Raw genomic sequence first — 72,089 nt, forward strand, 5'->3', positions numbered from 1 at the left:
AGACTTTTGGAAAAGAAACGGAAATTTGGAACTCTGTTTTAAAATTGACATTCTTTTTATGCATGCACAGCTTTCAAATGCTTGTAGTAGTTCGAACTATACCTACGGACATATTAGAGATATAGCTAGAGTGTCAATTTCATTTTGTTACCTGTTTTTAGAATGTTTTGTTTTTTCTTGAACATTTTTAACATTTTAAACCTTGTTCTTAAGCATAAAAAGTAACTAATGTTTTTTACTATTTGCGTACCAGTATCTGCTCAGCCTAGTAGTAAGTTTATATTTTAACTATGTTGTCCATTCGGAAGAGAAGTGAGTGTTATATTCCATATAGTACCATAATATAGGGCCCGGTAATCACATTACACTTCACCTATATTCTCTCCCTACATTACACTTGTCACGGTTTACAGGGACTGCCCTTTTACCTAGATACTACACTGCATTCAGAACGCGGGTTTTCCCTAGTTTGAAATCTCATACATTATGCATGAGGATTCTTGGAAGCACAGCAGGACTACCATCTCCTGTCTAAAATCTATGTACAAAGTTCATGCCCAACGTCATCCTTAAGGCCGACACAGTAATACAGCAAGGTAGCATCCCTGGGGAGACCTATGGGTATATATACATCACATCTTGCTGAGATAAGAAAGAGCAGGCCGAGACTTCCCGCCTGACACACTGACCAAAGACGATGAGGTTCTTGCATGCAGACGTTCCAGCTCGCAGTGATCTAACATCCGTCGCGGGGTGTCCAACTCGAGACCAGTACGGGGTCCCACAGTCTCTCACTGCAGTTGATGGGGTTGACTAAATCCTAGAGGGATTCTTGGCTTAAGACCTACACACATGCTAGGTACACTTAGGTACATCTAGAAAGGGAGGCATCGTAGGAGTACGCATCTTTTATATTGTGTTTTATATATTCATATGTATTCATGATTGTGGTAAGATGGTAGAGCTCTACCATCCATTTATCTTTATTGTACTGCTAATCATTTATATCTTATACTGCCTAACAGTTATTGCAGCTCATCTATTTTACACCAGAATAACAACTGTTCAATAAATTCTTATTGAAAACGCCCATCCTGTTTATTCTGTGTATTTCTCTGAGACAGACTGAGTAAGCATAAGTGACTGAGCGACAGGTAGCATATTGTTTCCACGGTCCTGAGGGATCAGGGTTGTCATGTTCAATGGTTGCCAAGAACTCTTCTCTCCTTGGTAAGAGGAGATTTTAGTGGCACTGTGAGCTAGTTGGTACAAAAAAGGCCAAATACCCGGTGGGGGTGATCAGAGTATGTCTGACACCAATCCTACAGTGTATGTTGTCTAAACGCGCAGATCCTGTATATTTCTTATAGGAACTACATGACAATGAAAAGGTCTCCCCAGCAATCCTGACCTGGGATCTGGTGATCCCAACCTGCCTCAAGCTTCAACACAATGCCTGCAGCCTGCAGCTTCAACCTTAAGGGTCACCCCTGACCAGCTGGTAAGAAGATCTGATGCCAAAGAACACCCCTGTACCCAAAACCCCTGTCCTTGGGTGGCCCAGCTGACGAAGTCCAGGCATCTCCCCAAACATACATTTTTGGACTTAGTGCATACATTTGGTCTTGTAGTTCCTGTCATTGCCAGGGACTACAATGGCAATGTGTGCTTTTTGTGACAAAAATATTTTTACTTTTAGACACATTTTGGGGGGGGGGGTTGATAAGGGCACAGCAGTTGCATCAACAATAAATATTTGCAAATGCCTTGACAAACAAAACAGGCTTCACAAAGTGAACAGGCCAGTACGACCAGTGCCAGCCACATTGGCTTTGCTAATGCTTCTTGTTGATGTCTTCATTATAAAAGTATTTAAATAAAATAATACGAGACTAGTAGATATGCTACTTTACTTAAAAACTTTCTTGAAAGCAGATTTCTTATGGTACTTGTAAAGCACAAACCTCGACAAAAAAAATGCTGGCTTCTTGAGTTTAACAATAAACCTTAAATTCTGACTTAACACTGAACTCCCAGAATATGCAGCACATCTTGTGAGGGGATCTCCCATTTTAAGTTTCAACTTCTCTCTGTGCTTTTACACTATTCTCTACCGAAATTATCTTTCCCGGATGAATGATAATTTTGTCTCGTTACCTCAAATTCACTATTTTCCATCAAAAAACGTTTTCTCAATGCCTGTTCCCCAACCTTCAAAATACGTAACCACAAACAGCCACTGACCTTCCTGCAAATGAAAAATCCAGCGAAAGCATTAGGCCCCATGATCATGACTCTGCAAATTTTGACCAAGCGTTTCAAGAACAGAGAAGTAGGAAGTGCAAAGACACAGAGCTTATAATAGCTAGTTGTTCAGAGAAGCTAGAGGTGAGAAAGCAGCAAACTGAGAGCGAGAGCTAGAGCTGAGTCGGGCTCTAGCTCAGCACCAAGAGCCTAAGCAAGGGCCAAGCCAGTGAAAGATCTGGACCTGACACTTAACTCAAGTAACACATGTCACGTACAAACACCTTTTAAGATTTAGAAAAACATTTGTTTTTTAACAAATGTTTTTCAGTTTAGTAATTAAATTATAATACTGCATTGAGTGCCATTCATTGAAAGTAATAGCTACCAAACAGTCACTTAGAAACATTCACAAATCCCTTTGTGCGACAACGTTTTAATAATGACAGTAAAGAGCTTGGCAGCCAATTTCCAACCTCCAGTTAGGACACAAGCAGAAGGTTCAAAGAAACCCTCACTGGTGGGACCTCTACAGGGGTGGCTAATGTAGCCTCAGGTGTAAGTAGTCCCCAGGGGCAGGGCGTAGACCATGCCATGATCTCCCTTAGCTGTGAGATTAGCTCAGAGGGTGAGCTGGTGATCCCTGAGGGTGGAAGTCGTCACTGCCACTAGGTGAAAGTAAATGGGGTTCCTCTCACTGTTCTGAGGGACATCAGGACTAGCCAGACCATGATAGTGGTAAAGCTAGTTTCTCCAGAGCAGTACACTGGCCTGGTGTGTAGGGTAAAGGAATTTAGGCCAATGAGCAGGACTTTTCCCACCCTATGGCCCTAATGTCCCTAGAGGAAGCTGGGGTGGGGAGAAGACCCAGAGGAGTGTCATAGTTGGTCCCCTGATGCTCATAGACTGTATTCTGGAGAATGATTTATCCCCGGTATCAGGAGAACTGGGAAGTTGGGCCGCCCAGGGCATCTCAAACAGTTAAGTTTTCTGGGGGTACCCTTCCCAAGCAGAGGGTATGGGAGCTGAGATGGAGGTGCAGAAGGAGGGAGGGCTCTCCCCGTCCACTGTTCAGCCTCAGAGAATAAACCCTGGGCTGTGTGACCAGTCTCAGGTTACCACCCCCGAACTGGAGGAAGATAGAGTGGAAGTAGGGTGCCTAACACCCAGGGCTGTTGACCTCTACTCTGAGATACCTCAGAGGTCATAGGAACCTCAGGAGTCTCTAGTGAACTTCTTGCCAGCCCCAAGGCTGAAAGAGAGACCCACCCAATGTCCTTGCTTAGCTTAGAGCTTCCACCTTGCAATGGATGCTCCTGGGCCTGGTTCCTACCACTGACAGCTGTCAGTGGCCTCTGTTGGTTACTGTCCTTATGGGCAGAACTTTCCTTGGATTGGGGCAGAAGTCTGATCCAAGGGATGGAATGAAAAACCCAACTTTGTTGGCCATGGTGATACTGCCTGCCTACTGGAATGCATCTGTGAGGAAGTTATGGTTAGGTGCTACACAGATGGGGTCCACAGATAATGAGAAGGGTTCCCCATGGGTCAGTTCAGTGGCTCAAGAGAGTATAGACAGAGGGATGCAACTGAGTTCAGACAGGAATAAAACTGACAAGTGTCACTGCATAGCAGGGCCTTCGTCCATGCTCTGTCACCTAAGCAGGGAACCCCATAAAGGTATTGACTAATCTACCTGGGCTTTTGGCTTGAGAGGGGTCGTATTGGACTAGGTCCTTTCTGTAGGGTCATCCTCAAACGTTTTGTCTTCCTCTTCCTAGTTTTTACTGAATTTGTTTTTGCTGCCCTCAGAAATCTGTGCACTTTACTACTGCTAACAAGTGCTGAAGCGTTTGTGCTCTCTCCTCTAAGCATGGTAACATTCGTCTACCACAATTGGCACATTTAATTTACTTGTAAGTTCCTGGTAAAGTGACACTATGCTATGATCCTTCCCTGGCTTCTTCACTGAGATTTCCAGGTATGCAGTAGAACCATTCCTCTTGCTACCAAAGTATTTCATGTGAGGCAGAAGTACAACACAGGACATATCAAACTTCCTAGGATATATCAAACAGACTATATGTTTAGAAACTACAACTGAACAGATGTAGATATGCACTATACCTGAAGCGCTTAGGGACTAATCATGATTCCTGTCCAGAAGTCCCAGACTGTATACTTGTTTTGTGAATGCAGTGTCGCTAATTATACTGCCTTAGATAATCAAATTTTAGTGTCTAGAATACCCAGTGAGGTCATCTATTGGTGTCCTTTTTAGGTCGAGCCTGAGTCAGCGCGCATGGGCTGCTTAGCGAGACTGCTGTAGTGCTATAGTGGAGTATGGAAGAGAATGGCATCCGCTTGTTTGTGATGCCATAGGTCTCTCATTTAAATGTTAGACCTATTGCATTGAAAATACGCTGCAACCAAGCAGGTTCCAAGAAGCATGCTCGGCCGCGGTTCTCGCCACAGTGGTTTTGAAGGCTCCCGGGGAGGTTGGTCGGTCTGAGCTGCCTTCCACCCATCCAACCCAAGAGCCCGAAAGCAAGTACCTGCCTCAGCTGCTGGCCGAAAAGGAAAATGGCACAGATTATAAAGTGGGCGGAAAGTAGTTTGCTGTTGAGAACTGATGTTTGAATTAAGTCATGTGCAGCAGTTATGAATATCCCTGACTTGCGGGTTGGGCGACAATAGCAGGCATTTGTTCCAGGGTGAAATGCGAGTATTGCCAATGTAGATTTTTAAAGCATCAGGTATAAGGCAGATAAAATGATAGGCGAATCCGTAGTTGAATCGTGTCTGGGTCTGTCTTGCTGCGATATTCCAATTTTGCAACTGACTTTTCTCCTCTGAGCAAGAGCTTTACCCCGCCCAACATCAGCTGCACTGAAGAGCAGCTGAGCAGACAAGCAGCAAAACATCACAATTAGCTTATTATTTCCAAATAGCAAGGTAACATGCAAGCGTACAGCTCTTCTTTAGCGCATGTGTGGTTATGTGCTGTGCAAGTTGTGTTCTCCACAGATGAATAAGGGAATTTGTAATGTTGTGGTGACGTAAGTGAGCGCGTGAGTGTAGCCACACGGTGGGCTCATAATGAGTAGAATGAAAAAAATCCTACCTAACAAGAAGGAAAGTTTCAATTCAATTAAGGACTAGGAGACGAGGATTATCCATATCTTGTTTCACTTTAATTGCATAGCATTATTTAAAGAACATCACATAAAAAAACAGTAAAACATTACAGACTACACATCCCAAGAACCATAGGGGAGCAGTCTCCATGGTAACCATTGTCCAATCATATAACAGTCCATAGCATATAAACATGTGACGTCCCTTCCGCTTCCTCTTCTTCACTGGAGGATGTTAAGCTGGAATTGCTGACTTATTCAAACTTTTGGTCATTCCATACAATACAGAGAGAGTCCTGTAATCAAATTCTTCAGTATACTGGGATGTCAACACTATTCATAAAAATCCATTAAGAGTGTAAATTACGACTTTAAAGAATTTCAATGACATTAACATCTCAGGAAAGACATTAGCACGGAAGAATAGTACTTACTGATAACAAATCATCCTGGGTGGTTTGAGATCAAGAGCAGTCTCAGGGTGGGATAATCCTCGCCTCCTAGTTATTAATAGAATTGAAACTTTCCTTTTTGTTAACTAGGACATTTTTCCTTCTATGTCAGGACAGATACGAGGATTATGCATGTTCAAAGCTTACATATGACCAGAGATGCTGCCTCTGAAATGGGCTTGAAATAGAACCTCTTAAAGGTAGAATCAGAAGACCAGTCAGCTGCATTCATAATATCTTCCAGCCTACCACCTACCTGAATGGCTTTTGATGCCATAGCTCCTCTTGTGGAATGTGCACCAAATTTACTCACATCCAAACCTGCCTCTGACATGATCCATCGTACCCACCTGGGAATGGAAGGAGAATAAAACGCTTTTAAAGGTTTCTGCATGGCGAAAAGTAATTGCCTTTCCACAGGGGGGCAAAGCTCTGAGGTCATCTCCTCATATCCCTTAATGCACCTAACCACAGACAACTTAAGATGTTTGGGAAAGACGGATAAGAGACCTACCTGGTATTGGTCTTTGTCCTCCTTGATATGGTAAAGGTGACCCCTTCCGGGGTAAAAACTCTAGCTGAGATGTGCAATGCTCTCCCATCTGAAACCCACTTACATGAAATGAGACGTAGCAGTATGGCTAGATTAGCCAACAGTTCCTTGCGAGACAGATATTGGTTAACCTACTAGCCAAGAAGAAACCTCAGGCCTGTATTAACGCCCCACAGGCCCAAATATCTAGGCTCTGGAGACTTAGACAGCCAGATGCCTCGTATTAACTTACAAAAACAGAGATGTTCCCCTGCCGGTTTGCCAGCTTAAAATGTGCGTAACCTTTGCCCTTATGGGATCCATGTGTCTCTCCAGACACCAAAGGGTGCCATCGTCTCCAAGCCGAGCAATACCTTTTGACTATACCTGTTGCCCATACCTGCTGGATGTTTGCAGCGTCTGACGAAAGTTGTTCATCCTTCCAGCATACCCGAAAATCCTACATGCCATGAGTTGTAAATGACCCTGAAGGACCAATGGATGAAGGCCGCTCTGGGGGTCCTTGAGAATTGAAGGGAATGAGGGGAGCTGTATCGGACAATCCCACAACAGTTCCATCAACATTGGAAACCAACCAGGCTTTGGCTCTCCAGATTGGCATGATCAATACTAAGGAAACTGTCTGCCACCAAACTTGTAGCAAGATACAATGGCTCTGTCGGGGAGCAACAATTACTTTGTTTCTCAAGGGTAAATCATGAAGAATAACTTTATAACAGTATACTCAATGAGTCAAGTGGTAATATAGATAGAATAAATCAGCAAGCGCGGAAAGGTAAGCCTACGAACACCCCAATACAAATAAAAAACACAAAGGTACTTTGCAAAAAGGATTTCTGTTATTGAATTGTTCCATCAGATATCACAAATAGAAATATTGTAGGACTGTCCAAGTGAAAATAGGGTATAAACAGTGACAAGTGTTTTAAAGTGACATGAGTGCTCAGTGGAGGTGACAAGGTGTATATATACAATTGTGAAACTATGCACAAGTATATACAATTTCAGGAATGGTCAGAACAAAGATTAACAGAGTCTCTCTGGTAGTGGCAAGGTTGCTCTGCAGTAGAAACCAGAGGTATGTAATGGCTGAACCAGCGTTAAGCGTCGATGTTTCGACCCTGATATCTCATAAATAATATGTCATAACGGGTCTCCTTCAGGACAGGAGGACAGCCTGGAATAAAGGAGACATAGTGTGAAAGGGTGTTCCAATTGAGATCAGACACTATGTTGGGCAGGTAATGACAGTTACTCACCACAGACTTGGAAAGGCGTCCCGTGAAGAATGTGGTCTGCCTGATGAATCTAAAAAATTAGATCATTTTTCGATTATAAGGCTCATGGGATTGGCGAATTGGGTGAACAGTGCTCTGGCATTGAAAGTGTCAGGGCTTACCTGCATATGTCAGGGAAGACACAAGTAGGCTCAATCACACCAATGAAAAAAGGGATGCATCAATGATGCTTGGCGAAAGTCCTATGAGAGAGGGCCGATTTTGAGTTTGGCGCTGTACTGGGAGGATTAATCAATTAATAATCTAATTACTCTGAGGCGCGCGACGCGGCAAATCAAGATGGCCGCCCCCTGAGGAGCTCCGTGATGATGAGCAGCGCTAGTTAAAGAAGGGCTCGTTCTACGGCAGCGTTTTGTCGTCAAAACAGCGGATTCTGCAGTCGGAAGCACCCCTCCACATATGGGTATGCTTTCAGGACACAGCATGGCGTTTTTCAGCTTATTTTCGGCCAATTTGCTTCTCACTCGATAACGGCCGCCATTTTGTTTTTTTTTTGTCTTCCTCACGCAGCGTTTTTTTTTTCTCTCTTTGCTGCTGCTTTATCTCATGGCTTCCTTTTTGATGCTATTCCTGCTGGAATTATTGCCTCATTTTTTGCTGGAAAAGTTATCTCCCATTTGAAGCTTCACTTGTACCTTTGTCTGGATATCTACAGTCACCTCAGGTTCATATCTGCGTCAGGGTTTCAATCCCCTTGACTTGTTTATCTGGTGCTGTTGCATATTTTCATGATTCTATAGAGGCATTACTCTCTTTCTCCAGCTGGGCCATATATTTTGTTGAGTTTATGCATCCATTTTAACTCGCTTCTCTTGGCTCCTCACATCAACGGTTGCTGCCTCTTTCTTCAGCCTGCAATTGGCCCACATGCTGGTGGTCTTTTCTTCTTTCCTTTTTGTCATTACAATTGGGTCCTGCTGGTGTTCTGTGCCTTCGTATAACAATGGAACCCTCACATACTTCCAAGGCTCAAGGCGCTGCCTCTGCTACACGCAAAGACTCTGTAGCTAATGCTAAACGCCTTAAAAAAGACCCTCTATCACCATCAAAGTCTCCTCTCCCTGTTACGCTGGAGGATATTATGGAGGAATTACATCTGATACGTCCTTTCATGACTGATACCATTACAACTCTTCAGATACTTGATGATAAATGGTCTAGCTTGGATATGAGACTATCTGATATAGAGCAAAATGTCAGTGATGCTCAAGATGTTGTAGCCAGGGTTGCTAGCCTTACCAAGGAAGTTGACCAGCTTAAAAAAACCTCTGAGGATTTGGAAAATTGCAATAGGCGTAATAATTTACGTATTTATGGTATTCCGGAGGGTTCAGAGGGGTCTGACATTATCCAATTTTTGAAGACTCAGGTCCTCCCTATTACTGGCCTTCCTAAGCATGTGGATGTCAATATTCAAAGGACTCATCGTCTTGGACCAAATAACTCTTCCTCCACTTAAAAACCCAGAGGTATCATTGCTTATTTCCTTCTTTATTCAGACCTCATGACTATTCTTCACTCTGCTAAGCAACATAAGCAGATGCTTTGGTCTGGTCATAAAGTTTTCATTACTCAAGACGTCTCTAGACCAACTGCTGCGTGACGGAAGGAGTTTCTGGACTTGAGACCTGCTCTTCGATCGATGAATGCCTGCTATGGCCTTATCCATCCCTATTTTTTCAAAGTGACCTACAAAGAAAGAACTTTCAGCTTCGATGATCCGGTGGACCTTTGGAAGTTTATCCACACCCATAAAGAGGAATCCATGGAACTCAGCAAACCTTAACTTTTTTGTCTTCAAGTTCGCTGTTTTATATTGTTTGGTATTTTGTCCCTTGTTGTAATGCTGTTCCTGTTATTTTCTTCTTGTTTCACAGGTTCTCCTTCCGTAGTTCTTGTTGTTCATTCCATTTTCTGTGCTGCTCCGCTGTTTGTATTGTGCATTTCGTTTTGCTGCCATTCCCTCCCAACTGTTTGGTAAGTTCCCTTAATTGGTTACGTTTGGTCTTTCGACCTCTTTATTTTTCTCTTTTCTCTTTTAAATTGCTGTTTAAGTGACCTTATATCCGTTTTTCCCTCCTGCTCGTGCGGTTATCTGGTTCTTCGCTGCTCCCCCTCCCACTTCATTGTCCTTCATTTATTTGTCTTCAATGGCTAAAGTCAGTTGGCTTTTTGTCATCTTTTTTTTTCACTTTATCTCTTGGGAGTTTTTGGTCTCCCACTCCTCTCTTTTCTTCTCTATCTCACCTCTTCTTTTTTCCCTTTCTTCCTTCTCCTTCCTTTCCCTTGATCTTCTCTTTCTTCTCTTTCTATACCCTTTTGTTTTAGGCATTTCTTCTCCTTTCCTGTTACTTCACGTTCTTTTTCCTTTACAATTCGTTTTCGTGTATTTCTCACATTTTCCATCCACCTTTTTTTCTTTTCTTATTCAAGGTTGTTATGGGCTTCATTTTCTTATCAGCTAGGTTCTTCTTTCCAATCGTTTTATATTCTTTTTACTTTTCTCCTTTCCCTTATTACCTATTCTTGTTTAATCTTACTATTCTGTATTTTTTCTCTTCTATCTGTCTGCCTATTTTTTTGTGATTTCCAGAGACAAATGGTCTTTGTGGTATTTCTTTGAATGTGAAGGGACTCCGCAATCCTGTTAAGAAGCAGCGGGTCCTTTCTCATTTAGCAACATAAAAATGCCAAGTTGCTCTACTGCAAGAAACTCACCTCACACCTAAGGATTTGCCTTCATTGCACAAACAGTGGGTGGGAGAGATCTATTGATCCCCATCTGTGAACAATAAGAATGGGGTTATCATTCTGTTTCACAAATCATTATCTATCCAGTTAAAAAATTAGTTGTTTGATAGTGATGGTAGATGGTTATTTTTGGATGTAGTTGTTAGTAATATAAATGTATCTTTTTGTAATGTTTATGGCCTCACTGGTGTGGATTTAACTTTTTGGAATGACTTTTCTATGCTTCTTTCCTCTCACGCAACTGCTGATTTAATTGTTGGGGGTGATTGTAACCAACTCATGGATCCTTTTCTGGATCGTAAATCCCAAACTAGATATGTTCCTAATAAGATGCAAAAATCCTTTAACAAAGCTATATCTTCCAGAGGTCTAACTGATTCCTGGAGGATCGCCCATCCTGACACATTAGAATTCTCCCTTTTTTCCCCTGTACACGCTTCTCACTCTCGTATAGATTATATTTTTCTCACTCAACACACTTTCCAATTCATGACTAATTCTGAAATCGGCTCCAACCTCATCTCAGACCATGCCCCACTTATCCTTGACATTGACTACCCCTCACCTATTTCTAGTTCTCGACATTGGCGCTTTAATAATTCCCTTCTTCTAGATTCCCAATTCAATGAGCAGTTTACTCTTTTTATGGAGGAATTTTTTCAAATTAACCTTAACTCTACATCCCAATTCCATTTAATTTGGGATGCTTTCAAAGCTGCTGCTAGGGGTTTTATTATTGATTTTGTCTCCCGCAAGAAGAAAAAAGCTCGCTCTGAATCATCTCCTATTCTTAAACAAATAAAGGAGCTTAAAACCTTTTTTTTACTTCTAACTCTCCAGATGCACTTTCCTCCCTTATTAAAGCTAAACTTCAATTTAATAAACATTCTTGGGATGCTGCATGTAATAATCTTCTTAAATTCAATGCAAAAATGTATGGTGGGCGTAATAAAGCCGGTAAATCTCTTGCGATTTATCACAAAATTAAGAAACACAAATCTAAAATAACTGTTATTACTGATAGTCAGGGGAAGCGTCAACCCACTGACGATAAGATTATTGACTGTTTTGTTCAATATTATTCCTCCTTATATACTCCTGAATCTACACCATCCTCTGATAAAATTGAATAATGTTTTCAAACTATTCCAAAATCTCTGGATGCTCCTATAGATCTTTCTTCTCTTGATGCTCCCATCTATGAAAAAGAAATCCTTCATGCCATTACTCTTTTGCCTAAAGATAAGTCACCAGGCCCGATGGTTTTACTGTCCGCTTTTACTTACACTTCAAGTCTATTTTATTGCCGCACCTTTTTTTCTTTAATCACTAATTTTCTTTCTATGGGTGAATCTAAAGGCTCCTTTACACAGGCAATGTTATGTTTACTTCCTAAAAAGGACAAAGATCCATCTCTTTGTAAAAATTATCGGCCCATCTCATTAATCAATACTGATTGTAAAATATATGCGAAACTTCTAGCTATTCGTTTAACTGATGTTATCCCTAACCTTGTCAATATTTATCAATCCGGTTTTGTCAAAGGTAGATCCATTACAGATAATTCAAGGACTTTTCTTAATATCATTCATCTTGCGTCAAAGATTGATTTCCCACTTGCTGCTATTACCCTTGATGCCGAAAAGGCATTTGAAAGAGTTGCGTGGGATTATATGTTTGGCGCTCTCAGGTGGCATGGTTTTAGTCCTCATTTCATTAAACTTATTCAATTGTTATACTCATCTCCCTCCACCTCTATTTGGGTCAATGGTGTTCAATCTTCATACTTTTCCTTACATAGAGGCACTAGACAAGGTTGTCCCTTGTCTCCCCTTCTCTTTATTCTATCATTAGAACCTTTTCTTGAACTACTACGACGTTCTACATCTTATACTGGTTTCGTTTATAAGAACATTGATATTAAATTCACTGCCTATGCAGATGATGTATTACTTTATATCTCTAATCCTGATACTTCTTTACCCGCTCTTTTTTCTTTATTAAATACTTACTCCGAAGTTTCTGGTTACAAGTTAAATATAGATAAATCAGTAGTGCTACCCCTCAATACATTTTGTCTCCCTCATATGTTCCATGGTTCTGGTTTCGAATGGAACCCTCAGTATATTAAATGTTTGGGTATTCTTCATACTAACACTATCAAGGAGACTATCAAAATTAATCACAAAGATATTATCACAAAGCTTTCTTCTCTTATAGATCATTGGTCTCCAGTATTTTTATCCTGGTGGGGTAGTTTGGCAACCATTAAGATGATGCTCCACCCTATAGTCAATTTTTACCTCTCTATGCTTCCCATTTCTCTTCCCATGTATTTTTTTGCACTTATTAATCTCATTTTTACTAAGTTCCTGTGGAACAACCGCAAATCTGGAATCTCTTTCTCCTTCTACAACCTAAGAACCTTGGTGGAGTTAATTTTCCCAATATAGCTCGATTTCATTCTGCTTTCACTTTGAAACAAATATCGCCTTTCCTAGCAGATTTGTCTCCCCTTCCTGCTACAGCTTGGAGTACACTTGAATTGGCTCAACTTTTACCTTTCTCTTTTCTCACAGCTACCCGCTTATCTAAGTCTCCTAAACAATATCTTACCCCTATTTTTAAACATTCCAAAGCCCTTGCCCTGTCACTTTTTCGTTCTTCCTTTTCACAAGTGAAGTTTCACTCTCTCACTCCGATATGGTACAATCATTTCCTAAAGATCAATAATAAAGCACTTTTTTGGAAAGAATGGATTGATAAAGGCATTCTTCTTTAAGATCAACTTCTCACCGATGACTCTCTGATAGGCATCTCTGATATTCACACACTCTATAATTTGTCTAATACACACTCCTTTCAATACCCCCTCCTCAAATCTGCTCTATCCACCCTAATATCTATACATAGTTCCTTACCCGATGCTTACCCGTCTGACTTTCCCCCGACAGATTTCACTATTCCTCTCAAAGCTGCTGCTTTTTACAAGCTTCTTTCCCGCTCTGTTTCTGATCGCCCTAAATCTAAACTTGAGCTCATTTAGGAAAGGGATTTAAGGCAGGAATTCTCTTACCCAATTTGGGATTCTATCTGGTCCAAAATTCACACTGTATCCCGCTCAGCCAGCACTACTCAGACTTTATATTTTTTTTATAATAGACTTTTTTTACCCCTACTGAATTATTTACATTTAAAACTTCTGCACTGCTGGCCCTGTTCTTATGCTGATAGTGATTTCTTTCATATGTTTTTTCATTGTCCTTTGGTTAAATCTTTATGGTGTCAAATATGGTCCTAGCTAAATGATATTTTATGTTCAAACCACCCTTTTGATATTGTTCATATTTTCCTAGGTGGTTCTTCTCCTATTTGGAATGTTTCTCGCAATGTTCGTAATTTCATTGATCTGTTTATAGCCATTTCTTTGCAGGTTATCACATCCAATTGGAAGGACACTTCAAAAATCTCATACAGTGCTTGGTGGAATTTGTTGTGTCACCACCATAGACTTTATCGTGCTTTTGCTACCACGACTCCCCTTCTGATCAAAAAAGATTTAATGTGGTTACCTCTAACTGATTTCCTTTCTAGAAATGTACCTTAACCCCCTCCCATAGCTTCTGATCTGTTTGCCTGCCCCTCTTCCCTCTTTCTTCTTTTCTCCTCCCTTTTTTCTCTCTCTTTTTCCTTCTTCTTTTCTTTTCTTTCCCTTTCCCTCTTTTCAAAATACATTTAAAAAGCATTTTCCCTATGTATAATCTCATATCAATCCCTTTCGGGATTTCTTTTTGATTATTGCATTTTATTGAACAGCAACTTTTGTTTTGATCAGTTTTTCCATTGCTCCTTCATTGTAATAACGTTCTACATTGTTTATTCGGATCAATAAAGCTTTCTAAACTAAAAAAAATCTAATTACTGTTTAAATACCACATTGGTAATAGCGGATTTTGACCTGTGGTTTTTGTAAAATTTAGGATTATTCCAATAAGGTTTGTTGGCCAGTGTTCTGAAAAGAAGGGCTAAGATTTAGTATTGCCAAATTAATAACAATGACTGATTCAAGAAAAATCCTACATCGGTATAACCCACTTACCTGGGGCTTGAAGACCAAAACGGGGGATAATTCCAGCACCAAATGTTTTCAGAGTCAAATCAATCCAGGCAAAAAGTCCTGCAAAGATAGCGCACAGGGATTACTAAATGAAAGGAAGAACACAGTGCCCAGCAATCCGGCAGCGAAGCCTGGATCGCTTACCGTGGAAGGGAGCAGCCGCTCTGCAGTCTTGAGACTAGCTCTGTGGTTCCCAAACTGTGTGCCGCGGCGCCCTGGTGCGCCGTTATCAGTAGCCAGGGGCGCCGCGCACGATGTGGGAAAGATAGCTCTGGCCGCAATGTCAGAAGTGCAGAACGCCCGCCAGAACACCAGAGTAATAGTGTGTTGAAGCATTGGAGATTTTGGCCTCAAATCTGCTCTGTTTTTTTAAATATTTTTATTTCTGCAGCTTCTGTAGCTTGAAAGAGAAACTAGGGATAAAAGCCACGCAAAGCTCTGTGACTACGAGTTACGAGTAACTGAGTGTGTGTGTGAATCAAGGATTGAATCACACAGTGAAAGCAATTATGCACGAGCCAGCGACGAATGAACGCCCTGGAGAAAAAGTTAAAGTTGCTGAACTGAATAAGAGACTGATGTTTAAGCATTCCTTTGCGATCATTTCCATTTGCCTCCTCCATTTCCCGAGCACCATTTCTTGTGGAGCATGCAGATGGGGGGCTTGTATGTCCAGCTGCACTCAAAATAAAATATTATGCCACTTGTCTACACGCTTTGGGGCTTTTTACAAGCCCCTTGCGCCGCAAGTGCATCACTTTTAACATGTGTAAAGTGACGTATGGGCGGCGGAAGGGGCTTGTAAATAAGCCACTGTATTTGTTATTTTAAGAAATGACTTTTACAAGGATATGATATGTTGGTGGGCTTTCAAACTTCAGTCACGGGTTAGAATCCCCTGCCTTAGCCATCTCAGTTCCAAGACTGACAGCTATTGAATGGGAGGCAGTTAAACTTGTTACTGCAGTGCTTACATTGTATATATTGATTTAGGATTTTTTCTAGAATGGTGAATGTCATCTTGTGATGATTAATCAAACAGGGAGAAGAAAGAGCAAAGCAAACAATGAGAACAGTAACCAGTGCGTGGTCGCATGGATTTACGCAATCTGCCATGCTTCTTTGCAAGTGAACCTGGAGGAAAAACTTCAAACAAATGATGGTTTGAAAAGTTCTGGTTTAAGCAGTTGTCAGAATAGGAGGTAGCATGGTTCACCTCAAAGTTTGGCATCCAAGTCAAACTTCATCACTCTCAGAAAATGACTGCCATAATCTGCTGGCTGAAGGGTCTTTTGGGCATATGTACGAAGACTGACAATAACTATCGCTAACATTAGTTAGCAGCAATATTTTATCGCTGCGTACCCCACGTACAGGAGAGTGAAAGGGGGAGATTGACATGAGGGTAAAAAACAGAGGAAAGACACAAAATGATGTTTCTAGGGGGGAGCTTGAAATGAGGGGGAAACGACAGAAAAAGTGCAAAAAAGAGTGGAGGAAAGACACTGAGCACACAGGAGAGTGAAAGGGGAGATTGAGATGAGGGTAAAAAACGGAGCAAAGAGTCAACACAGGAGAGTGAAAGGGGGAGCTTGAAATGAGGGGGAAATGACAGAAAGTGGAGGAAAGACCCAGAAGGAGAGTGAAGGGGGAGATATAAGTGTGGAAAAAAACGAGTGAAACAGGAGAGAAAAAGCGGAGCAAGAGAATGGAGACAGTGGTCCACCGGACCACCAGGGATAAGGCGCAGGTGAAACCTGCAGGTGGCAGGAGCCGCCAACACCAACACTCAAGAGTGCAGGGGCTTGGGTGGGGAAAGGTTTCACTTAATGGGGGATCTGGGAGGGAGAGCAATTTCACTGACAATGAGTGAGTAATCATATCCCCACATCTGTAGATCCACCGATGCCCCTCAGCTATTGCATTTATTTTTTATAACTAGCAGCCAGACTCACCTTTCATGTGTGAAAGTTTGAAAATGATTAGACCAGTGGGCTCTGCCAATATTTATCAGTCTTTGGCATGGTCCAGCAGGTAAAATTAAAATCCAGAATAAAACATAAAAAAAGAAACTTGCTGCATTGAGGATAGACAAAACAAAAAGTATTGCTTTGACCACAAAATGCATGTATGAAGTACATATTATTAATCTGTGTGCTGTGGAGAATTAAAATGATTCCTCCTGCATTCCAGTGCACAAACTCCATATTAAAAGGTGAAATGCCAATGGCATGAGGTGGGAGAGTGGGCTCTGGGTGGGCCACCATGTCAAGTCAACCCAACAAATATGTGAACCACCACAATATTTGAGTACATCCTGTATCTCGCCCTCCCTAATGTGCATCTATAAAAAATATTTTTTGTGTTTACTTTCAAAATGAATAAAGTGCTGTAGATGTGCACCCCAGGTCTTGCCAATATGCTACTCATCACCTTTAATTTAAAGAAAAGGTGATTAATAATCTGTCCAGTGTTCCAAAATGTGCACTGTGATGCTCTTCGGGTACTACTTGATGTGCTTACAACACCTCTGAGAATGACTATTGGTCTGCTGGTAGTTTGTGAACAGCTAGCTAGCAGCTGCTATCCTTGTTATCCCTAATACCTTCATTGCATCCCAATTAATTTAAGGAAGCCAACAAGAAGTATTCCCGAGGTCTTGCTTACATCCCCCCCACCCGCCCCCCTGTAAAAAAAATGGTGGGGAGCCATGGTCAACTGCCAGTTAGGTCAAGGTCGCCATGGGTTAAAAAAGTTTGGGAACCACTGGACTAGGTGAGTGTCCCGCGAATAAGTAAAGAGGGTCGCGTCCGCGTGCAAGTGGGCACGCGATGCCGATTGCGAAATCACAAACTCTCATGCAGCAGCTAGATGCTGCGCATAGACGGGACAGGATCCACCAGTGTCACTGGAAAAATCTCACTGCGGTTGACATGAGTTCAATAATGTTGGCGCATGAGCAATCTAGTGTACAAAAGGCCGCTGGGGGGGAAATTGCAATAAGAATTAAAAGGATGTCAAAATCAAGATGTGAATAATTAGACTAATAATGGAAGTGGGTAAAATTACTAGCACTTTAGTGACGTAGACAATTGCGATCCATCAATCAAAGGGCCGTGATTGTACAGGCGGTACATAGAGGTATGACGTGGTAATGACAGGAGAGTCAATTGTCTGCTACTATACAAATTATGTATTCATTAAGAGGCTGAACATGAACCAAAAGTGAATGCTGATTTAGTTATACAGAAACATGTGAAACACGATGAAAACAGGAAAGACACATATCTGCTAAAACAAGGATTAAAAATTAACATGTGTCGACCTGAATAACCGTCATTATGCAGATTACTGTAATTCCAATAAGTCAGTTTCATACTTTACATACAATTAGTAGACAAGCACACCCTGGGGGTGGAGTGGGTCTTACAACAGTCGTGGATATGTAAAGTGATCGGTACAGCAGTTGTGGGTTGGTCAGTCACATGCATGGTGATTATGACCATAACACAGGATGTGAGGGGGTTGTTTATTGAGCGTAGATACATGTGATGCTATATATCTAAAGTAGCCCCATTTGTCTCGCTGTCTTTTCCTGTTCATTCAGACCCTTACTGATTGTGTCTAGACAATGGATCGATTTACATTCTTTCAGATTGAGGATGGATGCAATTGCACCACCTCGCGGGTGTGGTAGGACCCTCTCTAGAACGCACCACTTAAGCTATGGCTCCTGGAATTAAAGTGTTCCACCAGTGGTGCCCCTTGTACATTGCATTTAATCCTACTCATGTGTTGTAGTATTCTGGCCTTCACTTTTTGGGTGGTTTGACCTACGTAGAGCATGTCGCAGGGACATTTAATGGTATATACCACATTAGTACTGTTGCAATTAGTGTGCAGTGTTGGACTTGGGCCTTGTGGCAGGTTCACCCCTGAACTTTTTGCCTTAAATTATAGTGATTTCTGTCCTTTGCGCACTTTGACACTGTGGCGCAGTGTAAAGTGCGTGCTCTCCCTGAGTGCGTGTGTGAGATTGGCCTGCCCTCCCATAGGAATGTATGGGGAATGTCTGTGTCCCTGGTAGTTCCTGGTGCGTGAGGTGTGCATGGTCAAGTTTGGTATGTGTGAACTCGGGGGAGTGAATGCTGCGAGATGGTGTATGCCGCATGTATGTGTCTAGTAGGGAAGCGCCATTTCTAGACATGGCTGTACGTGTGCTGTGAGGGTGCTGGCGTGTGATTGGCTGGAGCTGGCTGGGATGCCAGGCTCCAGGAAGTCTGTGTGGGTCTGCCCCGGTGGTGAGTGGGAGATTAGCATGAGTGATGTGTGGGAGGAGTGTACCTGTGTCCTGGATGGGCTGGGTTTTCCCCACACAATGCTGGCTCCGCCCCCCTGTGGTGTGACTGATGACCCTAGCCCTGCCTGTGAATAGAATGGGTGGTTGGGCCATCAACAGTACTCCCAGACCAGCTGCGACTGGTTCTGCCCCCACCCTGCACCTAAAGACAAAGAGAAAGGTGTATAAAAGAGGGGCTGTGACCCCATGAAAATGTTCTTGTTTGCTGCTTGAATCTGCCAGGGGCGTGCTGCTGCTTGGGCTCAGGGATGGCTTGCCTCCCTGAGCCCTGCCCAGCCCCTGGCTTGCTGATGGACCCCTGAAGGACTTGCTGTTGCCCTAGCACCTGGGAGCGCTTGGGATTTCCCCTGTAGCGCTTGAGAGCGCTTTGTTGCCCCTCTAGCGCTGGGAGCGCTGAGATTGCCTGCCTAGCGCTTGGAAACGCTGGATTTTACCCCTAGCGCCTGGGAGCGCTTTTTGCTGCTGTTTAGCGCTTACGAGCGCTTATTTGTGCCTGCAGCGCTTGGGAGCGCTGTGGTCTGCAGAGGCCGGTGCCCACCCGGCATCCGATCGCCCCGTGTGGCGAGTTGACAGCGCGGGTGCCACCCCGCTTATTGCTGTGGTGTTGTGCCGATTTATTGATCTACGAGGGAGCCCACTCCTCGGATCATCTGGGAGCCCGCCTGCCTGCCTGAAACGGGCCGCCGCGCTGCCCGCGACGACCCGGAAGTGTTCCGGCCGGCCGGCCAATCAGAGCGCGGCCCCGGGAGAAGCAACCGGAAGTTCCGCCTCGCCGCCGGGAGAGGAGAGCCCAGCAGCGAGGAGAGCAGAGAAAAGGTGCCGGCAAGGCTCCGTCGCGGTGAGGAGAGCCCCGCCGCCCAGGAGAGCCCCGGGACCAGCGGGAGAGACCCGCCTCCGCTGGAGAGCCCAGCGCGAACCCGGTAGGTGCCTGCAGAAGAGGGGGGAGCGTCGGGACACATTGCCGGTGTCCGCCCCGCCCCCTCTCTGTAGCGCGACCTCGCGCCTTTGTGTTTTGAGCCTGAGGGCTCAGGGGGCACTTGTGAGCGACCCGAGTCCCCAAGAGGGGGACTCCAACCCGAGCCAGAGAGGCTCCACCGAGAGAAAGCACCTCCGCGTTTGTGGAGCCACGAGGTGCCCCGGGGGCACCAGTAGCGTTAGAGCCCAGCGAGGCTCTTGGCCAGCATTATTGCTTTGGGTCCCCAGAGCGAGGGACCCCCCAGCCCAGCGAGGCTGTACCTTTCTGTTGCTGGAGCCCTGAGAGGCTCAGCAGCCCCCCCTGGCTGGTGAGAGAGCCTAAGAGAGGCTCACCAGTGCCACAGTTGTGGTTCTTTGAGCCCAGAGAGGCTCCAACTTTGCGCTAACTTTCCCTGCTCCAGTTGCCCAGCACTTTGTGGGCAACTGCCACGTTTAGGCCCTGACATTGGGACACCGGGACAGTCACAGGTGGTGACTGGTGAGTTTGGGGAAATTGGTATTTGTTCTGCACCTCTGAATGTATTGATTATGCGTCATGTGCCTTTACACCTCTGAATGTTACGGCATCATGTGTTTTGCTTACACCTCTGAATGGGTAGATTATTCATCATGTGTTCTCTTTGTCCTTTTACACCTCTGAATGTTACGACATCATGTGTGTTGCTTTTGCACCCCTACAGGTAGTGTGACGTGTAGGTGGTTGTTTTCTCCCTAGTACAGGTGGTGCTAGTGAGGCCCTGTTACCAGTAATGACTGGTTGTATGCTATTACTGAAAGTATTGCTTTATTACTGAAGGTATTGCTTTATTTCTGAAAGTATTATTTCTGAAAGTGCTACTTCTGATTCCTGACAGTGGTCCAGGTGGCCCTGTCTTGTACATATCCCCTGTAAATTCTGCCCGTGCCTCTGGCACATTGTAAAGTGTGTGTTTTATCTAATGTGTTTTGGTGTAATACAAAGGCTTTTATTTTTATATAACCTTGTGTGGAGTTTCCTTTGTGGTGGGCCTTTGGTTGTTGTTGCTGGGGTGCGTGCGCAAATACTTAACTTACATCGCCTCCAAGTTTAGCCTTGCTGCTCGCGCCACGTTACCTAGAGGGTGAGTAGGGGTTATCTTGGCGTGTAACTCCCTTGCCCTGACTTGGGAGTGGTGGTCTCTGACTGACTTTGGCGAAAGCCCTGGCCAGCCAGGGATCCCATTTCCAACATTGGCGGCAAGCGGTGGGATAAGGATTTGTGTTTGCGTTGTACCTTAGTAGCAGCTGGCTGCACCACAAAACTCTGCATTTTAGATAAAAACATTTTGGGGATTATTGTATGGAGTTTGCTAAAAATGTCATTTCTGTGGAAATGTGTTTCTTGTGCACTTTGAGTTAGGTTTCCCTAGCTCGGGAGGGTAGATCATCCCCCTAAGTGCAGTGTGTTTTCTGGATTCACCAGAAGGGTGGGATCCAGTGGTGGCAGCATACGTGTGTCCAGTGCATGTGTCCCCCGTCCCTGCCCTGGAGTAATGGTACCTGTGTCAAGTGTGGTCAGGTTGAGAAGTCAGGGGTGGTAGAAACTGCCTTACCAGTCTGGGGAGGGGTGTGTGTGGATGACTGGTGTGTGGCACTGGACGTGTTTGTAAGTTCTCTGGATGGGGAGCTTGCTGAATGCTTGTTTTGTTCAGATATTTAAGTCCTGTGTGTTGAACTTTTCCCAAGAACGTCTGCAGATAGTGGAGCCTGCTTTTTGATTTCTGTGGTCTGTTGAGAGACAGAATTTTGGAGTTGGTAATGTTCTGGGAGGAGAGAGGCATAGGGGATGGAGTGATTCCAAAAGGAGTGTCTGAGGTGTCTTCCAGCCCAGCGTGGTGGAAGAGGTTCAGTGTAGCCCAGCTAGGTCTCGGTGTAGGGGCTCACGTCCTGTCTCAAGAGGAGAAGGAGTGGGTGGGACTGCATGTCTCCAGGTGCCCGAAACCCAGTGTCAGGGCCTGGAGTGTTTCTGAAGGGAACATCAGGTCGGGGGCCTAGGCTGTACCAATAGGTCATTTGAGGAGGATCTTCCAGAGTGTCTGGAGAACGTGGAACCTCTGTAACCAGGGTTCCAGTAGTTCTGGTGTCTGGCAGTACCGCTCCAGTTGGGAGGGTGCAGAAGTCCAGATGGAGGGGTGCGAGGGGGATAGGTTCCCCAGTGGAAGAACCAGTGGGTCAGGGGCCAACCAGAAGGGTTGTGTCGCCAGTGAGTGACCATGGTGATGCCACTTCTGTCCTGAGTGTCAGGCAGACTTGTACACGACACATTAGTTGTGTCACCCTCAAGGAAGTCCTGGTGCGCCAGGCATCTGACCAAAGGGTAGCATCCCTAGGTTGGGGAGCCAGGGTCAGGTGTTGCCTGTCCTGGACGGCAGGGCGACTGTAGCCAGTGTCCTGGCCGGTTTGTCTTCTAGGGGTACCCCTGTGAACACAGGTGGGGCTCATCTTAAGTGAAGAGACCCTGTGTTTCCCAGAAGGGGTGGTACAGGCCTAGCAGGGATCTTTAGGGTTCTTGGCTGAGTGTTGTGGTACTACCCTGAGAGCAGGTGGGGCCTACCTTAAGTGGAGGGACCCTGTTCTACAGTGGGAGGGTGCAGAACTCTGGAAGGGGGTCAGAGGAAGTCTGACCCCTGTGCATCCGGTGAATTTGAATCCCAGGTGGTAAACCAGTTAAGGGAGCTGTGACTCAGTCATGACCACCCTGGTGTCCTGTAGGCACCGCACTGAGCAACGTCCCCCTCGAGCAACGCCGCCTCTGCGCTCACCGACGTCGTCTCGACGCCGTCAACGAGCCATAGGATGCACCGCAACTGGGGGGCACCGCGGCGTGCAACGCCTCGCTACACCGTTCTGGTGGTGGTCTGACTGTGGTCACTGCTGCTGAGGAAGACAGGTCCTAAACTGGTGGGAGAGTTGTGTTCTGGAGGGTGCTTCAGAAATAGAGGTAGGGTGGGGCATTCTTGCCCGTGACCTCTGGTCAGCCTGAGGGTGCGGACCCTAGGTTGAAGGATCAGTGGCAGTTTGGAACTACACTGAGAGGGAGTGGAGAATGGCTAGTGTAGGCCAGGGGTTACTACCCCCCACTCTGTGGATGGGCAAGGACCAGTGGTATCTAGGTGGCCTAGGGCCTGGTCCTAGCCGTGGACAGCTAAGGAGTACCAGTGGGGTAGCCTAGTTGGGCCTGTGTTTTTTTTTAAGGATGTGCTTGTCTTATGGATCAACTTGGCGTAGAACCGGAGGGTGTCCCTGCAGTGCGGGCCCGCGTCCGTGTTCTATCGCCCCAAGCAGGGAAGTCCATCACGGTGGTGATTGGTCTCCCCTGCGTTTTGGCTGGAAGGGGGTTGTGTTGGACTTGGGCCTTGTGGCAGGTTCACCCCTGAACTTTTTGCCTTAAATTATAGTGATTTCTGTCCTTTGCGCACTTTGACACTGTGGCGCAGTGTAAAGTGCGTGCTCTCCCTGAGTGCGTGTGTGAGATTGGCCTGCCCTCCCATAGGAATGTATGGGGAATGTCTGTGTCCCTGGTAGTTCCTGGTGCGTGAGGTGTGCATGGTCAAGTTTGGTATGTGTGAACTCGGGGGAGTGAATGCTGCGAGATGGTGTATGCCGCATGTATGTGTCTAGTAGGGAAGCGCCATTTCTAGACATGGCTGTACGTGTGCTGTGAGGGTGCTGGCGTGTGATTGGCTGGAGCTGGCTGGGATGCCAGGCTCCAGGAAGTCTGTGTGGGTCTGCCCCGGTGGTGAGTGGGAGATTAGCATGAGTGATGTGTGGGAGGAGTGTACCTGTGTCCTGGATGGGCTGGGTTTTCCCCACACAATGCTGGCTCCGCCCCCCTGTGGTGTGACTGATGACCCTAGCCCTGCCTGTGAATAGAATGGGTGGTTGGGCCATCAACAGTACTCCCAGACCAGCTGCGACTGGTTCTGCCCCCACCCTGCACCTAAAGACAAAGAGAAAGGTGTATAAAAGAGGGGCTGTGACCCCATGAAAATGTTCTTGTTTGCTGCTTGAATCTGCCAGGGGCGTGCTGCTGCTTGGGCTCAGGGATGGCTTGCCTCCCTGAGCCCTGCCCAGCCCCTGGCTTGCTGATGGACCCCTGAAGGACTTGCTGTTGCCCTAGCACCTGGGAGCGCTTGGGATTTCCCCTGTAGCGCTTGAGAGCGCTTTGTTGCCCCTCTAGCGCTGGGAGCGCTGAGATTGCCTGCCTAGCGCTTGGAAACGCTGGATTTTACCCCTAGCGCCTGGGAGCGCTTTTTGCTGCTGTTTAGCGCTTACGAGCGCTTATTTGTGCCTGCAGCGCTTGGGAGCGCTGTGGTCTGCAGAGGCCGGTGCCCACCCGGCATCCGATCGCCCCGTGTGGCGAGTTGACAGTGCGGGTGCCACCCCGCTTATTGCTGTGGTGTTGTGCCGATTTATTGATCTACGAGGGAGCCCACTCCTCGGATCATCTGGGAGCCCGCCTGCCTGCCTGAAACGGGCCGCCGCGCTGCCCGCGACGACCCGGAAGTGTTCCGGCCGGCTGGCCAATCAGAGCGCGGCCCCGGGAGAAGCAACCGGAAGTTCCGCCTCGCCGCCGGGAGAGGAGAGCCCAGCAGCGAGGAGAGCAGAGAAAAGGTGCCGGCAAGGCTCCGTCGCGGTGAGGAGAGCCCCGCCGCCCAGGAGAGCCCCGGGACCAGCGGGAGAGACCCGCCTCCGCTGGAGAGCCCAGCGCGAACCCGGTAGGTGCCTGCAGAAGAGGGGGGAGCGTCGGGACACATTGCCGGTGTCCGCCCCGCCCCCTCTCTGTAGCGCGACCTCGCGCCTTTGTGTTTTGAGCCTGAGGGCTCAGGGGGCACTTGTGAGCGACCCGAGTCCCCAAGAGGGGGACTCCAACCCGAGCCAGAGAGGCTCCACCGAGAGAAAGCACCTCCGCGTTTGTGGAGCCACGAGGTGCCCCGGGGGCACCAGTAGCGTTAGAGCCCAGCGAGGCTCTTGGCCAGCATTATTGCTTTGGGTCCCCAGAGCGAGGGACCCCCCAGCCCAGCGAGGCTGTACCTTTCTGTTGCTGGAGCCCTGAGAGGCTCGGCAGCCCCCCTGGCTGGTGAGAGAGCCTAAGAGAGGCTCACCAGTGCCACAGTTGTGGTTCTTTGAGCCCAGAGAGGCTCCAACTTTGCGCTAACTTTCCCTGCTCCAGTTGCCCAGCACTTTGTGGGCAACTGCCACGTTTAGGCCCTGACATTGGGACACCGGGACAGTCACAGGTGGTGACTGGTGAGTTTGGGGAAATTGGTATTTGTTCTGCACCTCTGAATGTATTGATTATGCGTCATGTGCCTTTACACCTCTGAATGTTACGGCATCATGTGTTTTGCTTACACCTCTGAATGGGTAGATTATTCATCATGTGTTCTCTTTGTCCTTTTACACCTCTGAATGTTACGACATCATGTGTGTTGCTTTTGCACCCCTACAGGTAGTGTGACGTGTAGGTGGTTGTTTTCTCCCTAGTACAGGTGGTGCTAGTGAGGCCCTGTTACCAGTAATGACAGGTTGTATGCTATTACTGAAAGTATTGCTTTATTACTGAAGGTATTGCTTTATTTCTGAAAGTATTATTTCTGAAAGTGCTACTTCTGATTCCTGACAGTGGTCCAGGTGGCCCTGTCTTGTACATATCCCCTGTAAATTCTGCCCGTGCCTCTGGCACATTGTAAAGTGTGTGTTTTATCTAATGTGTTTTGGTTCAATACAAAGGCTATTATTTTTATATAACCTTGTGTGGAGTTTCCTTTGTGGTGGGCCTTTGGTTGTTGTTGCTGGGGTGCGTGCGCAAATACTTAGCCTACATCGCCTCCAAGTTTAGCCTTGCTGCTCGCGCCACGTTACCTAGAGGGTGAGTAGGGGTTATCTTGGTGTGTAACTCCCTTGCCCTGACTTGGGTGTGGTGGTCTCTGACTGACTTTGGCGAAAGCCCTGGCCAGCCAGGGAGCCCATTTCCAACATGCAGGGATAGGTTATATGATCTGCCGTCATGAGTGAAAGAGGATCCTACAACGGTCTGAGGGCAACCCTTGTAGTGGCCACATTTATGATGTCCCATCAGTAGTGGCAAACTAAGTTGGCTCCTAATGTCAGGTGGTTTAGGGGGTTCTAGATACACTTTAACACTGTGTCTTTCACATATCTGCCTCTCTTAAAGGCAAAAATGGGGTCTTGAGTGATACCAATTTCGGTTGACACCAGGCCCCAATATTTTTTGACAATCTTTTTAATGTCCTGGCTGCATGTGTTGAACGTAGTGACACATACGATGTTATCCTATATAGGTGCTTTTTGTTTCACCTGAAGGAGAAGGAAACAAGGGAAATACCAGGCCTGTTTTCTTGCCCTCTTAAGTAGTCCCAATGGATATCCTCTCTCTCGTAGATGGCTGGTTAGGGTTTCTGTCTCCTTGAAAAAATCAATTCTACATGTGCAGTTGCGTCTCAAGCGGAGAAATTGTCCGTAGGGGAGGTTATCCCTAAGGCTGCATGGGCAGTGTGAGTCATATTTGAGGAGTGTATTATGTTCCATTGGTTTTCTGTAAAGGTCAGTGTATAGTTCTCCCTGATCCGTTTTGAAGGTGAGGTCAAGGAACTGATGGAATCTTTGCTATGTGTCATGGTAAATTGTATGTCAGGGGATCTGTTGTTGAGCCAATCCTTGAAGGCAAGCAAGTCGGTTGCACTTCCTGTCCAAATCATTATGACGTTATCAATATAGCGCTTACACACTTCTATCTGGTCTGTGAATGGGTTGGTGTGGCCATACAGGTGTTCATTCTCATAGTGTTCCATGAAGATGTTCGCTAGGCTGGGAGCGAAACCTGTTCCCATAGCGACGCCCTTGCACTGGTAATAGTGTTGGTTTTTAAAAACAAATTAGTTCTTGGTCATGGCTATGCCTAACATGGCGATCAGGAAATCGGTTGGCACCCAATGTGGCCTGGGACGTTTGTCTAAAGTGATCCTCACTACTTCTAATGCCAACCCTTGCGGTATACTTGTGTAGAGGGAAGACACGTCCAGTGTCACTAGAAGTTGGGTATTGGCATCAAATGGTTGTCCTTCTAGGAGTTGGATAATGTACATTGCATAAAGCACATAGGACCTGGTCTGTACCGCCAACGGTTGTAAGAATTCATCAATATACTGGTTGAAGGGCTCTAAGATCAAATCGCAGCCAGAGACTATGGGTCTCCCTGGCGAATCATCCAGACGTTCATGCACATTTGGCAATGTATAGATTGTAGGTGTCCTGGGGTTCTTTTTATTGAGAAACTCATATTCCGGTTGACTCAGGAATCCTAGAGAAAGGCCCTGATTGGTCAGGTTTTCAATCAGTCATTTGACTTCGACAGTGGGGTTCCTTGGTATGGGTTGGTAGCTCTAAATTATACCCAGCTGTTGCTCAATTTCTGCCACGTAGTTGAGCGTGTCCTGAATAACTATGGTGCCCCCTTTGTCAGCAGACTTGATGACAATCGCCTCGTTGGTACCTAGAGAGTGTAGGACAAGGCGCTCTTCTTTGCTGAAGTTGTAGCTAACATATTTGCGGTTATTGAGTCTTTTTGGTTATGGCTTCTTTTAGTACTATCAATCAATCAATCAATACATTTATAGAGTGCGCTGCTCACCTGTGAGGGTCTCAAGGCGCTGAAGGGGTGGGGCTGTCGTTTACTGCTCGAATAGCCAGGTCTTGAGGTGCTTCCTGAAGGTGAGAAGGTCCTGGGTCAGTCGAAGGTGTGCGGGGACTGAGTTCCATGTCTTGGAGGCCAGGTAGGAGAACTATCTTCCTCTGGTTGTGGTTTTGCAGATCCGTGGGACAATGGCGAGGGCGAGGGTGGTGGAGCGGAGCTGGTGGGTGGGAGTGTAGAACGAGAGGCGGTTGTTGAGGTATTCGGGGCCCATGTCGTGGAGCGCTTTGTGTGCGTGGGTGAGGAGCCTGAACGTGATCCTCTTGCTGACGGTGAGCCAGTGCAGGTTTCTCAGGTGGGGAGTTATGTGGCTGTGGTAAGGGATGTTTAGGATGAGTCGTGCAGAGGCGTTCTGTATTCGCTGCAGTCGTTTCTGGAGTTTGGCTGTGGTTCCTGCGTACAGGGCGTTCCCGTAGTCCAGTCGGCTGGTGACGAGTGCCTGGGTGACGGTCTTTCTGGTTTCGGTGGGGATCCACCGGAAGATCTTTCAGAGCATGCACAGGGTGTTGGAACATGAAGAGGAGATGGCGTTGACCTGTTTGGTCATCGTGAGGGAGGAGTCCAGGATGAATCCCAGCTTGCGTGCGTGCTCTGTGGGTGTAGATGCGGTGCCCAGCGCTGTAGGCCACCAGGAGTTGTCCCAGGCAGATAGGGATTGACCGAGGATGAGGACCTCCGTTTTGTCTGAGTTCAGTTTCAGACGGCTGAGCTTCATCCATTCCGCGACGTCCTTCATTCCTTCCTGGAGGTTGGTTTTGGCGGTGGCTGGGTCTTTGGTGAGGGAGAGTATCAGCTGGGGGGTGTCATCGGCGTAGGAGATGATGTTGAGGTTGTGTTCGCATGCGATGGCGGCGAGGGGGCTCATGTAGATATTGAAGAGGGTTGGGCTGAGCAAGGATGCGGTATTAGGGTGCGGTAGCAGACGGTGTCGAAGGCAGCCGAGAGGTCTAGGAGGATGAGAGCGGTTGTTTCCTCGTTGTCCATCCGGGTTCTGATGTCGTCGATGGCTGCGATGAGGGTGGTCTCGGTGCTGTGGTTGGCTCGAAATCCGAATTGGGATGGGTCGAATGCGTTGTTTGCTTCGAGGAATGCAGTCAGTTGTTTGTTGACGGTCTTCTCGATGACTTTAGCCGGGAAGGGAAGGAGAGAGATGGGGCGGAAGTTCTTGAGGTCTTTTGGGTCGGCTGTGGGTTTCTTTAGAAGGGCGTTGATCTCTGCGTACTTCCAGCTTTCTGGGAAGGTGGCTGACGCGAAGGAGTTGTTAATGATGTTCCGGAGGTGGGGTGCGATGATGGCGTCTGCTTTGTTGAAGATGTGGTGAGGGCATGGGGCCAAGGGAGAGCCAGAGTGGATGGAATTCATGACGTGGGTGGTGTCTTCAGTGCTGACGGGGGTCCAGGCGCTGAGGGTGGTGGGAGTGATTGTTGGTTTGGTGGCTGGAGGCGGGGTCTGGGTGCTGAAGCTGTCATGTATGTCTGCGATCTTGCGGTAGAAGAATGTGGCGAGGGAGTTGCAGAGGTCTTGCGATGGTGCGATGTCGTTGTTGCTGGCCCTGGGGTTGGAGAGCTCCTTAACAATGTTGAAGAGTTCTTTGCTGTTGTTGGTGTTTTTGTCCAGCCGCTCTTTGAACGATGTCCTTTTGGTGGTGCGGATCAGCTGGTGGTGTTTGCGGGTGGCGTTTGTGAGGGTTGTCATATTTTCTGTCGTCCGTTCATCGTGCCAGGCTTTTTCGAGGGTTCGGCAGGATTTTTTTGAGTTTTTGAGGGCATTGGTGAACCATGTGGTTTTCCTGTTGCTGGTCTTGCCTGGGGGGTTCTTAAGAGGAGCGAGGTCGTTGGCGCAGTTGGTGATCCACTGTGCGAGGTTCTGGGCTGCGTTGTTGGTGTCTGGGGTGTCGGCTGGTGGGCTCTGGCTCAGCGATGTGGTCAGCTGGTCTGTGGTGACTTTGCTCCAGCATCTGCGGGGGATCTGTTGCGTGTGGTGTTGGGAAGTGGTCTTCTTGAAGGTGAAATGGATGCAGCTGTGGTCGGTCCAGTGTAGTCCAGTGGAGTGGCTGAAGAAAATGTGGTTGCTGGCAGAGAAGATGGGGTCGAGCGTGTGGCCGGCGTAGTGGGTGGGGGTGTTCACCAGTTGCTTGAGTCCGAGGTTGGCGAGGTTGTTGAGCAGGGTGGTGGTGTTGTTGTCGTTCTTGTTCTCCAAGTAGAAGTTCATGTCCCCTAGGAGGATGTATTCGGGTGAAGCTAGGCGTGTGGGCTGATGAAGTCGGCGATGGTTTTGCTGAATTGTGTGCGTGGGCCCGGGGGTCTGTAGATGAGGGTTCCTCTGAGTGTGGTTTTGGGGGTGGTGTGGATCTGGAAGTGTAGGTGTTTCGGCAGAGGAGAGTGTGTCTTCGGCGTTGGTCGTGATGTTGATGGTGTTCCTGTAGATGATGGCGATTCCTCCTCCGGTTCGGTTGGTGCGCTCCTTCTGGGTGATTTTGTAGCTGTCTGTTATGGCTATGGCGATGTCGGGGGCTGAGAAGGCGTTCATCCAGGTTTCCGTGAGGAAGGCGGCGTCTGGTGTTGTTGTGTCGAGGAGGTCCCAGAGTTCGATGGCGTGCTTGTGGACGGAGCGGGTGTTGAGGAGGATGCACTTGAGGTGGCTGTTGTTGGTGTAGGGTCAGGTGGGCGGGGTGCAGGTACGGAGGCAGGTGAATTTGCAGGCTAGGCAGATGAAGGGTCCGTGGGTGCGCTTAGGGGTGTCTCGGTGGCAGGCGAGTGCGTTGAGGGTGGCGGAGTCGTAGCTCAGTCGGGTTCTCTGGTTCCGGCGAGGGCCAGGGGTTCTAGCACTGGGCGCGGTCCAGGCACGGACGGGCGCAGACAGGCTTGCCTTTGGCGCACCTTCGGCGCGGCCGCTGCACGGCCTCCATAAGAGGGGCTGTGGGAGGGCAGAGCAGCTGGGAGGCGGGAGCGGGGTGGTGAATGGGACAGCGGGGGGCGGGGCCGCAGGGATGCAGCAGCGGGAAAATGGCACGGAGGGAGAGGGGGGAGAAATGGGACACAGAAGGCAAAACGGGGGAAGGGGGGGCACAGAGAGGAAACGGCGGAAATACAAGGGAATGAAACCAGGCAACAAGTGAGGGGGGCACACTCTAAAAGCGGAGGAAAGGGGCACGGAAAGCAAAATGAGGGAGGGGGCACAGAGGTTAAAAAGTGCGATGGAAATACAAAGGGAATGGAGACAGGCAACAAGTGAAGGGGGCACACTCCAAAAAGGGGAGAAGGGGCACAGATAGCAAAGCGAGGGAAGGGGCACAAGGGCACAAGGTCCAACAGCAGAGAAACGAAGGAAAAGGAACAGGTTACCAGTGAGAGACTAAGGAGGACTCACTCAACACGAGGCAGACAGCGGGAGCAAGGTGACAGCGGGGGCAGCGTCACAGCGTCGCAGGAGAACTGTGTGGCGGCTGGGGGGGCAACCTACCTGCGGGCAGGGTCAAAGGCTCATATGCCAGGATCGTCTGGCTCATCAAGTGCGTGGCCAGTGTGAATGTAGACGGTGGCCTGAAGGCAGTTGCCGCTAGAGTCGGGTGATGATCATGGTTTCAGATATGGTACTTCATCCTGAACTTCCTGAAGAAGAAACAAATGGGGGTGGGGTCGCACACTACTCACACACCGGCGGTGTCGCCCCTAAGGACTCTGGTCAATGTAGTAAAGTGTTCGCGATGCATCATCTTTCGATCTTCTGCTATCTTCGCTGTCTTCGCCATCCCTGTACACGTGTTTCGGGGTATTACCCCTCATCAGCAGGGATAGGCCGTGTACTGGGGTTGCCGATGGCTGCCAATATCTGCCAGGTATAGTACCACTCAGGCGCGTAGTGCGGGATCCCAGGCTCGTCAGCCTGCTGCTCAAGGGAGCTTTAAAGTTACAAATGGGGGTGGGGTCGCACACTACTCACACACCGGCGGTGTCGCCCCTAAGGACTCTGGTCAATGTTGTAAAGTGTTCGCGATGCATCATCTTTCGATCTTCTGCTATCTTAGCTGTCTTCGCCATCCCTGGACACGTGTTTCGGGGTATTACCCCTCATCAGCAGGGATAGGCCGTGTACTGGGGTTGCGATGGCTGCCAATATCTGCCAGGTATAGTACCACTCAGGCGCGTAGGTGCGGGATCCCAGGCTCGTCAGCCCGCTGCTCAAGGGAGCTTTAAAGTTACAAATGGGGGTGGGGTCGCACACTACTCACACACCAGCGGTGTCGCCCCTAAGGACTCTGGTCAATGTAGTAAAGTGTTCGCGATGCATCATCTTTCGATCTTCTGCTATCTTCGCCATACCTGGACACGTGTTTCGGGGTATTACCCCTCATCAGCAGGGATAGGCCGTGTACTGGGGTTGCCGATGGCTGCCAATATCTGCCAGGTATAGTACCACTCAGGCGCGTAGGTGCGGGATCCCAGGCTCGTCAGCCCGCTGCTCAAGGGAGCTTTAAAGTTACAAATGGGGGTGGGGTCGCACACTACTCACACACCGGCGGTGTCGCCCCTAAGGACTCTGGTCAATGTAGTAAAGTGTTCGCGATGCATCATCTTTCGATCTTCTGCTATCTTCGCTGTCTTCGCCATCCCTGGACACGTGTTTCGGGGTATTACCCCTCATCAGCAGGGATAGGCCGTGTACTGGGGTTGCCGATGGCTGCCAATATCTGCCAGGTATAGTACCACTCAGGCGCGTAGGTGCGGAATCCCAGGCTCATCAGCCCGCTGCTCAAGGGAGCTTTAAAGTTACAAATGGGGGTGGGGTCGCACACTACTCACACACCGGCGGTGTCGCCCCTAAGGACTCTGGTCAATGTAGTAAAGTGTTCGCAATGCATCCTCTTTCGATCTTCTGCTATCTTCGCTGTCTTCGCCATCCCTGGACACGTGTTTCGGGGTATTACCCCTCATCAGCAGGGATAGGCCGTGTACTGGGGTTGCCGATGGCTGCCAATATCTGCCAGGTATAGTACCACTCAGGCGCGTAGGTGCGGGATCCCAGGCTCGTCAGCCCGCTGCTCAAGGGAGCTTTCAAGTTACAAATGGGGGTGGGGTCGCACACTACTCACACACCGGCGGTGTCGCCCCTAAGGACTCTGGTCAATGTAGTAAAGTGTTTGCGATGCATCATCTTTCGATCTTCTGCTATCTTCGCTTCACTGTGTTCAGGTCTACTAATGTTAGGAACATGAGTTGTCAAGACCCTGGTGTTGCCCTCAATGCTATTACTACTTGAGGGGGATTCTCCAGTGGAGTCTGCAATCAATGTCAATGTTAAGTCCATCATTGTGCCCATTATGTCTGTGCACGCTCACTAGTGACCAGCGAGGGGTGCCTGGGTAGTTCTACTGGTGACATTGTCTCAATAGAGGGTAGCTGTGTCATTTCATTCATCATCTGTATGTTTGCCTGCATGTTTGTATCTCGCCGTGAAATTCTGGTTGGTAGAACCTGACCCTTGTGTTGCCTCTCAGGTTGTTCCTGCCTCTGTTCGAGCCTCTCTGTAGATCCCAGCTCTGTTCTACACCACCACCCCTGTTTGAAATGTGATTGCCTTCCCCTAAAAAAGGATGGCCCTGGTATCCCTGGCGGCTTGTGGATGGGCTGTCTGAATCTGTGTCTGACCCACTACCTATCGAGGAGTCTCATAATGTTGTGAAAAGTCTGGGGCCCTGTCTGCTCCCGTTGGTAAAGAATACCTGGCTGTCCTGCTGGTAGTAGTTGTCTGCTAGGTACGGGTAAACAACTTTCTTGTCGTAATTCCTCACGTCCTTGGTGAGTTTGTTGTTCAAGGTAAATGTGTTAAACTCAGCTAGGGTCTTTTCTGCACGCTCTAATGCCTCCTTTGCATTGGTTAGTATTCTGTCGTCGTAGTATTTCTTGTTTGAGTTCCGCTATCTCATGCGTCAATTTTTTAACGTACTCAATTGCTGTTTCCACCCCTAGCACCATCCAGTGCCTGGAGCAGTTGTTTTATATAAAGCTGAATCCCTCTCTAAATTTGGGAACGTCTATGAAGATGGCCTGCTCATTTCTAACTTGTAGACCTTTTGGTATTATGCTTCATTGGAGATACTTGGTTAGAATGTGGCAGTGTAATCAAGAGCGTATTCACTTTTTCTCGAGTCTCTCTAACTTGGCTAGCTTGCACCTAGTAGAAAATATGAAGCATCCTGTTCTTGGATCAATTTGTTGACATAATCTTCGCTATAAGACAGGGTTTCTTTTTCTGACATACTTGATCACATAAGCTTTATGAAAATTCATAATGAGAGTACTAGACACTCGCAGCCATGCACCTGCACCAGTTAAGGTATAACACAATGGGGTAACCCAGTGTCCCTCAGAGCCTGGGTGAGTATATAGCAAGATACAATGGCTCTGTCGGGGACCAATAATTAATTTGTTTTTCAAGGGTAAATCATGAAGAATCACTTTATAACAGTATACTCAGTGAGTCAAGTAGTACTATAGATAGAATAAACCAGTGCGCGCTAAAGGGTAAGTCTACGAACACTCCAGTACAAATGAATAAACGCAAAGGTACTTTGCAACAAGGAATTCTGTTATTGAATTGTTCCAGCAGATATCACAAATAGATATATTGCAGGGCTGTCCAAGTTAAAATAGGGTATAAACAGTGACAAGTGTTTTAAAGTGACATGAGTGCTCTGTGCTGGTGACAAGGTGTATATATACAATTGTGAAGCTAAGTACAAGTATATGCAATTTCAATAATGGTCAGAACAAAGATCGACAGAGTCTCTCTGGTAGTGGCAAGGTTGCTCTGCAGTAGAAACCAGAGGTATGTAATGGCTGAACCAGAGTTAAGCGTTGAATTTTTGACCCTGATATCGCATAAATAATATGTCGTAACGGATCTTCTTCAGGACAGGGGGACAACCTGGACTAAAGGAGACATAGTGTGAAGGGGTGTTCCAATCGAGTTGGGCTGGCGATGACAGTTACTCACCCCAGACTTGGAAAGGCGTCCCATGAAGAATGGGGGCTGCCTGATGAATCTAAAACATTTGATCAATGGGATCATGGGATTGGTAAGTTGGGTGAACAGCACACTGGCATTGAAAATGTCAGGGCTTACCTGCATATGTCAGGGAAGACGCAATAGGCTCAATCATACGAGTGAAAAAAGGGATGCATCCATGATGCTTGGCGAAAGCAGCCATGTCCACCACAGAAGCGCATAGAGGGAAACGGGGACCAGACATGTGCTACAACTGCCAGCACTCAGGGCACACCTCTGCTTTCTGCCATCAGAAGCCAAAGTGCGTAGGCTGTGGAGATGAACCGAGAAACCAAACCAGCAATATGTGCTAACTGCACAGGACCCCACTAAGCAAGCTATTGAGGCTGTCCCTACCTGCAGAAGGCAAAGAAGGATGGACGGCGCAAACCCCCCAACCACAAAAGACTTCCCTACACTCAACAGCAACAGACCAGGGACAAAGGAAGACTTACAAACCCGCATTGGCACACAGGATCCCAACTTGCAATCCAACCAACAGTCATAGCAACGCACACATGGATGGAAGGACATACTCAGAAGCAACAGGACCCACACAGGACAGCCCACCACCAACAACTGCCCCAGCACCATCCTGTGAAATAGGCACAGCCATCAACTGGCAGGAACTCATCACGAAGATTACGAAAACAGTTGCAGACCTGAACATCCATCCTGTGGTGACAATGGCGGTGAATCTCATTGCTGGACTTTTCCACGGTGAAGAAAACATTGCAATGGCAGCAAAATCTAAAGGAAACTCCCTCTTCTTGATGTGGAATGCTAACAGCATTCAGAAGAAAACCTGCACCTGATGGAAACCATGGATGTGAGTATAGCGCTTATCGCCGAGACCCATCTCCAAGGAAGCCAGAAGCTCAACTTAGCGAACTACAGGGTGTACCACACAGATCGCACCACCGGAGCCTAGGGCGGACGAACATCAGTGACTGTCAGCACAAAAGTAAAGCACCACGAGATCTCACTACCACCAGTGGGGAGTATTGAAGCAACTGGCATACAAAATCCAGACACCTGCAGGCCCTCTACTGCTGATTGCCACCTACTCACCCCCAGGCAAGCTAAGTCCAAAGGACTTGGATGCTTTACTGGACCCCAGCATCCCAACATTAATTGGAGGTGACCTCAATGCCAAGCACCAGTGCTGGAACTCTTGCATGGTAAACAGCAAAGGACATGCTCTACTTGCCTACTCAAAGAAGGAGGACTTTGTAGTGGCTTGCTCAACCCAACCAACACATTATTCAGGCTCTGCACTGCATAAACCGGACGTTCTGGACATTGTCGTCATGAAGAATCTCTCCTAGTCTATGGAGCTGGAAACCTTAATAGCGCTGACGTCCGACAACAACCCAGTGTTGATCACAGTTGGAGACGTGCTTGAAAACCAGCAACAGGGTACCAGGCACAACTTCAAGAAGGCGGACTGGAGCCTATACAAGAGAAACCTGGAGGAGACACTGGCCCCTGGCCCCCTACGCTGCATTGAAGACATTGACCAGGGGTCTACCACTTCACAGCTGCAGTCCACACTGCTATTGAGCGCAGCGTTCCCGAGCAGAAACTCCAACGCTGCTCTATCTACGACCTCCCGAAGGGCATCAAGCAGTCGATAGCTGACAAGAACAGAGCCCTGAGAGAGTGGCACCCCCAACCTGCTAAAGAAGTACAATGAGCTGACAAGACAGCTGAAGATGCAAATAAACCAGCACAGTGGTGAAAAATGGGAAGCAGCTACAGCTAACTTGAAGGACTCGGACAACTCTCACTGGAGAATGACCCGAGGCTTGACTGGGAAGAAGGAACCAAACCCACCGATACAAGGGAAGACTCAATTGGTATGCAGCAACAGGGACAAGGCTGAGGTCTTCGCTGACACACTGAAGTCATCCTTCAGGCCTAATCAGGCAAGCAAACTGGCAGCAGAAGTCGAGCAAGAGGTCGCTAAGCACTACCGGGTGCACCCACCAGAAACAGAAGCTGCAATCATTTAGGAATGCTCAACGGGCGAAGTACTGGCCCTGGTAAAGACACTGAAAAATGGCAAGGCACCAGGAAAGGACAGAATAGCCAACCAAGCCATCAAGATGCTCCCAGATGCCGCAGTGGATCATCTTGCTGAGATATTCTATGCGTGTATGCAGCACCAGTATTTCCCTAACGCCTGGAAAGAAGCAAGAGTCGTCGTCTTCCCCAAGGCTGGGAAACCACTATGACATCCTGCAAATTACCGCCCCATAAATCTGCTATCTGGCCTATCGAAGCTCTTCGAAAACGTTATCCTTGCCCATCTCGCTGACTTTGCGACAAGCGAAAACCGCCTCGCCAAAGAACAGTTTGGGTTCCGGAAAAAACAATCAACCAATCACCAACTCCTCAGAGTTGTGGACATCATTAGCCATGGATTAAACATCAACAAGTCTACTGGAGCAGTCTTTCTGGGTGTAGCCTAAGCATTCGACCGAGTATGGCATGTGGGACTGCTTTACAAATTTATCAAGCTCAAGTTTCCAAGCTACCTGGTTAAGCCGCTGTCTAGCTACTTGTCAAAACGGACCTTTCACGTGGCGGTACGAGAGGAATGCTCAACGTCACGCCCAATTCTTGCTGGAGTGCCTCAGGGAGCAATCCTAGGACCATTTCTCTTTAATATATTCACAAACGACATCCCCACGGACCTAAAGAAGACTGATCTTGCCCCTTACGCTGACAATGTTGCAGTCCTCTCCCAATCCTTCAGCGACAAAGAAGTGGCTAAGAACCTTGAGACATTGCTCAACAGACTCTCCGAATGGTATAGCGACTGGCAGATCACCCTGAACACAAGAAAAACCACAGCAACATTATTCACCAGAAAGCCGAACAGGAAACACCCACAGATCCTCCTCAATGGAGAAGAGATCAAATGGAAAAACAGAAGCTCATACCTGGGGGTGACTCTGGACTCTAAACTCAGCTGGAGAAACCACATAGAGAAGACCTGCCAGAAAGCAGCAGCAAAACTGGCTGCATTATACCCACTCTTGAAGACCAAATCGATGACCATGCAGAGCAAGGTGCGAGCATTCACCGCAATAATTTGACCAACAATGACGTACGCTTCACCAGGTTTGAGTGGCTGCCGCCTGCAGCATCGGAATGACCTACAGAGACTACAGAGCAAGGCCTTACGGATTACAGCAGGTGCTCCTATCTTCACAAGAACAGCAGACCTCCACAAAGACCGAGGCGTTGAGATGTTGGACGACCATCTCCGCAAACTCAACAGGACATTCTACAAAGGATTGGATCAAAAAGAAAATCAACTGATCAGCAAACTTGCAGACATTTCTACAAACCCATTTGACCGCTACCCGCGGCCCATTGAAGTGCTAGCCTTGTGAAACTGAAACAGCAACACAGCATCCAAAAACTCATCACTGCCAGAGGCAACCGCCCTGGCAGGCACCCAAAACTCATCACTGTCAGAAGGCAACCTCCGCGGCAGCCATCAAAAGCTCATCACCGTCAGAAGACATTTGACGGTAAACGTAGTTTACAACGCGGTGTAGCACGACCTTTACCACGCTGCCATTACAACGCAAGTCATTACTACGACTTGCACTGGGTGGCGCTCTTGGTTAAGGAATATTGTGATTTTCTACTCCAACACCTTCCCTACTGTTACGTGGGCTGGAGTTGGAATAGAAAATTATAATAATCCTCAATCCGCGCCCTCCAACGCAAGTCGTTGTAACGACTTGCGTTGTAAAATCCCCGATGTAAAGTACCGCGATCAAAATGATCGCGTTGTACTATCAAACATCCCAATTGACAGACGAAAACAAGACTCTGCGATAAAACTTGCTGACACTTCTGCAAACCCAATTGACCGCAACCCATGGCCTATCACAGAGCTGACCTTGTGATCAAACTTCAACTGTGAGAAAGCATCACACATCAATAAGACAACCTAAACAGCGACTGAAAAACTCAAGATGAATGTGGAGTAATGAGGCTACCGCCTCGGTATCCAACAACTCACCACTTTCAGAAGGCATCTGACAGACAAAAACAAGAAACAGACTGCCAGGTGTGGAGTATTGAGAGTCTGATTCATAGAGTAGGCAAGCTGCATCTGTGTCCAGGAGATTCTGGCCTTGAGAGAGATTGTGGGAAAGCAAGTAAGGAGATGTCTGCTTGTATACCGTGGTGCTGGCACTGTCTCAGGAAGACTGGTGAAGTAACCAGCCTCGATATCGCAGCACTTGCAGAGGCTGCTTCATAACTACTGAATGCCACTTACAGAAGTACATTGCATCTAAGGCAGGATCTGGTGAGACTTGGGCTGATTATTTTATTGTGGCAATCTCTTGTACTAACAGTGTATTAAAGCTTGGGCATTCCTTGAACTGTGGTATTTGAGCATGCGAATGGTTTGATGAACATAGGATTAAGCAAAGGGTTGTTGTGCATGTGTATTGAGCCCATTGGAGTTCTTATCGACAATACCAGTGAGAGATTCCAAGATATTCAGTTTAGATCTGGTTCGGCAAGCCTCCCTACAACATATATGACAATTACCCTGATTATGAGAACGCTCAACACACAAGGCAAACAGAGACTACTATGTAGCAGGAACAGGTTATCCTTAGCAAAGAGACCAACAAGAATATGTATAATCCAGAACATTCCACGATTCGAAGAACTACTAACTACCGATCAATGAAGCGGTCTTTTATTTCTCCATGGTAACAATCTTTTCCTAATTTGCATATTATATATAGTTAGCTGTGTGTGTACAGAAACAGTGACAATAAATCTTGCACGTTCTGTTCACATCTCCCTCCCCGCAGTACCCTCCCTAATTCCCTTCCATCAATAAGGCCACTCTGAATCTCTGTCTTAAATAAATACTGAGTCAGAGATGCCAGAAGGTGGGCCTCTTGAGGGTACTGCTCCAGAGGAACAGCAACCGTGACACACTACCTGTGCCCAGGACCTGTAAATTAAATGCTACTAGTGGGACTGCAGCATTAATTCTGCCACCCCCTTAAATAACACTTTTAAACATGTCTCAGGCTGCCATTGCAGTATGTGTGCAGTTCTTAACCTGCCATTTCAACCTAGCAGAGTAAACCTATTGGCAGGCCCACACTTTCTTTTTAATGAATATAAGTCACTGCAAGGGTAGGCCCTGGACAGTTCAGAGGGTACGGGTGCAATGTGTTCAAAAAGTAGGACTAGCACTTTTTAGTATTAAATGTCCAGGCATTGAAAAACTCTTACATTAATTTTTTACTACTGCAAATCCTACCTCTCCCATGGATTAACATTGGAAAGACCACAGGTGAGGGTGCACTCGCATGAGTACTGTACCCCTACAGTGTCTAAGTCCATTCTTAGACATTGCAAGTGCAATAAAGCTATAAAGAGTATATGATCTGGGGGTTGGTCACTATGAACTGCACAGCTCCATAATGGTTTTACGGAAACTCAGAAACTTGGGAAGTTTGGTATCAAACTTTTCAGCATATTACACTCACACTGATGCCAGTGTGGGCTTTAATGTAAAAAGCACTCAGAGGGCATCTTAGAGATGCCCCCTGACAAAATTACCAGCCCTGGTATGGTTCCTGAATGGCTACCGGCTATTTGCCACCACCAGACAGGTTTCTGGACCCTTGGGTAGAGGACCTCCACTCTCTTGGTCCAGAAACAAAGCCCATCCTGGGGAGAGATGTTATGCTTCCTCCTCCAGGATGGGCTAGGTCCACGAAGGGAAAATTTCAAAGGTCTGCCACCTTTGTTAGTTGACCTTGCCTTTTGCTGCCCCGAGCAACTGGCTCCTAACAGTTCTGACCCCCACTTTGGGCAGGAGTATCAGTGGAAAAATCAAGTGAGCAAGAGAGGTGTGCCCGCCGTTGCCAGCCCCACTCCTCAGGTGGGGGAGGCGAGATGAAGCACATATCTCAGTCCTCTCTATCTTAAAGATGAGGGGACACAGCCAATTAGAGAGCGGCTCATTGTCCCCTCCCACTGGATGGTGGCATAATAGTGGATACACTCCCTCCAAGTACAGGACCTATTGGTCGCGACCTGCACAGGCTCTGAAATCAGTCTCTTGGGCTCTGAAACCCCGCCGCTGGCACTGGAGATCAGCGCGAAGAGCCGCCAGTCCGTCTCTTTGCACTGCAGCGTCGTCAGCTCATGTGGGACTGCCTTTGTGAAGCTCCAGCCTGTCCATCCAGTCAGCTCTTCATGCCACACCGACAGCCTCCCACCACTCTCTCCTTGCTCCTCATTGCCCTCTCTAAAGTGTCCGGCACTCTTGGCGCCAACTTTGGGAAGGTAAACCTTCTGCGAGACGACCCTGGGACTGTACCTGGGACTGTCGGCCTGAACTACCCTGGGACTACCCTGGGACTGTCGACCTGAACTTTTGACTTTGTTCCGGTCCAACGCGTCCAGATAGCAGCAGTTGACGCTTTGTGCTTCTAAGCGCTGACTCATACTCTTTCAAAACTCATCTCCACTTCTACTAACTGTATTTTTGTTGTTTTGGTCTTGTTTTATAAATTACATTTTGCTCTATTGTTCTAACTTCCTGTGGGATCATTTTGCGTAGTGTTTGCACCGTTTTACTCTTTGAAATGTTGCAAAAATACTTTACACATTGGCTCTAAGTTAAGCCTGATTGCTCTGTGCCAAGCTACCATGGGATTTAGCACAGGCTATTTTGAGGTTTGCTTGTGCCTTACCCTGACAAGGATTGTGGTTGCTGCTTGACCAAGGCTCACACCCCAGGCAGCCAGTAACCCAATTTCTTACACCCCTTAATTGCTGTGTCTTTCCCCCCCAACCTCACAGTGCTAAGCCATTTTTCTGGCTATTAGGGTAGTTCGCGCTTAGGGCTCCAGACGTTTTTTCCACTTGAAGTATCCAGGCCAAATTTGCACCTTTTTTTCCAACATCATGGAAATTCTAAAGGTACCCAGGATTTGTGAATTCCCTTGGAAGGGACCGAGAAAAAGGCCAAAAAATAGCTACATTTTGATTTTCGGGCAGTAAATAGGAAACAAATTGCTGCGAAAAAAAGGCGTCTGTATTTTCCTCCTAAATTTGGAATCAACAAAAAGGGTTGCTGTGCTAAAGTCACTATATTCCCAGCTTTTAAGAACATGCAGACCTAAATTAAAAACCAAAAAACATTTTTTTAGCACAGGTTTGGCATTGGTAACTAATTTTTCATATTGTTTGTGCTTTCAACCTACTTTTAGTTTGTGATGGAAACTAGTGTGAAAACCAAGGGTGATTTAGGAAAGCTAAAGATGTCTGAAAAGTAGACACAACTCTGTTTCTGGAAGGGATCATATGGGTAGATCCCTCAAGGTTTTTCCAAATGGACTAACTGTTGAAAGAAATATTAGAGACAAGTAGGAAAAAACAGACGGTTTCATCCATAACTTTTTAACACAATGACTGATTTACAGAATCATTATACCATTACATATGCTAGACCCTTCTAGTTGTGGGTATGTATAGGCTTTGTAGGTTCTGCAACAACCGGAGGTGCCCAAAGCCAACAACAGAGCTGCACCCTACAACGGTTTTTCATTGTGAACTGAGTACAGACCAATGAATATGGTTGAAATATGTAGAGTGAAAAATAGGTATTCAGTTCTGAATTTCTGAATTGGGCACAATATATGAAGTTTAGGAGCAGAGTTTATTTGTACATCTCTGAATTTGTGTGTACTTACACTAGCATGCGATTTAAAGGGCATTTTTCAAGATGGCTTCTTTCTTACCCACTGCCCTACATTTGGAAGGCACTAATGCAGCGAATTCCAATTGTTATTAACAAATGTTCTACTATTCTATGTTCCCACATATCCTCTAATTAAAATGGTACCTCACTTGTGTGGGTAGGTCTAGTGCCTGCAACAGAAAACAGACCAAAATGCAACATGGGTACATCACATTGATCCATTGAAAAATCACCCCCTTTTTTTCAATGTCGGTAGCTCTGCCGGCACCTAAGAAATTCTAGCAACCCTGCACATTTTACCAAACTAGATACGTGAAGGATTCCAGGCTGGGGTTACTTGCATGGCTCTCAACAGGATTTTTACCCTCAACCTTTGACTAAAAAGCACATTTCCCCACATTTCTGTGACGGAAAGTTCTGGAATATGCAGAAAGCCACAAGCGTTCTTCCACCCAGCATTCAGCCAAGTCTCCTGATAAAAATAATACCTCACTTGTGTGGGTAGAACTAGTTCCAGCGACAGGAAATGGCCTAAAACTTAAAAGAAACACATCACGTTTTTCCACTCAACACCGACCCTTTTTTGCAAAACTGTGGATTTTAGGCCCTGACCTGGTAGCCATGGAACCCTAGCAAACTTGCACATTTTACTAAAACAAGCCACCTGGGGGAATCCAGGGTGGGTGACTTGCATGGCTCTCATCAGGTTTTTTTCTTACCCAGAATCCCTAGCAAATCTCAAACTTTGTTTAAAAAAACAAAAACACATTTTCCTCACATTTCTGCGATGAAAGGTTTTGGAGTCTGCAGGGAGCCACAGACATCCTTCCACCTAGCAGTCATTCAAGTTTCCCAAAAAAAATGGTACCTCACTTGTGTGGGTAGGCCTAGTGCCCCACAACACATTAGGGCCCAAAACGCAATATGAACACATTACATTTTCCCACTCAAAAATGGAACATTTTATGCAAAATGGGTAGTTTTTTGGGCGCTAGCTCAGCCGGCAGCTAGGGAACCCTTGCAAACCTGCACAATATTGAAAACAAGACACCTGGGGACTCCAGGGTGGGGTGACTTTTGTGGCTCTCAACAGGTGTTCTTACCTAGAATCCCTTGCAAACCTCAAACTTTGACTCACAAAACACATTTTCCTCCTATTTCTGTGATGGAAAGTTCTGGAATCTGCAGGGAGCCAACAATGTCCTTCCACCAGCATTCCTCCAAGATTCCCGTTACAAATGGTACCTCACTTGTGTGGGAAGGCCTAGTACTCGCAACACATAAGGGCCCAAAACTCAACATTGACACATCACATTTTTCAACTCAAAACAGACCCTTTTTTGCAAAGTGGGTAGCTGTGTATTTTGGGCCCTAACTCAGCTGGCAGCTAAGGAATCCTAGCAAACCTGTACATTATTGAAAACGAGACACCTGGCATGCCACGGTGGGATGACTTGTGTGACTCTCAACAGGTGTGCTTACCTAGAATCCCTTGCAAAAATCAAACTATGACTAAAAACACATTTTCCTCATTTCTGTGATGAAAAGTTCTGAAATCTGCAGGGATCCAAAACATTCTTCCTCCCAGGATTTCCCTAAGTCTCCTGATAACAATGAAACCTCACTTGTGTGGATATGCCTAGGGCTTGCAACAGGAAAGGACCCCAAATACAGCGTGGACACATCAAATTTGTCCAGTCAAAACTGAACCTTTATTTTGAAGGTAGCTGTGGATTTTAGTCCCTAGCTCAGCCTGCACCTAGGGAAACCTAGTGAGCCTGCACATTTTTTAAAACAAGAAACCTGGGAAAAACCACGGTATTGTACTTACGTGGCATTCACCAGGTTTTATTTAACCAGAAACCCTTGCAAACAGCAATCTTTGACAAAAAAAGAAAAATTTCCTCACATTTCTGTGCAGGAAAGTTCTGAAATCAGTGGGAATCCACAGATGTTATACCACCCAAAGTTCCCACATGTCTACTGATAACAACAGCACCCAGCTTGGATGGGTAGCCAAGAGACCACCAAACAAAATGCCCTAAAACTCTATGAGAAAACAGCAATAGGGGTAGCTGCTGTATTTGGGGCTGTACTGGGCCGTCTCTCATGGAATACTACCAACCACAAACATTGATGAAAACTAGAGACACAGTTGATTCTGCTGTAGTGTGCTTTACTTGAATCCTACAAGCTTTTCTTACCCACTTTGCCATGCATACCTCAAACATTGGCTAAAATCATGCAGTTTCCTTACATTCCTGAGATGGAAACTGTCAGAATCAGGAGGAATCCACAAAATTCCTATGACCCAGCGTTCCCACTTGTACATAAAAAAACGTAACCCCAGTTATGTGGCTGGATCTAGTGTCGGCAACAAAGAGGGACTAAACCAAGGTCAATGGTGTAGTGTCCTGCAGGCATTACATCGTAATGCCTTTACAACACAGGCATTACATCGTTAGTGCCATTACAGCGCATTTGCATTTACATCACATGCCTTTACAATGCATTTTTAAGGTCAGTTTTTTATTTTTATATTTATTATTTTTTGTCTTTAATTTTTTAAGTAGTTCAATTTTAAAATAGAGTTTAAAAAATATTTTTGTGTGTATTAATTTAAATTAATATATTAGTTATTTAAAAATTAAGTTATATAACTAAAATTATTATGGGATACTTGAGTATATTTTATTACCCAGGTATTAACCCCTTCGCCGCAGCACGAATTTCATCGCGGCGCAGGGGGGCTACGGGGTGAGCACGGAGCTGCTGTGCTCGTGACGGAACCACGCCGTCATGAGTCACGGGAGGCATGTGCTCATGATGGCGTGGTTCCGTCACAGCCCCGCCCGCTAATTAATTTGCCCGCACAGACAGGGAATTAATGTCGCGTGGGAGAAGCGGCAGCCGCATGACGGAACCATGCCATCATGAGCACACGCCACCCATGACTCATGACGATGTGTTTCCGTCAAAAGCAGGCAAGAGGTTAAGGGGCCTATTAGGATGGCGGTTGAAAAACCACCCGACCGCCATGGAAGCGGAAAACAGCCGCCTGCCGGTACCGTGGGAAAATCGGTGGTCCAATTACGATCCGTAGCGGGCGGAGATGGCTAAAACCCGTCCGCAGAGGTCGGAATCATGCGGAAAAACACCAACCCACCGCAAGTATAGCAGAGACACCTCACAGGAAATTAGGATATCCCCGATGTTCCCGCAGTAAGTTCTGCTGATTACGACCGCGACGGTCGCTAACAGTGACGAATGGAAGAGACGGTGGAAGAGCTGCAGCATTGCCACCGCTGTGGACGCTCCGTGACAAATATGGCGGCAGAATGAAAAAACCCACAATAAGGCCATAAAGTGCACAGAGAAAACTAGCCATGCCCCCCCCAAAAAACACAAAATACACCCCAATGACACAACCACATGGCAAAAAGAGAAATATAAATCCCAGGACAACTCACACAACACACCTGACAGCACACCCACATTTGGACACACCCACATAGCTGAGTATAAAACCAGCCCCTTCATGACCACAATCCCTTACAACACTCCAGCCCTGAAGGAACTAAACCCTACAGCACAAAGGAGAGGCAAACAATACACCATCACTACTCACACCACACACGGCACCACCACTTCCACACCTGCACTACTAACCCCCTACACATCACACACCATACACATCACCACCACATCCCTGTACCCACAGCCACTTTACACACCACACAAAATGGCATCACATAAAATGCCCAAATTCACAGAGAGTGAGTTGACAGTCATGGTAGATGAGATAGTCAGAGTGGAACTACAACTGTTAGGAAGCCTGGTCCAACAGACACCATTAGCCACAGGAACACAAATGTGGACAAGGATAGTCGAGAAGGTCAATGCAGTAGGGACCACCCTGTGATCCAAAAAGGAAATCATGAAGCGGTGGCCTGACCTCAAGAGGGTTGTCAAAGAGAAGAGGAGCAAGAACCATGAGCTGGCTGACAGGATTGGCGGTGGCCCTCCCATTCCACTAAAAACATTTACTCCATGGGAGGAGAAGGTGCTTGCCATACTGCATCCAGAGAGTTTCACAGAAGTACCCGGGGGAGTGGAGGCTGGTAAGTACAAACAAATGACTACCACCTCACTGCTATGTACTGTCTTGCACAACTACAAAGCTATACCTCCTAGGACAAATTCAATTCAACTGTATCACACACCATCAAAAATATGTCTCACAGATCCAACATTCATTCCCTCTCATTCACCCCAAACATAGCTAGCAACATTACCATGGGGGCATGTGTACAGGCAGCCAGCACTACAACTCCCACCAGGCCCCTTGTCACACAGCCTAGTAAGATGGAGCCCTCCCCCACCCAACCCAGAAGCATGTGTCAGCCATTACATTACCCACATAAAACTAACAGGTAGGTAGCCATCTTGCCATGGAGGGCTGTTTGGGCGTGGGAGGCCTGCACTACAACTCCCACCATGCCCCCTATCCCACACCGGAGCAGGATGGAGCACTCTCCCACCCAGAAGCAGTTGGAAGACATTGCAGTACACCAACCAAACTCACAGGTAGGTAGCCGTCTTGCCATGGAGCGTGTTTGTGGGTGGGAGACCTACACTACTACTCCCACCATGCCCCGTGTCTCATACCTGAGCAGGATGGAGCACTCCCCCACCCAGAAGCAGTTGGAAGCCATTGCAGTATACAAAACAAACTCACAGGTATGTAGCCATCTTGCCATGGAAGGCTGTTTGGGGGTGGGATGCCTGCATTACTATTCCCACCATGCCCCCTGTCCCACACCTAAGCAGGATGGATCACTCTTCCACCCAGGAGCAGTTGGAAGCCATTGTACCACCACAAATAAACGCACAGGTATGTAGCCACCTTCCCTGGGAGGACTGTTTGGGGGAGGGAGGCCTGCACCACTACTCCCACCATGCCCCATGCCCCACACTTCCACAGGATAGAGCACTCCACACCAACCAAGAAGCAGTCTGCAACCATTGTATTGTTCACCCTGACCTAGCACTCCCCCACCCAGATGCATGTGGCATCCAATATATCACTACAAACAAACTAACAGGTAGGTAGACATATTATTCTGTCTTGTGCCACTACTGAGCAGGATGCACCACCACCACACACAGATGTGTCACATAACAAAGCCAAATGTGAAAACATAACAGGTAAGAAGCCAATACGTGCACCTGTCCATTAATATATAACAAATTGTGCCATATGACAACACCTGCCCTCTCATTGCACAAATATGCACACCAATCCTATTACCACGCACAGTGTGCATACAGCTAAGCATAGGAAACTGTCACAGCAACCAAGTATGACACACCAGCGCACATGTAGAAGAAAGTCTGTGCACAATCATGCACAGAAGCTATTGACATATGCAGAGCCATGGGGCCACAGCAACAAGGAACGTCCGAAAAATAAGAAAGCATGGTTAGATGGTGCAAAACCAGATATACACATGACAAGGCAAAGGATTGCAGGAGATGAATAAGGCCAGTCCATGCTCAGATGTGACGTCTGCCAGGTCAGACAAATCGACCAAGAGTCCTCACTGAAATAATATGTTGCGCTAGTCCCTAGATATAAACATGTCCCTGTAATCACAAATTATGTATTGAGACCTCACACCTTGGACAAGTAATGCATGTACGACAGCATCATGTCAGGAGGCACAGTAGTGCACATACAATACAATGTAATGATCAGTCAACTCTGTAGTGTACAAACAATGAATGACACACAACTAGCACAAAGCTAGCGGGGTGCACCACAATGACAATTTCCCATCTGACCAAGAACTGACTGCAAAGGGCACCACCAGCAACCTGCAGAGCCAGTCTCCTCCCCTGGAACTTTGACTCTCGGATGGTGACTACCAGGATGCTTTGGTCGAGGAGCCCCAAGCTGGCCCATCTGGTGTTCCATGGCACAACAGGTCCCAGGACCCCATAGTCACCCCAACCACATCTGCAGCAATAGCAACGTCTCTGCAGACCCCTGCTGTTATGGCTGGTGCCTCCTCTACCACCAACACCACCATTACCGGAGCTGCCTGCAACACTCTCCCTGTCCCACAGGATGACCGCCCCACACCACCAACTGAGGAGGGCAGGGAGAGGATGCGGGTGCCGACAGAGGAGAAGCATGAGGTCTGTGGCAACAGGGAAGGTGGGAGGGGCAGGGTTACACACAGATGAGCAGCCCCTGGGACTGAATCCCTGGAACACATAAACAGAGTCCTGGGGCATATGAACAGGCCCAGGGACGAACAGGCTGTTCAGAAGAAGATTCCCGCAAGCTCATCCTGCTGATGAGGTCCATGGACACCTGCATGGGACAAATTGTGGACCTCTTGGGCCAGCTAGGGACTGTTCTGAGGGACAGGCCTGCACTCCAACCAACACCTCCCCCTCCCACTGGTGGTCCACAGGATGACAGTTCACCATCCTCCCCTGCGGCCACAGAGAGGGTTGAGTCCTCAGACACCACTAGCCCCCAGCAGAGGCCCCGCCTGCCAAGTGGCGAAGGGGCCATCCAAGGAAAACCCTGGGAGTACCTGTTGGCAAAGCACCTGCCAAACGCCAGTCAAGTAGCCAGCCATGATGGCAACCCTCTTCCCCACTGCATTGCCTTTTTGGACTGTCCTTGCCCACACTGCCTTGCAAGTGGTATCTGTCTGTTGGACTGGGTTACCACATCCATGTGGTGAATACGCGATTATCTCAAGTACCACAACTGTCAACTCACCAATCACCTTATTGTAAATATTCACCCCCTGTCACATGTCTTCATTGTAAATAAACACACCTTGCATTCACATGTGGTTGAGTCAGCTCCGTGTTTATTCCAGGATGTACAGTCTTCACCATGATTACAATGTACCAGGAGCTTGGAGTGTATGTGGGCAAGAACAGGTTGAAGGCACCTAGGAAAACACAAGAGAACAAAATTTACTAGTCTGGGTGTGGCATCACAGACATCACACAACACTTCACTACAAGAGAATACCACATGCACACATCACAATGGGCAACAAGTGTCAACATGAACAACCTATAGATGCTCCTACATGAGCTATCCCAGAAACATTGTCACTCACCACTGAGTCCACAACCGGCTGCTGTCATAAATCCCACATACACCTTCACAACAACATCAACACCAGCAGACAATGGGTATGTTGTACATTGTCACCCACCTTCAAATGAAGTAGCAGGTGATGAGCTATTGACGCCGGTCAATACCTTCTTCCTCTCCACTGTCCTCATCACTGGACACGTGTTGATTAGCAGGTGGGGGCCTTGGGTCCTCATCATCATCCAGGATCAGGGGAATCTCCTTGCGAATGGCTAGGTTGTGGAGCATGCAGCATGCCACAACAATCTGACACACCTTCCCGGGCGAGTACATCAGTAAACCTCCGGTCTTGTCCAGGCAGCGGAAACGTGACTTCAGCAGACAAAAAGTACGCTCCACCACACAACGTGTCCTCCCATGGGCATCATTGTAGCGGACATCAGCTGGTGTCCTGGGATTCCGCAGTGGGCTCAGCAAACAGGGACGGTTGGGATATGCAGAGTCACCTAGGTGTGCCATACACAAATAAAAATTGCTATGACGCTGAGGCAGAGGACAGCAGGTCACACACCCAGCACGCCATATGACTAGGCATACTCACCCACAATCCATGCACGCTCAGGAAGCAGATTAGCTGGGGTACAATGCTGTGACACAGGATGTAGGAGTCATGGGCTGAGCCTGGGAATTTGGCACCAACTACATGGGGGATGTGTCCGAGGGGATATAAATCTCCCTTCACAGCTGCCAATTCAGGCCCCCTGGGGAAATGGATATATCTGTCCTTGTAGATCAGCATGGCAGACAGTACATCACGCAGCACCATGCTGAACATAAGTTGTGACATCCCACCTGCGCTGGACACTGTGTGCTGGAACAATCCAGTGGCAAAGAAATGCATGGCTGCCATCACCTTATACGTTGGGGTGAAAGCTGTTGGATATGTCTTGCGAGGTTGCAGGTGGGGCTCCAACATATCACAAAGAGTTTTTAGGGTGGCTTTATCCAGACAGCATTTTCGGATGATCGCCTCATCCTCCATGTCTTCCAGCACTGTCAAGTGATGAAGCAGATTTGGTCTGCTACTAGGTGAGATGCAAATGGACACATGTCAATGCAACACATCATGAGATGGGCACAGCATCTCACGTTCTGGATGACACAACGCCAACAATGATTGTCATCAAAATTGAGTTACAGACCAGCTTACATGTAGGGACACCTTCAGCTACACAAATGGCACACTTGTCAACTTACACTAAGCAAGTACCTCAAACACCACCTCGGTCAATGTGATTGCACATAGCGATATGGCCACAATTATCATGGGCACGCCTGGGAGTTTAGCATCCAGCATATGTGTAACAGATCAACCCCACTGTCGCATACCAAGCTGCTGTACCTGACATACCTTCATGCATCATTTTAACATGTCACACATCAACAACACAATGACCACAGTCGGAGCAGAAATGACGATTGTGTGCATGACCAGACATATGAGGACATGCAAATAATAACATTGTTCATTGAGACAGACATTGCTGTGATTGTCACTGCACCTCAAGAGATTTACATGGGTACACATTGTAAAGTCCACAACAACACTCTCCTGTGTACAGAATCCTCAATAGTACAAGTGACATGTGAGGGAGTACATGCCAATCTACAAAATTATAAATCAAATACATGGCATGTGTAGTCACTAGTGGAGTAAATGGAACATTGGCATTGTGTGCACAATGATGTGCCATTGACCATGTGGTCAGTGTGCACTGTTTATGTTTGCCAGATGGCCATTGTGATTGTATGGCACCCAAATCGCAGTAGCTACCGCCTGGCACCAGCGGTGTGTCACCAGCAATACCCATTACACAAGTGCGGTAGTGATAGCCACATACACATTCCCAAACGGCGGTTGGCATGCTTCGCCACCCAAACCGCTGTGCCTCGTGTGACTGTATGGCGACCCAAATCATGGTAGCTACCGCCTGGCCCCAGCGCTGTGTCACCAGCAATCCCCAAAACCCAAGTGTTGTAGTGATAGCCATAGAGACATGCCCAAATGGTGGTTGGCATGCTCCTCCACCCAAATCGCGGTAGCTACTGCCTGGCCCCAGCAGTGTGTCACCAACAATCCCCAGTACACCAGTGCATTAGTGATAGCCATATACACATGCCCAAACAGTGGTTGGCTTGCTCCGCCACCCAAATTGCGGGCCTCATGTGACTGTATGGCACCCAAATCATGGTAGCTACCGCCTGGCCCCAGCGGTGTGTCACCAGCAATCCCCAATACCCAAGTGCGGTAGTGATAGCCATAGAGACATGCCCAAATGGCGGTTGGCATGCTCCGCCACCCAAATCGCGGTAGCTATTGCCTGGCCCCAGCAGTGTGTCACCAACAATCCCCAGTACACCAGTGCGGTAGTGATAGCCATATACACATGCCCAAACAGCAGTTGGCATGCTCCGCCACCCAAATTGCGGGGCCTCATGTGACTGTATGGCACCCAAATCGTGGTATCTACCACCTGGCCCCAGCGGTGTGTCACCAACAATCCCCAACACACCAGTGCGGTAGTGATAGCCATAGAGAAATGCCCAAATGACGGTTGGCATGCTCCGCCACCTAAATCACGGCAGCTACCGTCTGGCCCCAGCGGTTTGTCACCAACAATCCTCAATACACCAGTGCAGTAGTGATAGCCATATACACATGCCCATGTGACTGTATGGCACCCAAACTGTGGTAGCGCCTGTCTTGCCCCAGCATGGACAATGCCCTTGCAGACAATGGGAACCTTAATCGCTGTAGCATGATGCAATTTTGAACATCGCGGTAGTCGTGCTCTGCCACTGCGGAGCTGGTCATTTTGAAAGATGCACCATCGTGGTAGCGCCCGCCTGGCCCCTGCGGTGTGTCACCGCCATGGAGCATGTCCTTACAGCCAATGGGAACCTTAATCGCAGTGGCATGATGCAATTTTGAACATTGCGGTAGGCGTGCTCCGCCACTGGGGAGCCGATCTTTGGATGCAATTGAAAGATGCACCATCGCGGTAGTGCCCGCCTGGCCCCTGCGGTATGTCACCGCCATGGAGCATGTCCTTACAGCCAATGGGAACCTTAATCGCAGTGGCATGATGCAATTTTGAACATCGCGGTAGGCGTGCTCTGCCACTGCGGAGCTGGTCATTTTGATAGATGCACCATCGCGGTAGCGCCCGCCTGGCCCCTGAGGTGTGTCACCGCCATGGAGCATGCCCTTACAGCCAATAGGAACCTTATTCGCGGTAGCATGATGCAATTTTGAAACTCGCGGTAGGCGTGCTCTGCCACCGTGGAGGCGGTCATTGGATACATTTTAAAAAGGCAGACCTGGAACACCAATTGTTGCAGCTTGGCACCTTTGAAACGACCCAAGGTATCTATATATGTGTGGGAGGTAACCTCACATTTCCACTGCTCCCAGAGCCTGCTGCCAGAAGCCCCTCATCTGCTGCTGCCTCCAGGGACTGCTGCCAGAGACCCCTCATCTGCTGCTGCCTCCAGGGACTGCTGCCAGAGACCCCTCATCTGCTGCTGCCTACAGGGACTGCTGCTAGGGACCCCTCACCACCCAACTCCTCTGCGGCTGTCTCATGTCCACAGTGATGGCAAGGACAGAGAAGATCCGTGCCAGTCCCTTCACAAGCGAGGAGCTGGAGGTCCTGGTGGACAAGGTGCTCACACAGTACCCAAGGTTATAAGGTGCCCCAGATATCGTGGTAATCCTCAACAGTGTGGGGAGAGTGCAGGGGGGGCACACATGTAGTTTGACTGATGCAGTATGTGCCTGGGAGTGTGAGGTTGTGTCATGCACTGCCTAACATGCTATCTCCAGTGGGAAGGTGTGTGTACCCTACGCGACACGTTTCCCTGCCTGCACATGTATGTGTGAGTGACCTGTGTTGCCTTGTTAGTCATACAGTGACGCAGCAAATTGTTAATGCAGGAGTCAGGACAGTGATTGCTGGGCTGAATGGCTGTGTGCGCCCCTGTTGTCCATCTCAGTGTGAGCCCACCTGGCCTTCACAGTCCCCGACCAAAAAGAGAATGACACATCACTTCACTTATAGAGTATTACATCTGTCTTTAGTCATTGCACTCCAGTTATGATCAATCTTAGCCCTGTAGATTGCACACGACTGGGCTTGTGAAAATGATTTTCTAGTTGTGAGATCATGTCCCTCAATGTGACCTCCTTGACACAGTTATCCATTCACAGGGCAGGGACATTGAGCACTGCGCAGTCTTGGACACAGTGAGTCTGACCCCAGACACATGTTGATATGTGATGTATGTCTTGCTCAACCTCAAAATGCATAGGAGATGTCGGTAGCCTACACAGGGGTTTCAGTGCTGGCATCCTGCACGTGTGTCAGATGTGCAGGGACAGTGTTTTCCCTCTCACACCTGCATGCATTTACATGAACTTTTCCAATGCAGATGGACCATGTGAGATGTATTCATGTCTCTTTTAGACACATCTGATGATATGGGATGCGTTTGTATCATGCTACTGTACTGAGAGATGTAGGTACATAACACTGTGTCACTGATTATTTTCCCCTCTTGTCTCCCATGCCTGCAGCTCAAGGTAAACCAGCCTTAGGCCATGTGGAGGGCCATTGCGGCCAAGGTGTGGGCTCTGGGTGTCTCAAACCGACGCCGCACCCACTGCCACAAGAGATGGGCGACATCGGCCGGCTGGCAAAGAATGTGGCGGAGATGACCTTGGGGCTGCTTCCTCACAGTTGGCGGTTGGCACGGCGCAGCAAGATACTACTCATGGGCCGCATCTTGGCCGTGACACAGCCTGAGCTTGATGCACGTTTGAAGGAGCATCATCAGCAAGCCAGGGGTGAGTATTCTGGGAAGGGTGACTTTGGCTGGGAGTGGCTGCATGTGTACAGAGCCTGTGGCACCTCTGGCCTATGTGATGTTGGTGGTGTGATGCAGTAGCTTGTAAGTGGCTGCTGGGCTGGGTGGAGGTGTGATGCATTTTCCCTACCTGTACTTACTAAGGTAATTTGAGTACTGTGCATTCCCACTGCATTGTGAGTCGTGGTCTTCAGGTATCATCTGCATTGCGGTAGTCTGTGGAATCCCATGGGAGGGAACGGCAGTGTGCCCAATCTGAGTGTGCCTTCATCAATGCACCCATTGCCTGTACTCAGGTTCTGGAGGCTTAGACATCTGACCCCAATGTGCACTAGTCGTTGTGCCCGAAGTATATCATGGTGGGTGGCATGGACTCATTGCCATTGTGGAATGTCATGTTGTAGCCTGTGTATGTGTTGTCTCCTCCTGCTCCATCCAGATCTGTCAGTAACAACAAGTAGTGTGCCCCCATCATGGCCCTAGGTGTGCTCTGAGGTATTTGTGTGTCTGGTTGAACAGAGCCACTAGCAGGGTGTTGTGCTATGTGTTCATCACATGGCTCACTTATGCCAGATTTTCCAATTTCCACGCACTTTTTGAGTTAATATAGTGAGTTAGCACAATGTGATTGCACAGGGTGATGTGCAACATGTAGATTTAGTCATCTTCAGTGATGCTTTGCTTGCATATGTTTGTTATGTTGCTGCCACTGAACTGACCCTACATCTCTCTATCTTATGCAGCATCTCCTGTGGTCACGGAGGGACAGGAGACAGACACCAGTAAAATCAGCACAACAGCTGCACAGGAGTCCAGTGACACAGATGTGACCAGTGCCACGGAGGGGGACAGGAGTCTGCTGGAGGAATCCCAGCCTGAGACTCAAAGTACCACTTCATCTGATGCCAGCGGTGATGCATCCATGCTGGCGGGCACAGGGAACGGGGACTATGCATCATCGTCCACCCCGCAGCGGCCAATGCCCACCCTCCTAGCCACTTCCTCTGGTGCTGCCCGTGTCCACACCAGTAAGAGGGGAAGAGTGTCCTTCACTATGGGCACCCCTGCCCCTGTCCCCCCAGTTGCCATCAGTGCTGAGTCTGTGGACCTTCTGTGCCAGCTGTGTGTAGGCCAGACAGCACTCCTCAATGCCTTCATTGACCACGACAAAAATTGGCACAGGTGGTTGCTTTCATGGAGGGCATACATTTAGACGTGAGTGGGCTGCACCATACTGTCCAGTCTTTGTCCTCCACAGAGACAGCAACGCTTCAACTGGCACATACTCAGAGTCGGGCTCCGGTCCCTTTGTCCACCCCCCTGGCAGTGGCCATGTCTGACAATAGTGACCACACTCCACATACCTCAAAGTCACGATACAGCACACGAAGCACACAGCAGCAACAACCCAAGCGGTCCCGGCCACAGACACCATCCCCACAGAAGTCCAAAGCCACCCCTGAGCGTAAAGACAATAGCCCATCATGAGACACCAAAGCCCAAAAAGCAAAGTATCAGTCCTCAGGCTCACATGCCTCAGAGGCATCCCCAGCCAAGCACTCTCCTGTCCTTAAGACGTCTAGCAAAGAGAAGCATACAGTTTCTGCGCCCACTGAGAAGGTGGTGCATGGCAAGGGTACTCCTAAAAATGGCTCCAAGGCAGAATTACCCACCACCTCGACTCCCATTCCAAGCCCAGTGAAGCAGGGGAAGGAGGGCACTGTAGGAGTAACACCTGGTAAACAGGGATGGAGGGGCAAAGGCAAAGCCAGGTGAAGCATTCCGCTGCATCCAGCACGTCCCCAGAGGCAGTGCCAGCATCTGCACCTGATGCAGCTTTGGTGGAGAGAGTGCATGTTGTGTCCGCCCACCTCCCACTCCTATCAAGACAGTAAAGCCATTTAGACTCGCCAAGAAGTGGAAAGGCACCCCTCCACAATCTCCCAGCCACACTGTGTCTCTCGTCAGCATGACTCCACCTCCACGTGCCACTACACCACCTTGTCCAAGCAGCCCTCTGGCTTGCCAAGCCACTGATAGCTCTACCTCAGCTGGGCCACTCTCTCCCAGGTCAGGTGCCCCGCCTGTCCCAGACACACAGCCAGCTCCCAGTCCGCCTGACAGCCAGGTCTGAGTGGTAGTCACCCTCACACACCTGTCTCTCACACGGGTGGGCCTGTCTCGCCCATTGTTACCCCTGACTGTGTTGCTGACCATGGAAAAGTACAGTCGCACACATTCCCTGTGCAGCTTCTCATGGACTCACTCTGCACCCTGGACTGGCCACTGGCCTTTCTGTTTTGCCCTTGCCTGTGCAGCTTCTCATGGACATTCTCTGCACTTTGCCCTGGACACTGGCCTTGTCCTTCACTGATGTGTGCCACTTGTCTGTGCAGCTTCTCATGGACATACTCTGCAGTTTGCCCTGCCCACTGGCCTTGTCCTTCACTGCTGTTTTGCCCTTGTAGGTGCAACTTCCCATGGACATACTCTGCACTTTACCCTGCTCACTGGCCTTGTCCTTCACTGCTGTTTTGCCCTTGCCTGTGCTGCTTCTCATGGATATACTCTGCACTTTGCCCTGGACTCTAGCCTTGTCCTTCACTGGTGTTTTGCCATTGCCTGTGCAGCTTTTCATGGACATACTCTGCACTTTGCGCTGCCCACTGGCTTTGTCCTTCACTGCTGTTTTGCCCTTACCTTAGCAACTTCTCATGGACATACTCTGCACTTTGCCCTGGACACTGGCCTTGTCATTCACTGTTGTGTGCCATTTGCCTGTACAGCTTCTCCTGGACATACTGTGCTCCCTGAACTGGCCACTGGCCTTGCTGTCTTGGCCTTGCCTGTGTAGATTCTCATGGACATGCTCTGCACTAAGGGGTCCATTAGAATGGCGGACGGATCCGTCCGCCATCCTTGTCCGTCCGCCACCTTTCTTCCCCCCGCCATATTATAATGGCGGGGGGGACCGTGGCGGAGGGGAAGACCGTCCGCCGCTTTTCCAGACTTGCGACCGCGGCGGAAAGGCCTGATGCCTGTGCTTTGTGGTGCAGTTCTTTAGCCAGGGGCAATGTGACACTCAGTACATTTTCCCAATTGGTTCTTTGTGATGTTCTTGTGCTGTTTGGCAGTCACGGTTGCTCATATGCAGTTCGACTTGTAGTCTGTGCATAGTTCCTGACTGATGTGGTTGTGCATTCCTGTTGTGTCTGTGCTCCCATTACCTTTCCCCAGTTTTTGCTACACAGGGCATGTCTGTTCTTGTTGTATTTCAGTGTGTGTTTCTGTTTGGTTATGTGTTTGTATGTTGTTTTTGTTTATTTGTTTAGACATTTGTTCTGGCATCCCTGTGAGTGTGTTTGTTGTTTGTGTCTGGGTGTGTGATTGTCTGTGTATTGACTGGAAAATGTTGCCACCATTCAGTGTGTTTGTCACTGGTGTTGTGTGCGGTTGGAATGAAGGTGGGTATGTGTGTAGATTCTTACTAGTGTTTGACAGTCATGGAGTCTGTCATTTGGCCCTGTGTGTTGTGCTGCTGGTGTACTCCTGTGAAGTGGTTGTATACATATGTGTGGCTGTTCACAGTTTGACTTCAGGGCCTTCCTTTCATTCTTGCCTATGCATGGGTTGGCTTGCTGTCTCCCTGGGTTGTTGCACTGAGCTGTCGGTGTTTTGACTTCACTCACTGTGCCAGCCATGTGTGCTTTGATGGGCTGAGGGTGTTGTTCTATGTTCCTTTTCTTGCAAGTGACGTACACATGCTTGGTGGTTGTCTCCATGGCCTTCTATTTGGGTGCACCTCACTCTGGCTTTCCTATTTGTTCTGCTCTATTGCTGGTGGCATGTGGTCTGTGTACGTGTTTGTCTGTCTCTGTGGGGTATGTCTGTGTGACTCGGCAGGCTGTGTGTCCAGTATGATGTTTGTTCATTGTATGTGTGTGTGTTCATTTGGTGCTTGTCCTCAGTTTTCTTGCAATGAGTGTGGTGTTGTTGTGGTGTGTGTGTTACCCTGGCCCTGTGCTTGTGTGCTGTGTATTCCTCTGCAGCCACTCCTGCTGTGGCTGTCTCCCTTGTTGTTTGGTGTGTGGTGCAGGGTGTGGATTCAGCTGGTTTGTTGTTGTGCATGGGGTGCACAGGAGGGGCACATGCCATGTCCCTTCAGGGGGGGCTGGTCTGTGGAGGGTGGAGGTGTGGCCCTGTGGTGTTTGTGCCCAGCCCATGCCTGGCGCTAGCCCTTCCTTCTGCATTATGCGCATGTATTCCCTTATCTTCACCGCTGCAGTGACGTTACCGGGACATTTCTGGAAGATCGCGGTGGATGTTTATCCGGGATGTGGAGGGGTGACTTGGTGGCAGGTGGGTCATGTGTGGGTGCACTTGTGGATGTGTTCCTGTCCCCACCAGGGTGTCTGATGTAGATATGTTCCCTGTTTCTGCCCATGAGTTGTGTGTTGTGGTTGTGTAATTGTGTACCTGTGGCGGCGGCCGCGGTGGTCCATGAGTTGCTGGTGATGTATCAGGTACAGCAACGGGAAAACATGTAGGGCTGGGTCCATTGCGATAGTGACCAGGTGGTGTTCACCGGGACACTGGTTTCGCGATCCGCTGTTGAGCTTGCGCCGTCTCTGATTGGGCGGTTTCTTCGCTGCGGTGCAACTGGTTGTTTGGGGCATCCTAATTTGTGGAGTGGGGCAGACGTCATTCTGCACGGCGTTGAGTCTCCTTTGGCACACACCACCACGGAAACAGGCGCACTTTGATGGCGGTTCGTGTCGCACCGCGGCGGACGGAGAAAGGGCTATGTTTGGCCATTCTAATATGGCGGGTGTGAGGTCTGCTACTCGCGGGCGGAAAATGCATTTTTCCGCACCGCGGTGGTGCCTCTGCCCGCCATCCTAATAGACCCCTAACTTTTTAACATGTATTACTTTTTATTTTATTTTTAAATTATGATTAATAATATTTTAAATGGGTTTTGACATCTTTTCCCTGGCATAGACGTTTTGGGTAAATTGATACTTGTATAGCGCACTGCTCACCCACAGGGTCTCAAGGCTCTTGTACGAATACCGCTGTGGAACCCAACCTGGCTTTCCCTGTGAGGTGTCCACTCCTGGGCACCCCCAAGGTGGAGGCCAGGCATCCTTAGCGTTGTGGGGGCCGTTGTGGAGATTAAGCAAGCTATTGTACAGAGTTGGAGAGTGGGACTCCATGATTGGAATAGGCACCGAGGCGAGAATTATCAAGTCCGTGGAATTTTGAGCCCAAGACCCGCCGTGGCGGGGAATTGAACCCTGGTCCCGGGCCAGACCTCTGCATCAGGGTCTGCCACTCTAACCATTGAGCCACACTTCTCCACTCTCTGGGTGGGGAAGTGTATTGATATATGGGTATTCCACTCTCTGGGTGGGGAAGTGTATTGATATATGGGTATTCATATTGATACCCAAGTTTTTTAAATATTTATTACTTTTTTAAATACATTTAAAAATGTATTAATAATATTGTAAAATGGGGTTTGAAACATTTCTCTGGCACAGGATGCCTGGTAAATAGGGGCTTTGGGTGGGGAAGTGTATTAATACTTTGGGTATTTATTTTAATGCCCAGTCATTAATTGTGTAGCATTTTTTTAAATTAATTTAAATATAATTAATTCAAATTTAAAAAGGGGTTAGACACCTTTTCTCTGGCATGGGATGCCAGGGAAATAGGGGGTTTGGGTGGGGAAGTGTATTAATACTTGGGTATTTATTTTAATAACCAGGTGTTAATTTTTCAACAAATATTACTTTTTAAAAACATGATGTAATATGTAAAACTTTAATTTAAAAATGTAGGATTTATTTAACATTTTTAATAAAACCTATTAATGTAGTATTTTTAGAAATAGTTTAGTAATTATTAAATACAAGGGAAAGTAGTTTTATTAAAATAATACATGTAGAATATATGACAATTTAAAGAAATTTGAGTATTAATGTTATAAAAAAGTATATACTCAATAACATTATAAAATAATGACTAATAAAAATGAATACACATTTATAATACCTTTTGTAATAGAAGACAATAAATAGGACACTTTAAAGAATTTTTTTTTCATAATCTTTCATTTAAAAAATAAAAAATTAACACACCAAATTGCTTTTCTTACAAGTTCACATACATGTATTTGTAAACTAATTTCATTCATTCATTCATTGATCTTTATTTCGGCACAATCTGGCCATAAAAGACACATAAAACAACAGTACATTTTACACAGTGGATACAAGAGTGCATACATGATATGCTGTTGGGTAGCTGAAATACAGTACAATTCATCAAATTTAGTGTTGGTTCGTGGATTTAAAAAGGCACATAAAATATAAAATTTATGTTAAAATACAAAATAAAAAACTTTTTAAGTGGCACCATAGAGAATGATCCTAAAGATTGACTCAACAATATTCCTCGGACAATCAGGACAACATAACCTCTGCATGGCGAACGGCCAGATAAGCAGCTACAACTCCAACCCCCGCTTCTTGCGTGAATAACTTACAAGCAATACAAATCTGCTAACACAGAATACAGTAAGACGACTAGTATCAGTTTTGATGATCCTGAATGCTTCCACATACGAACAAATACCTAAGGCATTACACAAGGGCTTGATCCATCGTCTCCTTGCTCTGTGGTATGTGGTGCAGAACAACAATATGTGTTTCTCATCCTCTCTTAAATTGGACTGACAACATGTACAGTTCAAACTTTTTGTTGTCCCGGTGTGCTTTTCCCACCTAGCTAGGACTACATTTGTTTTAAGTATTCCGTATCTAAATTTTAGGTACAGACTTTTTGCAAGCTGGGGTTGTATTTCATCTAAAAACTCCTCAAAGTGTGGTACACTTTTAAAGTTAAGAAAACTACTAGTGATAGAGCCACAAGAATGATCATTTAGGGAGTTATGAGAGATATAGGACCAGATTCTTGTCTTTACAAGTTTCTTGCAGCTTTGTGTCAAAAGTGCAGGATTTTCCCAGAAGTGGGTAAGACCAATTTGAATAAACCAAGTTTTTACATGCTTTAACCAAGGGTTGGTATTATAAGCATCAAGGTTCTTCACTTCTAGAATGCCACTTTTGTAATCTGCAAGATCTGGAATACTCCAAAATCTAATCCCATGTAGGAGTGGGCGGAGTACTGCAAGATCGTCCGTACGCTTCATATTGAGGTCTAAAAAGAGGAGTAAGAGTGGGGTGCGTGTGGGCAATCTCAGAATACTTCTGTAGAAGTTATTCTCACTTTTCTTAAAAAGATTCCCAGCATTCATACCCCAAATTTCGGCACCATATAAAGCACCAGCCAGTGCCTTAAATTTGAACACTTCCAGAGCTGGTGTAATAGATTTGTTTAAGCTGGCCCCATGTCGTCTTATGTTGGGTAGGGTGTTCTGATTAAAAATGTTTTTGCTTTTTTCTAGTTGTGTCTTCCAGGAATTTTTGGAGTCAAGATAAACGCCCAAGTAGGAGAAATCTGATACAAGTTCCAGTTTTTCGTTGTTAAGAAGGAAATTGCCCTTAAAAGATTTATGGGGATTAAGGGCCATACATTTAGTCTTATTTGTGTTTATTTCTAATCCCTTCTTATCACAGTACAATTTGAAGGAATTTAAAAGGTTTTGCAGACCACTCAGGGTTTGTGAGATCAGAATGGTGTCATCCGCAAATAAAAGTGCGGGAACCCTTTCTCCATTCAACTTAGGAGAGTCATTTTGTCTCTCATCTAAATGTGCCGGAATATCATTGACAAATAAGGAAAAGAGAATAGGGGCCAACACGCACCCTTGGCGGACTCCCCGCCTAATTGGGACAGGATTAGATAGTTCCCCATTCGGACCCCAGCGTATCCTTGCAAAGTTGTTATTATGCAATCTTCTGATCTGCTCGATTAAACAGACTGGTAGTCCCATTGCAAACAAACAATCCCATAAACGATCCCGCAAAACTAAATTAAAAGCTGCCCTAAGGTCAACAAAAGCTACATAAATATGTCCCTTCAATAAAAAAACATATTTCCACAAATACAACAAAATCTGAACACTTGATTGATTGTGCTGGTGTTACGTCTAAAACCTGCGTGGAATTTGGTGAAGATATCATGCTCATCAATCCACTGGTTTATACGAATTAAAAGGTGCCTCGCAAATTTTTTTTGCAAAATATCTAAAAGACTAATGGGACGATAGTTAGAAGGGACACCTCTATCTCCCTTTTTGAAAATTAAAATGATTTCAGCGCCCCTCCAACTATCAGGTAAATTACCACCGGTAACAAATATATTAAAAAGATGGTTGATGTAGGGTGCCCACACTCCAATCTCATGCTTGTACAGGCCCCCAGGTATTTTTTCTAGTCCAGGCGCTTTGCCATTTTTAACTGAGCTAATGGCTTGCTCAGTTTCTTCTAGACTAAACACTAGGGGATTTGTGCTATGTACACTTCTAGGGCAATTATCAACGGATGGCTCCTTGTTTCCTGGGGCTTCATATAATTGGGTGAAATGATTGACCCAGGTTTGCTCGTCAATAAACACATCCTCAGGTGTTTTGTCTCTATTTTTCTCATTGGTAACAAGTTTCCAAAACCCCACACTATCCTTAGCCTTAGCAGCTAGTAACATATTCCCCCAACATTCCTCGTCCCAAAGGGCTCTGGCGTTAAGCTGAGTCTTCTTGTATTCGCTCCTAAGGGCCCTGATCACATCTGGTGTCTTGTTCTTGATAGCATCTAGGAGTGAACTCTTCAATAAGCGACACTCCTTATTATACCAAGGTTTGGACCCTACAGCACTAATTTTATGCATCAACCTTTTTTTTGGCATTTTCGACACATGGAGTACAAGGGATGTGAAAAACTTGGTATGTGCATCTATAAAATCATTGTCCTCTATCGGATGGGATAAATGATTAGAAAATGTATCTGCAAAGAGTTGGTAGATGCTAGACAATGCCTCCCCATTTCCCAATATGCTAGCCCATTTAAGGGAGCGCCTATTATTGCTCATTACTGGGGCATCGTGGGATATATTCTCCATGGGGAGAACCTCTGGCATTGAGCTACTACTAGGGAGCAATTGGTAATTTATTAACAACTGCAACGGCCGATGGTCACTTTCATACCTTGATACAATTTCAAAGTCTATCAGATAAGACCAAATGTTAAGGGATACCAGCATACAATCTATACAGCTATGGGAGTTGTTTTTAACAAAGGTGGGGGCCTTAGGAGAATCAGATTGGAAGCGGCCATTACAAGCCCTCATTCCATGTACTGAGACTAGTTTTGTCATTTGCACAGCTAGAGTCATGCAGCGCACTCCCTCCGTATAGGATAAAGATGAGATATTATTAGCACTGTCCTCGTCTCCAAAAACATCGCCAAACCCCTTAATTGGCTCGAAATTACAATTAAAATCCCCTCCAATCAGGATGCTTGGCGAGTCTACATTATTAACAAGGAGATTGTCCAGTTTTTCCAGGGTTACAGACTCTTTTGACATCCCACACGGTCGATTATATACATTAAAGACAGCAATGCGCCTACCATCCCTTGGGTTAACTACCAGCCCGAGTATGTCAGCTGAGTCTGTGTGTAATTGCTTAATATTTACTTTGAGAGACACTTTAATCCACACTGTGAGTCCCCCCGAGGGTCTCCCTCAGGTTGAAGCTACTGCCTCTATATTAAAGGTTTTATACCCTACTCTATGTGGTATATCAAGGGCCCAAGTTTCCTGCAGCAGGCAGATATCACTGGAGTCTATAAAATTAGACCAATCGGGATCAGAAAGATTTTTTGCCAGACCCGCGATGTTCCAGGATATCACTATAAGATTAGGATGGCTGATTAGGGTTTCTTCTACTGGTAGCGACCCCTTGTTTATAACATACGGATACAATTTCTTGTAGCAGGGGTTGTGTCTAGAGTTGTAATTAGATGATAATTGACCACCTCATCATACCTTATATTTGGTGTGCTTGCTGCATGGCTATTAGCTCCCTCATGGTTAATCCGTTCTAAGGGCATAACTACTCTTACTTTGTTGCTAACAGGTAAAGATGCCAAGGACTCCCCTAAAGCCCCACTATCTGCAATAGTGTACTCATTGTATGGGTTCTTCTCAACCTCAGGATCAATGTTCCAACTGACGATAGAGGTACCCCCTGTGATAGAATTGTTGGGTTTCTCTTGGACACTATTATAATTAGCACCATATACATGGGGATCAATCACAATTGCGCCAGCATTATGGTCCTCAGGACGTGATAATCGCTGATTATTCACCCCCCTCTCTCTAACAGGGGCAAATAATGGTCCACTTTCAATAATTGCTTTAGTGGAGTTATCCAGCTTCGTTCTGAGTTTATGGTTGTCGCGCCTAAATATTTTTCTTGGGCATTAAGAGTTATGCTCAAAAAAGGCCCAGTGCCCTTTAGATGTCAATCGTTCTGGTCCCGGGAGCTCAGAGCTTGGTATCTGTTCTGTGTTGGTACCTCAAAAGCTGGGCAATGGTTGGGGGTGAAAGGCCTATCTCTTTTAGTAGCAGCAGGTGTCTTGCTAAGATGATTATAAAAATACCCCAATGGCCGCACCAGTACCTCGTTCTCATTCGGAGTTAGAGAGGCTGCTCTAAGCAAGACAGTTGCGACATGCTGTGGGTATTTAAAATTAACGATGACACAATCACCCCCACAGGATTTTCTTGAGTTGCCAATCCAATGTACCCTTCTAGTTGTTAGAATTTGGTCAGAGTAATTGGTTGGGAACCCACAGTGCCTATGTAACCATGAGACCGTTTTTGAGCGAATCATGTGATTCCAGAGAGGATTGATCCTGACTAACATCTAGAGGGGGAACGTTAGAAAGGACAACACATAAGGTGCACAACCTATCTGTGTAGAGCCAGGGCTAAACCAGCCCCTCCAGCAGCAAGCACGCCCAGCGTGGACAGGGCCACCTTTTGGCCTCTGGACAGACTGGAAAAGGACATGGAAGCCCTGGGCTGCGAGGATCAGGCCGCCCCGCCCCCGGGGACCCTGAGGAGTCCCCTCTGCACCGAGCTCCGCGCCGCTAGGCTGACCGCCAACTAATTTAACATTTAACATTTAAAAAAAACGTTTTTTAACATTTTACCCACGGTTTCCATTTGTATTCAGTGGGTTAAATTGTCCTTTTTCTGTTTTTACTTTTTTTTTAAAACTAAAGTGTAATAGGAGCAATTTTTTATTTCAAAACGTTTTTTGGGGGCATCGCAACCTTTTTTAAAAGAGATGCATTTTCATGGATCTTCAACCACATGGGTTTTTGGACTACACCAATGGGTTTGTTCACCATTCCAAAACTGTTAGACATTTAGGAGTATTTTTGAAACTCTATTTTTTTTTTTAAAGAATTGATTTTGAATCATCTTATCGTTTGGTTTTTGATTTTTGAGACATCTTGGAATGAAAAATAATGGAAAGAAGATTGCTGCACTGGGTGTCTTGTTGGGTTTTTTGACAGTTTTGTTAACGTTTTCAGCATTTTTGATGGGAATGTGTTTTTTGGGGAACACCGATTAATTTGCAGCATTTGATTTGCACATAAAAACGGCTATGCCAATCTGTGTCTTTCTTTTTAAACTTAAACGTGGGCTTTGAATCAAATTGTGGATTATGGCTACACACTTTGGAAATTTGGGGAGCTGCAGACTCTTGCAGGAACATTTATTTTTAGAGACGAACAAGAGTCGTAGAAAGAAGACGACTGAAGGGAGGATCCTGTTTTTCTAAATAAATAAAAATATGTTTTTGAAAAAGAAATCCAAATACAATGGGACAGATTTACTAGCACCTTGCACCTTCTTGTTCCACCATTGCATCACTTTTTGTTGACGTAACGGTGGCGTAAACAATGCGGCCTATTTAAAATGTGACACATCTAGGGAGATGCGTCACGTTGTAAAGCCCTGGGTCACATTATATCTGCTTCAGGTATTATGTATGCAAGATGGGCGTTCCCACGCAGGAAGGCCTCGTAAAAGTGACGCAGTGAAATCTACAAGATTTCACTGAGTCACTTTTAGGATGCCACTTGGTCAAAACCTTACGCCTGCTTGAAGCAGGTGTAAGGAGTGACACAGTACAGTAAGCATAGGCCTCATAATACATTGCTGGAGATGCGTCGTGCTTGCGACACAACTCCAGAAATGCATGACTTTTGGGCCAACAGATGCGTCAGAATTTCAACGCATCTGTTAATCCTTGTGCCATGGTTGCACCGTATTGTAAATATGGCGCATCCATGGTGGTGCAAGGGTTTCTTAGGGTGGCGTAGGGAAACTGACACATCTCTACAAATGTGTCACTTTCTTGTAAATCTGCCCCAGTGAATTTAAAAAAATGCAAAACAGGCAAGTAAGATAGAATAGGTGTTAGTAATATTTAGAAATGTAGTATCTGAACAATATTGTCTAGGTAGTCTGAAGCCACCATCAAAGAACACTGTTGAATTTGCCCCAATAGTCTCTCAGACATTTCCTTTGTTCTTTTTGTAATTCATGTGTTCAGACTACCAGTCAATAATTGCGCTATCCTCATTTCTTGGAAACTTTGCTCCTTCGTCAAAATTTCCAGAAAATGATAAAAGTTAGGGTAAGGTTTGCCAATCGCTTTATTGAAGGAGTTGTGCCATCTCTCTACGGCATTATTGGTCTTTGCTCCTCTCTCTAATCAGGTCATGTAACATTTCCAATACTTAACAGAAAACCTTGGATTACTTCTGCGGCCTGACCTGCTTAGATGGCCACTCCATGTGCCCTCAAAGTACTTTAGTAGTGCGCCTAATTTTTCTTCATTTGCAGCAAAATACTCTGATTTAGTAATTGACGTGTAGTATTAATCCACACTGTTAGGTTAGTTTTCTTTTATTCAAATTGCAATTTACTGTCTGATATGTGATTTAAAAAAGCCATGTGCCACTATTCCTGTGAAAAGTGAAAAAACATCCTTAAATTGGGTTTCTGGGTAGGTTTTAGAAATGGTGTTAATCATTGATAATTCGAGGTCAATTATCACTTTTCTGGGACTTTTGTTTTGAGTTTTGGATTTTACCACTGATAAAAGTTCAGTATATGTTGAGGATTGTTTATCAGGGAGTAAACAGTATACTAAGGGCACTACAGTGTTATTAATGTAGGCATGAATAGTGTATATTTGAGTGAATGGATGGGGTACGGATTTAAATGTCCCATCCATCATCCAAATATCACTATTCTCAAATTTCAAAAGATTATGGGGTATGCTAAAGATTAGTATTCTCTTTTGAGGGTTTTTGTTGTTGTGCAATAGAAATATGTCATTAGTAACAGTGACATATAGCTCAGGAGGATTGTTAATATCAGAGAATGTTTTGGGTGTTACACACTGAGGGTTACTTGCCTGTTTTTTCCTTTGAATAATTATTCTTAAGTTTGGGATTGTGGGCATAGAACTAGCTACATGCATAGGAATGTTTTGGGATACCTCCCTCAAAACTGAGCCACAGTGTTCATTGGAGTACCATGCAAGGTCTTTCATTTAATTAATGTTTTCTCTTACCTCTATCTCCATTGCAGAGGCAGAGTGGTTATGCTCTGTGGTCCTTTCAACAGTAACTCCAAGAGTAACCACTCTGCCTGTGCAATGGGATGAGTAATATTGCACACTCCTCCAATGACTCCAGTTAGTCTCTCCTTACAATAAAGATAGCCACCATATTTTAGAAAACGATTTCCTCTTTGGGACATAAGATAGCGGGCTAGTCTTCTTGATGCCATTATGGGGTTTTCTGAAAAAGAGGATTGAAAAAGAGTTTTTGTTTTATTGCTTTTTGAAATAATGTTTAGCCTGCAAAAAAAAATCTTGTTATTTTTACAATTTTGTTTGTTGACATTTCTGCAATCAAGTTTTAATTTATATAGCTGCTGTAAAAAGGTTATCTTGTTTGGCATGGTTTATTGTTTACAACCTGTAAAAAACTGGTTAATAATGTTTTAGGTTGCCTATTGAGTACACTAGGAACATGCTGATTATATTTTGTCATGATTTTCACTTTTCCTTGCTTTGACTGTCTGCTATGGTTTGTAATTGGGTCCATTAAAAACAAAAATAGGCATTTTAATTGCAAATGTAGTTTGCCTAGCCTTAGTAAACTTGCTTGGTTTTCTTGTCTATTCTTTTATAGATTTTGATTGTTTTCTTGAAATGATTCAGCTGTTTTAATTCTTTTTCTTTGGTGTGAGTTTGGGTTGATCTAAAATGTAAAGTGGATTTTTAAACAGCTGTTTTAAAAAACATTCTCACTTTTGCTTTGGTTTGACAAATTGAAATTGGATTTCTGTAACAGATTGTTGTTCATTATAGTTCCTGCTAGGTTAGAAGAAATGTTTTACTTAGTTTTGGTTACAACATAAGTATTTGGAACAAGTATACCTGTGATACCCCTTCTGTTTGTTTAACTACTGTTTGGAAGATGGTTTCCTGTCTTGTGGATTGTTTTCAACCCAATGTATTTCTCAGTTAAATAAATTAAACAGTGAAAACATTTTTTAGGGACTTTATGTGTTTTTTTTAATTGTTTAAATTTCATAGTGCAACTGACCAGCACCTTCCCTGAGGCAAGCACTGTGTGGAGTTAGAATAGTATTTTTGCCCCCACCACTGACCAGCACCTTCCCTTAGGGAAAACCCTGTAGTGTTAGAATAGTAATTTTGCCCCCCAACAATGACCAGCACCTCCATGAGGCTAGCACCCTGGGGTGTAAGAATAGTAATGTTTGCCCCCCACCACTGACCAGCACCTTCTGTCATGATCTGCAAATCGCGCCTGCCAGACTACAAGTCCCAGAAGGCTCAGCGCTTGAGAGGAGCCAAAATCAACATATAGGAAGGACACAGCACGACGCAAGCTGTACGTGATTCTTTGTTTGTATCCTGACCCGAGTTGATCCTGTTTGAATCCTGGTACTGTGTCAACACAGCGTTCTCAGCTGAGGCGCTGTGATTGCTTTTCCTCCATTTGCGGCTGCTGTGGAGCTTTTCCTGATCGTTTTCTCGGCTGAGACACGTGAATCAGCTGTTGAGGAGTTCTATGCGGAGACGCAGGGATTGAGCTCCTGTTATTTGGTGCGGAACGTTCGGCGGCTGCCGGACGTTATCCTTCTGGCATTTTGGATCCTGTTAGTTCACGGCTGCTGCGGAATTGCCTAATCGTGCTCTCGGAAGAGACAAGAGCCTTCACAGCAGTGAGTGAGTACCCGCGTTCTCGGCTGAGACCCGTCTCATTGTATTTCTGGAATGTATTCTCCAATTGCGGGACATTGTGGTGACAGTATTCCTGGATAGGAACTGTTGGATGTTTCTGCTGCCATAAACATTATACATTGTGACTTTTGACCTTTGGGGGAGCAAGCCTCAAATAAGGTCCGAGACTCTTTCTCTGTTTTCCTGGATATATTTGTGGAGGACAAACAACTAGTTCCTTTTATTCCTGGATATATCGTTTTTTTGTGCAAGACATTGGAAACTGAGTGCAGTTACTGATTCTTTATTGTTTTTAATGGACAATCCTTTACAACGGTTATTGGAGAAGGGTTGCTTAATCTTTATTTTCTTGGTCGGAAGACTGGAAGGTATGTTTGGAACACGGGGCGCTTGACATTATATCAACCGTGGGGAGAAAGTATGAATGGTCATTAATCTGTGATTTTGTATTATGGAAAACGAGTGATAGGTATAGAGAGACGGATCTGCTAAGTACCACAAAGGGAAAAGGACAGCCTACAGACATTTGCTTTTGGTACGTGTTCTACTAGCGAGACTCTATGAGCGTAGTTAGAGATATATGTAATTACCCTTGTGTTTTTTCTCGTTTCAGCTATCCTTTCCCGTTCCAGACCCTTCCTTACCTTTCCCTCGCCTGATTCCCTTCATGCTCTGTGTATTGTTATCAGTCAGAGTGTAGGGAGATCGGGAGGTGGACCCCTTTTGAGCATCACCCTGATCCTGAGGAGGCGACGACCGTGACAGAATCACGTACCCACGTTATATCCTCCTCCCGGTCAGGGGTGGTTGAAAGATGGCCACGTTGGATGATGTATTACAGACCTTAGTTTTGTGCTGAAACCGCAGCCTTAAAAGAAAGGTTAGATAGACATACTAGAAATCATTTTGACGTTTCGACTGGAGCCTCCCAAATACAAGTGACAGTGCCTCCCCCTATACCTCTGGCTAGTCCAGAAAGGTATGCTGGAGACCCTCTCAAAATACAGACCTTTTTGACTCAGATCACGTTACACTTTTCTTGTAGGCCGGCTTCTTTTCCTACTAATTTATCGAGAGTGGCTTTTACTATTTCGTATCTCACAGGGGATGCAGCCAATTGGGCGGTACTTTTAGTGCGCAACAATGATCCTCTGTTGACAGACTGGGATGATTTCCGAAAGGAATTCGAAAGGGTGTTTGACAGGCGAGCTACTACTCTCAGTGCTGACTGTGAACTATTGGGATTGCGTCAGGGAAGAAAGGAGCTTGTATCCTATATGACCACATTTAACAGGTTAGTGGTAGAAACCTCCTGGCCGGAGGAAAAGAGAATGGCCTTGTACTATCAAGGATTAAATGAGGACCTTAAGGACGTGTTGGCACAGATAGACCCTCAGCCCACCAATTGCACCGACTTGATTAACCTCACCTTAAGGTTGGATCACCGTATGTCTGAGAGGGGTGGAGACCGTAAAAAAAGAGAACGATCAGGGGGTGGAGTGGATTTTACAGGACCTATTGGTAATAAAGTAACAGGTCCCGAGCCTATGGATATTGGGGCTATCCGACCCCCTTTGACTAAAGCAGAGAGAGAGAGCAGGCAGGCACAAGGTCTCTGTATGTACTGTGGTAGAAAGGGGCATTATGTTAGGGACTGTACTCTGAAGCCTAAAAAGAGAAACCCTTTCTACTCCGGTAAACAGGTGGCAGTCATGAACGCAGCTGTAGTTCCCGAAGCCCCATCTGAGAGCAAGAAACTAATGCCAGACCGTAACCCAACCCAAGAGTGGAAGATACCTTCATTAGAGTTGTCCACTGGAAAGAGTTCGGAGACACACATTGTATTGTCTATGTTCCTAAACACAGAACACCAAAGATACCCCGTATCGACAATGATCGATTCCGGAGCAACTGGAAACTTTATTGATTACGGGTTAGTTGAAAGGTTAGGATTAGTGAAAGTGCCTACCCTCCAGCCCGAAACAGTCCTGGCTGTAGATGGCAATCCATTAAAATCAGGTCCCATTGTGGAACACACTGAAGTGCTGGAACTCACAATGGCTGGTGATCCGATGGACCATAGCGAGGGGATCGTGTTGAACATCATTGAGGCTCCTCAATACGAGGTCATCTTAGGTATGCCTTGGCTGTGGCAACACAATCCTTCCATCAATTGGAAGCAGAAATCTGTTTGTTTTGATTCAGACGTTTGTGTGTCTCATTGTCTGAAATGACATGTGTTGCACGTTTTTTCTGAGAAAGAAGT

The sequence above is a fragment of the Lissotriton helveticus genome, chromosome 7, assembly GCF_964261635.1.
Source record: "Lissotriton helveticus chromosome 7, aLisHel1.1, whole genome shotgun sequence".
NCBI lineage: Eukaryota > Metazoa > Chordata > Amphibia > Caudata > Salamandridae > Lissotriton > Lissotriton helveticus.